The sequence below is a fragment of the Helianthus annuus genome, chromosome 8, assembly GCF_002127325.2.
Source record: "Helianthus annuus cultivar XRQ/B chromosome 8, HanXRQr2.0-SUNRISE, whole genome shotgun sequence".
NCBI lineage: Eukaryota > Viridiplantae > Streptophyta > Magnoliopsida > Asterales > Asteraceae > Helianthus > Helianthus annuus.
The window spans coordinates 78,260,338-78,332,426 of NC_035440.2; the positions used below are offsets into that span (position 1 = coordinate 78,260,338).

The 72,089-nt window shown below is 38.1% G+C and overlaps 1 protein-coding gene across 1 annotated transcript; it reads right to left on the minus strand.

Moving 5' to 3' along the window:
* Window positions 1–14,490: 14,490 nt before the first annotated feature.
* Window positions 14,491–37,340, minus strand: LOC110873079 (long-chain-alcohol oxidase FAO4A). The gene is made up of 5 exons (XM_022122008.2): window positions 36,800–37,340; window positions 36,454–36,723; window positions 17,232–18,006; window positions 15,695–16,135; window positions 14,491–15,296 (listed from the first exon to the last, which is right to left on the minus strand). Exons 1-5 carry the CDS (start codon window positions 37,091–37,093, stop codon window positions 14,716–14,718), a joined length of 2,361 nt encoding a protein of 786 aa, XP_021977700.2. The 5' UTR covers window positions 37,094–37,340; the 3' UTR covers window positions 14,491–14,715.
* Between the last annotated feature and the right edge of the window lie 34,749 nt (window positions 37,341–72,089).

The window sequence follows — 72,089 nt, forward strand, 5'->3', positions numbered from 1 at the left end:
CGGAGAGCTTAATCAAAGAAAATGCCAGGATATAATTTCAAAGGTGATAACAAATTCCAGACGGCGATCCCAGCATGGTGAAAGGGGGAGTCTGACGAGAGTTAGAGCCAGAGAAAGATCCGGGTACATGATTCCAGGAAAAGTTCCTGAAGAAGACCGATCAAGATTGAAGAGTTGTCATGATTGAAGACTCTCACTGAAGATTCCGTCAACATTCAAGGGGGAGTCTGTTGGTGCAGTTGTCTGTCGACTTCATCTTTGTTTGAGTCTTAGTGTAGGGCTGATTGTATAGTGCAGGGAAATTGAGGATATGTGAATTAGTGTTGATTCCGCTCGAAATGACACAATGTCATTTCAAGCAAAATCACTTAATATCCTGATTCCGCTCGAAAAGTTAATTGCTGATTCCGCTCCAAATGTAACTTTCTGATTCCGCTCCAAATGTAATTTCTGATTCCGCTCGAAATGCACATACATGTTCAAGCGGAACCCCAAGCCTATATATAGGCAGTCTCGAGCGGAATCAAGGAGTTCAGTAGTTCAGTTCATGTATGTGACGGCGAAGCCCTGCCAAAACGTCTCCAGCTTGTAATTTGTTAGAAGATCAATAAATAGAGACAAATTAGTGAATTCTAGTGTTAAACAAGCTAAACAAAGACATAATCAATGAATTCCACCTCTGATTCTGTCTGAGCACTCTTCTGATTGACTCGTTAGGTCGTTTCACGATCCTACACAATTACCGACCAAAAATCATGGGTGATGGTCATTTGTTTGAACCACGAAGTAAACAAATGACACACAAAGGCTGAATCGAAGTAAATAGGTCCTCATAATGTATCACAAAGACATGCTCACCTATAAGTGGACACTCACCCCAAGAGTTCCCAGGTAAGAGTGACTGGTCCGATATTGTGGATTTGTACGAACACTCTAGCCTTAGACAGAAAGCTCAAGGTACAGGCACCCACCCTTCCAGTTTGCACGTGTTCACATTATGTGGCCCTAAACTTTGACGAGAATTTGAAAACTTTGAAGGTTCGAAACCTTATAATAAATCATCCTAGAATAGATGATTAGTTTTCAAAGCAGATTCGAATTTTGTGTTCTTATTGTGGTTGCTGCCTAAAGATAGGCAACGGTAATGTTTTATGACTAAACGCAAGTAAACTCGCGTTAGGGTCCTAGGAAGGTTATAGTCTAGGTCAAAGCATTACTAATAACCTAATTCCCTATAACCATTGGCTCTGATACCAACTTTTCTGTCACACCCCGACCATGTAAAACAACAAAACGTGGCGGAAACGTCGGGGAGTGTTGTAACAGAATCATTGTTTCACAACCATGGATTAAACAGTTTTGTTTTATTTAATTAAATGTATTACATTACATTGGAATTAGAAACAAAACAGGAGCAAATAAACTTTCATTGTTATTAAGTCACTAAGGCCTCGTCCATTCCTATGTGAGCGTACACAAGTATCATCATCAAACATCATCGACTATGGTACCTGAAACACATGTGAAAATACGTCAGCATAAAAATGTCGGCGAGTACATAGGTTTTATGTGAGTGTCAGATTCATGGCTCGTTTTACATGTTGCAATACTTATTTAAAAACCTTATTTTGAAAAGTATAGTATTGCGACATAATTAACCAACTCAAATCAAGTTGGATATGATTTATAAAATCTCGTAGCCATGATTCTTAACTCCAAAACATTTGTTTTATGAAATCAAATTGTAAAACATATCGTAGAAACTCGTTAACAAAACTCGTATGGTTTATATTATTCAGAAAACATCATTGTGTGACATCATTTCAAATTCGTTTACCCGAGTGATCTAGATAACGCAACGATATTTAGTGTGTTAAAAGCACTTATATATAGGAAGTACCAGCGGCGTATCCACCATGCTTTTAACACATTACACCCGCCTCATTACCTAATCACTTCCCTAACCCAACGGTTCAAACAGTTACAAATGGTTCACATATATCAAATGGTTACAAATGGTTCACATCAATCAAATGGTTACAAATGGTTCGCATATATCAAATGATTACCAATGTTTCACATACATCAAATGGTTACAAATTGTTCGAACAGTTCAAATGAAAAACAATGGGCTAGCATGTGAAGTTAACATACATAGCAAAACATAATAAAATCATGTGCTAATAGTGTACTAATGAACATAGCAAGTATATGATATGAAAACATGGAAAGCATGAAAGTAGCAAGTAGGCACATGTTTTTCGCCCCAAAACGTTTGAAAACAGTAAAAGAGGGGACTATGTACTCACTTGAGGATGCTTAGAAGTCTTGAATAACTACCAAGAAATGCTAGAGGGATCACGGAAATCAAATGGCACCTAATATAGGTAACTAAGTTAATAAACGGACCTAAATCAGAAGATCGGATAGTATAAGGTTTCGTAAACCAAATGAGTATTGGAACTCGTATGATATGGTCTAACAAAGCCTACATACTAAAATGAAACCTAACCTAAGTGCTTACGACCCATTACGACTCGTTTAGGTAGCTTATGCTACTTTAACGCGTCGTTCGCGTAAAACGCGTTTGGAACACCTAACTAGTCCTATGACAAGTATTATATGCCCAAACATGTTTAATTATGTTGCATAATCAGTTAAGTGACAAAAGTTTGGGTTACATATGCTTAAATATCAATTATGCATAAAAAGGGCATTTTGGTCATTTTCCTAAGGCATATAAACTACCTATCATATAACTACTTAAACGAATGGACCATAAGGTATAACATCGAAGGTCATTCCCTATACAACTATGGTCAGAAAACATGTTTGGTCTGATCCTAATGATCGACCAAATGGGTCTAGTTCGAAAGTCTAAGCGGTTGTTTAGATCGCTTGACTTGCGACTCTACATAAGCACTAAACTAAAAGTGACGAGCTAAACATGCTAAAATATGTTTAGTTAAGTTAGAAAACAAGTTTTGGTATCAAAACAAATGGTTTTGATACCCTTGAGTAGTTTTGGTTACAAAATACGCATAAATACGCATTTTGGCCGAAACTACGACTCGTCACTACACCTAGTCAACGTGGTAATCAGTAGGTATAGTCACAAGGGACTATAACCATCGTGAATACGCTCACGTTGCAAAGTTCAAATGAACTTTGTGTTGACCAGAAACTGGTCAAAGCTGAAAGTCAAACTCTGTTTGACTTTCGTGCTTAAAAAGTATAAAAGAACGAAAGAACTCTTACAAAGGGTCCAAGCTAGGAAGATCTTGATCCAAATCACTCAGGTATGAAGCAAATGCTCCAACTTAGAGTGTAATTCAGATCAAGTGTGCAGAAATCAAATGGGGGGCATGGGTCTTTATAGAATTCGGTAAACCGTTAGGATCGTTTCTCGAAGTATGAACTTTAATCTTGGCCCTCCACTTGGGCACATGGTATTTCTAAACAATGGGCACCTTAAAAACCATCAAATATAGCCCAAGGTATGCCAAAACAATGTTCAAAACCATAAAAAACCAGCTGGATAGCCAGATTCAATGTTTCTGATCTGGGCAGCTCTCACCGGCTGCGTAAGAATAAGCCTAGGCTTACGCCCCAGGCCTAAGAACTTTGACAGATTTACACTTTTAGCCCCTGCATGCCCAAAACTTGGTTTTTGATGCATTTTTGACACGTTTAAGCCTTGTTAACCCCATTTCTAAGCTCTAAAATGAAGTTAAAGTATAGGAAACTTAAAATGGGCTAAAAAATATCTCGGATGTCAGTTCGTTTGGTCATACGGTTGCGTTGTTCGGTTAATTACGACGAAACACGAACGGACGCGAAAAAAGATCCAAATTACGCGACGAATGGAATTTTATCATGCCAATCACTAAAATAAAATATTTTATTGATTACATAAATTTTTGGATGTCCGGATATATTCAGAACGTATGATATGCGCGAAAATGCAAACTTGTGCACTTTTTTACGCTTTTAATCCCTATTGATCAAGAAAGTTTATTTTTGCACACAAAACATTTCAAAGCCTATTTCTAAGCTATGTAATGGATATTTAGGGCATATTTAACTTATGATCAAGTTCCGGAATGTTCGTTACAGTACAAATCAGCATACTTTCGCAGTTTGTCGAAATTAGTCCCTGTAAGCGAATAAACTTGATTTCGCCACACCAAACCCTCCAAAACTTATTTCTAAGTTATGTAAAGGTTATTCAAGGTATGTTAAGCCTATTTCACTATTCCAGAGTGTTCGTTGCATTAAACAGGTTATATTTACGCATCAGTGCGCGAATAACCTTCCAGAAAACGATTTAAAGCTTGAAATCGAACATGAATTGATATGTGCAAACGATACACATATTTTTACAAATCCCAAGTATGAAACACAATATTTCATAAATTTGGTATTTGAAAGTCCTCATGTTATTGTTTTAGTTAGTAACCATTAGTCATGGTAATGACCGCGGAACAGTTGTATAGATCTATTGGGTTTTACGAGCCTCACTCATGGTCGGTCGTGACCCTGTTGGAGTTCAATTATGTCTAGTTATTCTTAGACATCGTCATGGTGTACAATATGGCAAGGCATCATCATTATGGGCTGGTTACAGGCTTATGTCGGCACATGTATCACGGTTTTTGCAAGTCCATGGTTTGACCCTCGGAATTTTCATTAACTACGCATACTAAATTTTTATCAAATGATTTTAAGTTTCATTTGTGACATTTAAACCTGTGAACTATGTCACACCGTTAAAAATCAGAGTTGGTGTGATCTGTGTGGTATCTCCATTGCACAGTTGAAGTATAATTTCTTAAGAATTCTAGAAAGTGAACGCCCGCTAAGTACTCGAAATCCCCATGGGTTCTCCTATTCCAATCGTGCCATAGTTTGAAATTGCAACCTGTGAAAGAACATGCGAAAAATCAACATAAAGTTGGTGAGTTCATAGTTTGATTGAAAAAGATTTAAAATAAATCTTTTTGATAACCGGTTTAAATAATGTTGAGAAACGTAATAAAATCATTTTCCTTGGCATGTCATATGAAAACTTTTATATTTGTAAAAATTATTTAACCGTCAATGTCGACGTATGACAAAGACAACATGCCCGCATGAGCTTATAACCCACCACGTTCTAGAAAGTGCCTCGCCAAAGCGTTTACTCAAGACGGTACTGTACAGTTTAAGAACCATACGGCTCTTCCAGTTGAGTAGTGAAACATCCAATCCTTGAGTCTTCGTGCCTCGCAAGAGCAAGTGTGTGCCTAGCCCACGAGAGTCCTTGTGCCTTGCATAAGTGAGAATGGGCCTAGCACATTATTATCTGTAAGCAAGACCAACCAGTCCCGTCCCCTAAATTGTATGCAGGACAAACGAGTCCCGTAGTAACTAGGACCCTTCCGTCACTAGTCATGAAACTCATGCACGTTTCGAAAATGCCTGTGCATTTTGTAAAACCGGTATGTTTAGTATAAACTTTTCGTAAACCATTTGAGTTCGTTGAAATATCGTTTACATTTGCAAAACTTGCATGTCTTTGCACCCCCGAAAAAACTTATAAAAATGTAAAACCATAAAAAGTGAGGGTTATGAACTCACCTCGACATCCTTGTGCAAAACTAGATTAATATGATTCCATGATGTCCTTCCAAGAACGTAAACTCGCTAGCATGCAACTATAGCATTCCTATCAAGAAATAACTTATAAGTTTCTAAATATGACGTAGCTAAACTACGTATCACCGAGCTCTACCGAATCGTTGACCATATGATTCTATGAAAGTGTTGTTATCTTGATTTGAAATAACCAATCTATGGTTGTTTGGTTTCGTTTATACTCGGGATAAATACTAATTCTTGGAAACGACTTAGTTTCCGAGTGATTTCAAATATATATTTATATATAAATGTAAATATAAATATATTTACGAAATCGTGTTGTGAGGACCGTTTCAGGTCTCCGAATGCTCTAACCGATCAAATAATCTTCATATCACATACGGAATCCATGTATGAAGTTGACAAACACAACTATACGTGGATTAAACCTTGATTCTATTAGAAAATATGAGTTACAGAACCAAGAATCAAATTTGGCAAAGTTTCCCCTCTAGAGCCAAAAGTTACAAATGAGAGACCCACCTTTCCCATTTATAGACCTATCTTGTCGCATGAAATGCTAGGGACAAGAGGGACTCTCACACGAAAGGCAATATTGAAGTCCCTTTCGCACGAAAGACTCTTTCGTGCGAAAGGGTCTTTTACATACAAAACCGACCTTTCGTGATAATTTTATTCTACATAATCTAATACATACAAACTAGACACGACACGTGGACGTAGGCTCTAGACATATGCACTCGCAGACTCCCCCTTGGATCTAGCCGCAATCACGTTCGGTCTTTATAACAACTCTACCTCTTTCTCTTCATCCGTTTCTACTCCTCTTTCTTCTCTCTTCTTTCGAATCTTCCCTTGATTAACCCCCAATTACTGGCTTGCACACTGGAATCGAAGAATTTCATAATTCTGACTTTCTTCTTCTTTTCACTTGGAATTGGAGTTTGATCTCTCTCAACCGGCTTGTTCGGCAGCTTCACACTTGCCCGAAAAGTAGCTTCTGCTATCTTCTTGTTGATCCGCTCGATTCGTTTCTCTTCTTTCAAAAACTCTACTCTTTCCAAGTCTATCTAGTTTGATTTCCAGTAATGCCCAGAGTTGATGTCTTTTTCAAAATAGACATTGATTATCTTCTAAAATTGCATAGCTTGTTCTTTGTCTTCAGGCAAGTACCAAATCTTGGTGAAAAACAAGCATTCAATGTCTTTCTTAGAGCAGTTAACTGGTCACATCAGGTCTAGTACTCGAATTCCTCTCCAGATCCAGGTTTCTTCATTTTTCAGTGAAATAACCACTTTGCCAGTTTTTGGATCATAATACCACCCCTTAAACTCTGTATAGAAATCTTGCTCCATTTTTTTCAGTGGCATATTGCTCATACATCGCGACCTCTTGATGTCAGAGTTATATCTTTCTCTCCAGTTACGGGATCAATCTTCACTATCTTCTTGGGGTAATGTGGTTTCTAATCACGAAAACCATTCATCGCTTGATACTTAATAACACCTCATAGTCTTGCTTCATGAAAACGTACTTCATTCGACATATCCGTTTGAATTATCTTTGTTCGATCCAACTCTTCCACATCCCACCAAGGAAGTGTTTTTATATCTTTAAGTACTTGAAGTATTAAACGCCGTACTTTCTTTTGATCGCGTAGACTTTCATATCATCCAAATACCCTCAAGAACGAATATCGCCCAACGACTGATCAGGATGTCTTGTAAAGAAATCAAGTGGACTTTTATACTTACGTTCCTTCAGCATCGGCCTGAACACTTCTTTCGTGCTTCTCGAAGATCTTCTTTTAACATCGCCGTTGGTAAGCCTTCATCACGAATTCTTTCTTCTACTTTCCTTCGCAACATATCTTCATTATGAGTAGAGAACAATTCTACAAACGTTGGGAAGTCCTTTGATCCTTCTCCTAAATATCTGAACTACTCATCATTATCAGAATTAGTATCATCCTCCATGACAACGTTATTAAAATCATTTACATCAGAAACATCCTTGAAGACATAGCTTTCAGGGTTCATTTGGATTGATCTTTTCTAACTCCTCTTCGAAGTCAAACTTGAAAGATTCATAATCATCGTTTATACCCATCATTTCCATCAACTCTTCGCGACTGTAGCTATGCACAAACTCACCTTCATCTACATCGTGACAATGGTAAATCACTTTTGGTGTATCAGCCGGAACAGAGTTTAGAGGGACAACCTTTGTGAAGATTCCGACTGATTCTTCATCGTGTTGAGTTCCCGAACCACTCCCCCCTGAGTGTCAGCATCCTCTCTCTCCTCATTTTGGCTATCATCTATATAATCAATCACTTGATTACCACCACAATACTTAACAATCTGAAGATTTCCACCACCACCACCCTGAGCACCATCATCATCATCATCATCATCATCATCATCATCATCATTATCGCCTTTCGGGTAGTTGGCATAATCATCGAAAATCATCTAACTCATCATCTTCTTCTTCATCTTTGTCGTCGTCATAATCACTATCATCATAATCAAGGATCTTCTTACCTTTATCTTTCACTGCTGCTGCTTCTTCTGCCGCTTTCTTTTCATGTTCAATTCTCCGAGCCTCAGCTCTTCAGATCTCTATTTGATCGAACTTGGCTTGAACACGTGTTCCCATCTTGCTTTTAAAGACAACAAACAGCATATTCATTTGTTTTGACTTCAGCTTCTTATGCAAGTTAGAGATGATCTATCCCCCAACGTTTTTTGACATTATTGTTCATTTACTTGTATATGTTGGTAGTATGTAAATATGCTAATCTAGGCTTGATATGTATTAATGTAGGAATATGTTACGAGTTTGTTCCAAACCCCGAAATTTTTAAATCAACTCAATTCCTATCTTACTTCGAAGGGAAAGCAAGCCGCAAACGACGATGATGACATTTTTACAAGGACGATGAGGATGACGATGATTATTAAGTATTATCGACATATGACAACTATCTTGTAGTTTTTGGATGTTATTAGCGACATATTAAGTATGATGCAATTTTAGGATGTTATTGTACGGATTAAATGTTTATGCAATTTTAGGATGTTAAGTATTATGTTTATTTAGTTTGTTTGTGTTGCAGAAAACTGGAAAGTTAGCAGATTTGTATATAACCGGAAATATTGAAAATGCAGCAAAAAAAAAGACTTTTAGCGGTAACATGGGTCGCCGCTATTGGTATACCAGCGACACGTGTCGCCGCTATTGATATACACCAATAGCGGCGACACGAAGCAATAGCGGCGACAAGAGGCCCTTTAGTAGCGACATGTCGTCGCTATTACCTATAGCGGCGCAAATCAGCCTTTTTAGCGCAACATCTGTCGCCGTTATTGCCCTGTTTTCTTGTAGTGCATGTACTCTATTTAACCATAAAAGAAACGAAGCTAACAACTGTAGGATCGAGTACGGTAATAATTAGTTGCATTTTGCTTAACTTTTGCTGTATTCAAAAGTTGAGTTTTTATTGAATCGTGACATCGGGTCCGTATTTGTTTCTTTTATTTGATTGCCTTAACGTCATACATATATTATTACACAACATGTACCCTAGTCAATAAAAAAACATATATTATTTCCATTTAAGTAATCATATACTTAAAAACATCGAGTTAGCAAATAGCAATCCAACTTGATTGAAAATAACTAATTGAATTTAAACATTTCAACAAGTGATAATTAGTTGTGCTCCAAGTTAATCATAGCATCAAGATTAGTTATATATGTCTATGCATTCGATTAAAGATTGCTATCATAAATAAGTCTATCAACTAAGTAACCAGATTTTTGGCTAGATTCGTAGTTGGAGCCGGAGCCATTGAGGGTTAAGTACCCTTATCTTTTTACTCTTGAAAAAAATAAAAGAATTGTGGTTTCCGGGCGTATTTATATTGTGGGGAATACTCGGGAGATCTCTTGGAACTGGAATCGACTTCATTCTTCGGCCGACGAGTTGGAAGACAAACAAACTTTGGAAACAGCTATGATGAACGTTTCTTTGTCCGAGTGTCAGGATGGTTGGGAGTGGGACGATGGTAGGGCTGGGAATTTCGAAGTGTCCTCGGTTAAAAGATGGATGCGTGGATCGACGAATGGGGTAGATCGGTCTAGCTTTACGTGGAGTAAATGGGTGCCAAATAAGTTCAACATTTTCATGTGGCATGGCGTTTTTGGATCGGCTTCCTACTAGGATGGCGTTATCAAGACGAAATATTATGGTCGATAATCTTTTTTGTGTATGGTGCGAGACCAGTGATGAATCAATAGAACACGTTCTCACAGGTTGTCGGGTTTCAGCTGGAATTGGAATGCTATTACTAATTGGTGCAGGATACCAGGTATGTTCGTCTTCCATGTTAAGGATTTAGTGGAGTTTCACGAGCACTGCGGTGTGTCTGGTATATACAAGACGGTTATTCATGGGATTATTATTATTGCGTGCTGGAGGATGTGGAAGGTGAGGAACGACAAAGTTTTTGCTAATAAAGATACTAGTGTCGCAGAGATGGTAGCGGATATCAAGTCTTTGGGTTCTTTGTGATATAAGCATAGATTAAAACAAGGAGTGGTAGATTGGGATAGATGGATTAAATTTAATCTGATGTAATTAGATTATCTTTTGTGGTTTTCGGTTTGCTTTCTCCGTCTTGGTGATAGCTTACCTTCTATTGGTGGTTTAATAAAAGTTAATTTTCAAAGAAAAAAAAAACTAAGTAACCAGATCTGAAAGTAAAAGTATTAGCTTAATTGTTCTTTTATTCGTAACTAATTTCAGCTCTCATCGTGTTTTTAATTTTTATGTGATTCATGCTTCCTATTTTTAGGCAGTTTAGTTTAACTTTAAGTCTCTAATGTAATTTAATCCTCAAGAAAATATTTGAATTAGTTTTATAATCAAGTAGGAGAAAATATAGATGTGTAAGGGTTTAATTTTTTTTTATATTTTTTTGATTTTTTTGTTGTTCTAAACTTGTAGTTAAATGATTTTGTTGTTTTATTTATAGCTTTATTTGTTTAAATGATTAGTTACAAGTAATCAACATTTAATATTAGGGCTTGAATGTTTAAAAATATAATTGAAAGTTATGGGCTATGGTTGAACATGATTGTTTATTTTGTTTAAGTGTTTAGTGTTGTTGTATGAACTAATGGAGCAAATTATATGTGTTAGGAATAATGAGTAACAATGTAATGAACTTATGGCGTGTTTAATATCTTTAGATGATATTTTGGATATATTTCAAAAAAAAAAAAAACCTATAGGGCAAAATTTAAATACGTTTGTAATTTGTAATGACGTTTGACGTGTTTTTGATAATTTATAAATTTTAGTTTGATGTTCTTTTGTCTTACATGATCCGACCGACCCGCTATGAACCGATATTTTTATACAGCTAGGGGTCTAAAATCTTTGAAAATATTCCGCACCCCCAGGAAAAAATTCCTGGGTCCGCCACTGACAGAAAGAATATTACTCCTGGTCGGACAACTGGCGAGCACTGGCTAGCTGGTAGGCCTCCTCCTTCACCATTCTCCCTCTATAAATGGAAGACTCCACCTCCAGGTTTAGGGATTCGATTTCTCACTCTCTTACTCTTAATTAACACACACTTATCCTCAAAACAAATATTTATTCTCACACCGGAAGGTGGTCACAAGGAGAACCCTCATCTTCTCATCCTTGTGGCGAGTCACCGGTATTGTTGTTTTGCAGGACACTTCAGTGAGATCAGCTTGACAGTGAGTGAAAGAAAGAGATTCAACCACCCTTCACGAGACGACCAGCTGGGATAACCTAGTGTCAACCAGTGTTTCATCAGTGGCGCCCACCGCATTTTCATAATCATTTTTTGTCTCTTTTCTTTTCAAAAACACTCTTCAATGGCTGAACCAAACTCTTCTTTCCAAATCGGCGTAGAAAGCTCTCAGTTTGGCCCGGAAGCGACAACGCACACGTCCAAGGCCACCAAAGGGACGAGCACGTCGGTGGAGAGCACACGAGCACCGAAGTCGCTAATGTCTTTGGTAGTGCTACCCAAGTAACCCAACAGATGCCTCCCTGCACACCAACTGCAAGCACGATCAACACGGTTTTCCTTTCACTTCTAGAAGGAGAAACACCAGCTTCATGGTATGCTAAGTCTCATGCAGTACTCAACATGGCGTACGCACAGATGTGCGCACAGGCGCAGTTCCCGATACAAACACCAGTACAGCAAGTGCATATGCAACACTGTTAGGAAACTTTATTTGTAAGTATTGAAGAAAAGCCAATTCGGCTTGATCTATGAAGAAGATAAAGTCCTGAAGATCAAACAACAAGAAGAAACCAGATATGACAACTGAAAAGAACAACATCTTCTTCAAAGAATCAGAAGTTGATCAAGAACTAAAGAAGATTATCATAAAAGGCCATTCTGATGGATCTGATGATATTTCTGATGAAATATCTTCAGTTTCTAGCAATTCTGATCATCAAATTTTCTGATGAAGTGATTATCAGAAATTCTGATAAAACCCCACTTGTCTAAAATGAGTTCTACCCTGCCCTAATAACCGAAACAACTTGACATTATTGGATCTCATGATGACAAAGGCAACTTAATAATTGGATTCAATGAATATGTCAAAAAGCTACTTTTTGCAGGACATATACATGAATAAACAAATGTTTATTCATGTATCCGCGCTCTCTATAAATAGAAGGCTCATCAATCAAAGGACAATGAGTTAAGCCAAGCATTCAATATATACAACAAAACTCCATTGTCCTTTCACCTCAGAATTACACAAGTATTAGTTTCTAATAGATAATAATCTCACCAGTGGCGGATCTAGGATTCCGACCAAGGGGTAACGTGTTATAAATAAGCCGTAACGAAATCGAAAAAACGTCAAATTTTTTCAAAATTTACACTAATTTTTCCAATTTTTTTCCGACCAAGGGGTAGCGGTGGTTACTCCTACCATAGAGGTAGGTCCGCCCCTGAATCTCACAATCACCTTGTAAACCATTTTGTTTCAAAGTGATATAAACTTGAAAATTTTGTAGGTCTTGTTTCTTGAAATTCTGATTTCTATTTCCACACACTATTTTCATATTTTTTGAAATCACTTGCCATATTACGTGAAAAGAAGTTTTTTTAAGTCCAACTGGGACCAACAAATACTCGTCGCAACACCCATCCCAAAGGGCTTCATCACTTCACCGAGAGTCAACGTACGACATTGAAGCGCTCGAACAGTATCACCCAACAGACAACTACCAAAATACCAACAGGAATGTTCTAAGTTATGATCAATTAATTACACAAGGTTTTACAGTAAAATTCATCGGTGATAAGTGCAAACTATTTCCAACATTTGGTGTACCCCTGAATAATATAAGTATGAAATCTGGTTTAACGAAAGAGGAAGAGATGGGTTTAGCAGAAAAACAGAAGATGATGAATATGGAAACAGAGTTTATGATGTTCAAAACAAAATACTTGAACGATTATTTCAGTAAACTTCAAATATCATCTAACGAACCAGATTGGAACGTGATGATACTTCAAACAATGAAGTTCAAGGATTTTTTTGGATTGTAAGGCATTGCTTGATATGATGGACGATGATGATTATGTCCGGAAATACAAGTTTATTCTGAAAGCGAAGTTTGAAGAGATGGTGGAGTGGTTTATAACAAAGAAATTGGGGATAACAACAAGGCCTGTTTCGGCTTATGCCTCAAATAATCGAAGAATATGTCTGTTAGATATGTATCTAATAATAGAACGAGAGGGAGGACATCGGTACGTAACGGAGAATAATATTTGGCCAATGATAGCCAAAGAAATGGGGTTCGAATATAGTGATGGTGAACTAATGCGCCTGGTATACATGATGTATTTAGATGTCCTCGTTTATTACTATAAATTCAAGACTATTCAATCAAAAGTATATGATAAGAAGGTGACAGATGAAAAGGAAGTGCTTAGAGGTAAGATGGATCCAAGAGGCAGCCGGAGTGATGGAGAAGACGTCGAACGAGATGCAGGTGAAGATGCAGGAAATGACGACAGTCAAGAGGTTGCTGGAAATCCAATGGAGCACTACGCACTGTTCACTGACAATGGATGGAATGAGATTAAAAGGAGGCGGATCAGAAGGACCTTCGATTTCAACAGAGCGAGGGCAGCCATGGATGAAGCTAATGCAAGTGTCCTTGAATACTCTCGTACACTGAATCATGTTTAGGGGAGAGTATTAGACGTATTATAAACATAATTCTTATTATTTAGGATATGTAATATTTATGTTATTATGTATGTATGTGTAACGATGTAACTCGAATATTGAACCGGTGTGTCGGTTGGTTGATACCCATTCAAATGGCAGTTATTCCCGCCATTATTCAACCGAAAAACACATAACCGCTTCATGTCAGATTATATATATTGGTTGCTGGGAACTGTTCTCGTTACCGAGACAATTATTCATCCAATTGTCCCTACATATTCTTAATCATTCACTATTGTCAACATATTGTCGATCATTGTCAATATGGAGCAAGGGCATGATGGTGTTACCGTTGCAAATCCGATCAATGTTACTGCTGCAAATCCGTTTAGGGTCCAACAAGTACTTGGCCTAGGTGGAGAGTAATCGGGCCCAGCAGCCTACCTTGTAACGATTACTCGAGGAGTACTCGGCCTCCGAGTTCTTGTTTTACAATAGTACCCTAGTTGTCAAGATTATTAAGGCTTTTAATTTATAGTGACGCTCATCGTTGTTCTTGTGAAAATCGGATTGGTAATATCTATACTCATCATCAGGAAAACTGTTTTGTTTTATCTAATCTGCATATCTAGTTCTGGGGTCTTATATAAAGTGTTGATAATATAGTATATTACATAGTGTAAATGGTACAAAATCACAGAAACAATATAGTGAACACTTGTCATATATAACCAAGTTTTTTCTATGTATCTTATTAAATTATCAAATGATGTTATTACAATGTTTGACCAACAATGTCAAATGGTATATTGCCAACTATATATCATAGCAGGTGTCCTTCATTCTTCTAAGAGATTCAAGAACAGACTGAGCAGTGCAATAAGCAATGGCTTGGACAGTGATCATTGGATTCACACCCAATGCCGTCGGGAAAACACTCGTGTCCGCAACATACAATCCTTCCACCTCCCATGTCTCCCCCGTCGGATTCACAGCCGACCCCTTTGCTTGGACACCCATTCGACAACTCCCCATTTGATGAGCTGAACATATTGGTGTCGATATGTCTCTCAACGCTCTCGAACTTTCCTCTCTTACAAAACACTCAAACTCATGATAACTCACATTCTTTACATTCAGTGTCTTCCCTTTGTTGTTATGTGTTCCAATTTCTTCTGCTCCGGCTGCTGCAAGTATTCTCAGCGATTTCTCCAGCCCCCTCTTCAGATTCTCTTCATCGGTGACGTCCATTTTGTAAGTAATCGACGTTTTCGAGTGTGTTTCACCGGAACCTTTATCTCTCGCCAATGCGAAAACGTGCGCTGTCCTCGAAAATTTCGACATTCGTGCCTTGAAATCGGAACCAGAAACCCATGGCATCAGTGCTGAAAACATACCTGGATGTAAATATATATTAATAATTAGAGGGTGTATGACTCAGGCATTCAAAAATAAGAATTATACAACTAATCGGGTCGTTTAGGCTCCCGAGCCTAGTAAAGCAAGATATGTGAGGCTTGGACTCGTGATCAAGCTCGTTTAAACGTACTCGGTAATCCACTCTAGGAAACCCAAAAACATTAACTACATCCCGAGAGATAGAGAGGCCCCAAACTCCAAAAACCTTTCCTCATTTGTTATATGAAACTCGAGCTCATCTAAACTCAGCTCGATTAAGACTTTTAATGAACTGATGTCAAGTAGCGCAGTAGTGGTCCGACTCGTTTATACCACTACAGTAACACATTCATTATTTATAAAACTTCAAACCCAAGCATCAGTGCTGAAAACATACCTGGGTGCAGCGCCGGTGTTTGTATAACGGCACCATATCCAGAGCCTTTGAAGTCTGCAACCACGGTGGACATAGCAGTCATTATGCCTCCCTTGTAGCTCTTTTTTTCAGCTTCTGGCCAACTTCCAGACGGGAAATGACCCCATGCCATCACCACCGGATGTATATGCAAGTTCTTACCGATATTAGGGTTCTTCAAGCCGCTCTTTTTAAGCAGATGTGGGGTACACATTGCTCCACATGCTACGATGGTCACTTTTGATTTAGCGAAACAAACTTGTTTTGTTCCGTCTTGGTGTATGAACTCAAAGAGGACCCCTTTCGCGGTGCTCCGATCTCTACCTTTCTTCCGATTATGAATAACCTCGACAGCCTCACACCCAGGTAAGATCGTACCGTTTCCGGATTCGATTAGGTCTACTAGCCATGTCTCCGATGTACCTATACGAACCACAGTTAACCGTTTGTTATGTTCGTTTATTAACATGTCTCTTTCGTTCGTTTATCCCGTGAACATTCGTTCGTATACATTTAGTTATGCTCATTAGTTTATTTATTTTCTTTAAGTACATTCGTTTATATATTCATTAAAATAAAATTTATTAGACCAGGCAAAAGATCAAATACAAATAATCTTAACATACTAAACAGACAAATTGAAGGAAAACCCAAAAAGAAAATGTGGCATTTTTGTAATTACCACCAACTATCAAAGTTACAACCAAAAATACCTAAAAAAACACAAATTTTTTTTTAACATTTTTTATTAAAAAATCGCTACATTTCGTTAGCAAAAAAAAAAAAATATTTTTTTTTGCTGCTACTAAAAGTAGCGATTTTTTAATAAAAAATATTAAAAAAATAAAATAAAATAATTTGTGTGTTTTTTTTTTATTTTTTTAGATTTTTTTAGGTTTTTTGGGGGGTTTAGTTTTTAGCATTTTAGCTTGGGTGGGTGGGGAGGGGGGGGGGGTTAGGTTTTTTTTTAGGTTTTTTTTTTTGGGGGGGGGGGTTAGGTTTTTTTAGGTTTTTGGGGGGTGGGGGTTTAGGTTTTTTTTGGGGGTGGGGGGAGTGGTTAGGTTTTTTTAGGTATATTTGTAGAGTAACTTTGATAGTTATTGATAATTACAAAAATGCCACCTTGTCTTTTTGAGTTTTCCTTCAATTTGTATGTTTAGTATGTTAAGATTATTTGTACAAGAACTTTACCCTATTAGACCAATGAGTCTAGTTTTATTACTTTTTTAGGCAAACAAATTGATATCCATGTTTACTTTTGGTTGGTGTTGCTCAATTTATATTGGTTTGTGTTTGTTTATGTTTGTGAACCATGCTTACGTTAGTGAACCGTTTATTTATATTATTAACAAAAGAGCATAAATGAAAATGAACACTTTTTCTATTAAAAACGAACACGAACAAGAAAATCGCGATGGTATAATTGTTCGTGTACGATTGCTTGTTCGGAAAGCTAAACGAACGAAAACAAAACAAGCCTCATTCTTGTTTGTTCGGTTCGTTTACACCCTAGATGTACCTTTCTTTCTTCCATCTTTGCAACCAAGGCAGCACCACCCACAATAGTGATCTGGAGATGAGTTTCTTGGAATGTTATCAACAGGATACCCTAATTCCTCACACCCTTTTCTTAAAACCATGTTATTGAACCCTTCATCTTTCACTTGAGATTGCACACCCATTCTCTCACAAACAACATTCAAAGCTTCTTCATATAATTTACTCTTAAACAACTCTAGATCATAACATTCAGACCATTCGTTCCGCACATGAACCGGTGTCTTGATCGAAGCCGACCAGTTTATAGCCGACCCACCACCCACAGTCGAACCAGCGAGTATCATTGCCTCCATGTTACTTGTAGCTAACAACCCTCTTCCAAGGTACATATCATCCATGGATGGACCTTCAAGAAGAGAAAGATTACTTCTTGCACAATAGTTTCCTTTCTCGAGTACTAGAACCCGATAGCCAGATTTAGCTAGCACCCCTGCAACCACACCGCCACCCGAGCCAGAGCCAACTACTACTGCATCACATTTTATGACCATTGATGGAGCTTTAGGGTTCTTGAAATGTGTGGTTGGATAACGTGGAATAGAGATGGATAATCTTGATCTTTGTAGCGCTTCTGCTATGATGTTGTGGGGTTTGTTGAGGCGGACAATGCCTTTGTAAAGTGGCCCAAAATAAGTTTCTGTGTTTATAGAATGTTGAAGTTGTTTAGTGAAATCAGGGTCAGGTCCGCAATAGTCTATGGCTTTCCAACATGGGTTTTCGTTCTTCTCATTTACCTGCAAAGTAATATGGATACATGATATTCAATTTAAATGGGCTTTATTGTTTAATGGGTCTAAATTATTTCAAAAGTTATTGGCTTTACCCAGCAAGTTGCTTTTAAAAAAATTAATTATAGTCGACTATCTAATACAAACCATATATATAAATTATATAACTTTTTTTATAACTCTACACCTCTCCCCCCTCGAAGAGTGGGCTTGGGCGGTAGCTCACTTTGTCCCTCCCCTGGTGCCCGCGACTACAAAATCTTCATTCGGTCCATCAGTCGATCTAGGATGTAGGATGGTGCCAATATGATGGTTGATTAACGTGACATTAGTCGCTCTAGTATGCCCGACTCAATATTCATCAAGGAAATGGAAACCAATGCGAGGACTACGATAGTAGTTGGTAATTGTTTACGATGTCTCTCAATCATGACCGAGACGCCAAAATGCAAAAGTAGAAAGTGACGAATAAATGGTAAGATAGATGGATACCACTACGATGTCTCTCAATATGAATGATGATATAATGAGATTTAAATGATGATATAATGCTCCTTTGTCGTGTTTGATAACTTGCAACATCACCGGAAAACCTGCAACTTCACTGGAGTATCTTCTCCGGTGAAGTTTCATGCGAAACTACGGTGAAGGGCATTAGCGGCGACTGGTTTAATAGCGACGACAGTAAGGTCAATAGCGGCCCATCTATACCGGCGACCCTTTAGCGGCGACATGTCGCCGCTAAAAACCAATAGCGGCGACAAAAAGGGCTTTTAGCGGCGACACGTGGCGCCGCTAAAGGTCTCCGTTTCTTGTAGTGTACATATATACCCCTACAGAGATGGTGGATTTGATGGGGTATTGCAATGAGAAAAAGAAAGCAAAACATTCTCACCATTTTTACCCATGAAGATAAAATCTCTCGATCAAGCTTTCTGAAGATTTGCTTCATGCTTTTATCTCGAAAGAAAACTGCATGTGGGTTAAGAAGACTTGAAGTTGAGAAGGGAAATGAGTTGTGGGAGCAGTATAGCCTTGCCAAGTTATTTGGAAAGCAAGGAACGAACACATCTTCGATGGGAAACGAATAAACTTAGAAGCAATCTACAGAGAGATTCAAGCAATATCCATCAGCATGTGGGTAAAATTTAGGGCGAAACGGATAAATATAGAATGGGGAAAATGGGTGAGGTTTGAATTGGAGAGATAATTAATAAATGTACTGTTTTTGATAGTTAGTTTAATTTCTTCTCTCGTTTTTGTATGTAATCCTATTTTGTTCTAGGCGATGATGTAAAGGTGGTTGGCTTAGTAGCTTACTAACCATTGTATTGTCCGAAAGTTTGGTGATGAATAAAATGTTGTTGTTTGTCGTTCAAAAATATCATAATGTAAAGGTGGTTGGCTTAGTAGCTTACTAACCATTGTATTGTCCGAAAGTTTGATGATGAATAAAGTGTTGTTGTTTGTCGTTCAAAAAAATCATAGCCTCATTAAATCCAATTAACTATAAACCCCACATATTTATATATAAACAAGTTAAATGCATGGTTGGTCCCTGTGGTTTACAGATTTTGCATGGCTGGTTCTCAACTTTTAGTAAGTATAGAGTTGTTCCAATGGTTGTAAAAATGTAACATGAGTGGTCCTAAGTAGCTAACGTCATTAAAATTTCAGTTAAATACGTATGAAATTACTTATTTACCCTTAAAGTGCATTATTAAATCCATGTGGGCCCGACTCCAACCCCCTGACTTCTAAAATAAACCTGCAACACCCCACCCAACCCCTTTATTTCTCTTTCCGCACGGCACACCATACGACCATCACCACAACCTCCTTACCTCCGGCTTAAACCAAGCCACCACCACATAAGTTCGGCTCAACCTGCCGACCCCAAGCCATTGATCTCAAATGAAAACCCCAACATTACCACCTCCATCCGGCTCAAACCACCTAAATCGCATGCCATCAATCTCAAATTAAGACCCCAGTATTTGAAATCACAACCATTGCATGCCGTTCAGGTTGTGGGGTCCGGTGGTGATGCATTGTAGCTTTGATGCCAGCGATGTAGAGCGGGTTATGTTCTAAGGTTCTCGTCGACAGCAGGGGAAGGTGGACGGCGATGGTTGCGTTTGGCAGAGAGGAGGTGGTAGTGGTTTGGGCAAAATGGTGGTGGTGGTGGTTTGGGTAAGTAGTGGTTGTGGTGGTGGAGAGAGAGAGAGAGAGAGAGTGTGTGTGTGTGTGTGGTGATGGTAGAGGAAAAGTTGTAGGTGAGGGGGAAAGATGGAAAGGAGAGGGTGGGTATTTGTGTAATTAATTAGTATACTTACTTTTGGGTAAATTACACTTTTTGTCCTTTATGTTTGTATTAGATTGCAATGTATAACCCTTAACTTCAATAATTACAGTCACAATCCTTTAATTGTAAAACTCATTACACCCTAGATCCTTTTGCCCTAACATGGTTAAAAATATTCAGTTAAGTATGATATGTGCTTTACATATGAGGGTAAATTGGTAATTTTACTCATTTAATAAAATTTATCTTAATATATATACCCCATCTCTCTATATCTCTAAGTTGTTTCTCTCTCTACACTCTCCTATTCTTTCTCTCTCGTTCAAGAACCACTAACAACCGTCGATCTACCACCGTCCATCCACCGTCATGGCCGCCAATGACCACCATCCATCCACCATTACAACCATGGACAACCTAGCTCTATTCGTCGTCAACAGCTTCTTTGAGATTGTTCAATTTTGTTTAATGTTGAGCCCAAATAGATCAAAGTTTCAGAATAGAAGGTAGAACAAGCCTTTGTTGTTTCTGATTCATGTTGATAGTAGTTCTAGTCTTGAATTCTTGTTGTTTTATAAAGACGCTTAAATGAGTGTGCAAATATTCTATTCTTTAAATATATTGCTTTTGAATGTCTTGGAATGCATAATGTTCTGTAATTTTTTTTTATTGAGAAATGGAGAATTGGGGGGCTGTTGATAATCACCATCAATACTTTATTGATTTGGGGGATTTTTGTGGATTGGAATTGGGTAGGGGTGTGCATGGTTCGGTTCGGTTTGGTTTTTGGGTAAAACCAAAACCGTAACTGAAAGTTCGGTTTTTGTTTTTTTAAAATCGTTCGGTTTCGGTTTTTTCGGTGTCGGTTATTTCGGTTTTAGTAAAGGTTCGGTTCGGTTTTTCGGTTTTTGAAACAAATTATCTAAGATTCAAAACTTAAAAGTATAATTCAAAGTTTAAGAATCTTTCTTAAATGTTTACATTTAAGTTAATATATTTAGTCTTTTAAATTAATATTATTCACATAAATCTAACCTTCTAATCTATTTTAATGTTTCTCCAAAGTTTTTGTTAAGACGTTTTCTTTTATAATACTTTGAAAACCATTTAATTTTTATATTAAACTTTGTTAGTTCTTGTAAACAATGGAAAATTTTAATGATAAATAAAAATGGTAATGTTCTTATTATAAATATTTAACAAACAAGAATAAAATTAATAATTCTTAGTAGCATGGATAAACATTTAAATAACTTAAACATAAAAATATATAGATTTGGTATACTATTAAAACTTATTGGTTCGGTTCGGTTATTTTCGGTTATTGAAAATGATTATCCGAAAATCGAACCGAAATTTTCAGTTATTAAAAATCCAAAAACCGAACCATCGGTTTTTGTTTTGGTTCGGTTTTTTCGGTCCGGATTTTTCGTTTATTTCGGTTACGGTTTGGTTATTTCGGTTTTCTGCTCACCCCTAGAATTGAGGGATTGTGTTATGATGAAGAAGACTGAGACAAAAAGGGGGAAACGTGGTGGTTAGGTCAAGCATAGTGCTGGGAGTAGTGCGGGGTCGCCGGAAAAGACACAGGAGAATGGAAATTGTGCTGATGGTGATTAGTAGATGAGAGAGAGAGGAGGGGGTTTTATATTTGTTTTTACAAGTTTTTAATGTTAATTAATTTCTTTTTATTTTTAAATACTTTTAAGAAGTTAGGTATAAAGACTAAACTACCCTTATATGACTAGACTTCACTGAATATTTTAATTAGGTTAGAGTCAAAGGAAATAGGGTGTAATGGGTTTTTGTCACACCCCAACCGATGGCGGAATCATCGGGGCGCGGCACTGAGCGAAACAGATTGTTCAGAAGTTTCCACAACAACTATCATACAATTCAGTTATATAACACGTCCCATACCGTGTCCCAAATAATAACAAGTTATCATAGAAATCAACTAAACAATATGGGAACTGTTCCGACAACTCAAATTCTTAATTATTACAGACCGAATTTAAATATTGTTTTAAGACCTCTAGACGGCTTTCCGTAAATCTTACTGACTACAGGTGCCAGTACAAGATCTACAGATAATTATGGCCCTGGAGCAGGTACGTGGACACTGTCCTAAGGTCACAGGCTCCTAGAAGCTTATTATTGCTTCGCTTCCCTAGCAAGCTAGTAGCTTAAACACCTGTCACATACGTTAAAATAAAAGTCAATACATATAATGTAAAGGTGAGTACACAAGTTTGATATAGCATATAGAGTTCGAATAGTTTACGCATAACCAAGCACGTACACAAGGGAAAACGATGCATGTAAATTATCGACATGGGACCATCGATACCAACGACCGCGGGTTGACTGTCCGAGACAGTTCGCAATACATGATTACCACCGTAATCCATGCAAGAAATTGTCCTTAGCAACCCCCGTGTGAACGGGTGCTAGGTCCAAACTATAGTACTATGTTGCTAAAGCAGGTAGATAGCACTCCACGTGTAAACATAATAAACAGCAATCATTTAGACAAGTAATACATGCAAGTAGGTTAGCGTTCAAATAGTTTGTGTCGTTTGTGAATTTGATAGATTACGTATGTAACACCCAAAAGTGCTGAAAGCAAAAAGGGATCGAGTATACTCACAGTGGTTGATGTGGATTGAAGGGAGCACTGAGAATAGGTTAGCCTGAATAGTTCGATAACACAACGATGAGTAACGCGGAAAAGTAAACAATGTACTTGGATCGAGTAGGCCATTCGATCGGACAGCAGTTCGATCGAGTGGGCTGTTCGATTGGTTTGAAAGTCCGTTCGAACATCCATTCGATCGGCCGGCTGGCTCGATCGGCTGGTTCCTTCAAGTGGATTGTTTCTTCCTTTGATGTGAAGGATGTGTTTGTGTATGATGGTTTGTACTACCTTTCAAGTTGGCCGATCGAACAGCTGTTCGATCGGTTAGCCCAACCGATCGGTTAGCATTGCATTGTTTTCAAATATGTCACTCGATCGGTTGGCATGTTCGATCGGGTGACATTCCAATGTTTCGAAAAGTCTAAGTGTTTTGAAGTATAGTATCTCACGATTCGAGCAGTAATGATTACAATCGAGTGACGTAGTCGATCGAACAGTAACTCGTCAATACTACACTTCATGAGTTTGTGGGACTAAGTGCTAGTCGATCGGTTAGCCTAGTCGATCGGCTGGCATAGTCGTTCAGTTGGGCTGTTCGATCGAACAGCCTAGCCGTTCGGCCAGCTTCTCGATTCGGTTAACCTATCACTTAACACTTGGTTATTCCCGTTAATTGTTGATGTTTTAGAGATATTTTGACTACGAGTTGAACCACAAGCTGAAGTCCCTACTTAGTCTACTGACTCGAGCAGGAATCACCCAAGCTCGGCCAGAGGCGGTTTGGAACTTAAGTTTAACGTTTAACCCGAAATCGGTATATCTCTCGGTAGAACCCGAATCTTGAACCATGTGTTTGTTTAGATTGATTTGTAGATCGGTTCAAGTCCCGTTTTCACCTTTTTGAGTGTAAAAGAGTTGAAAGATAGATGAAAACACATCTTCCAATCCTTCTCCACCGTGAAATGTTAAGATCTTTGGTAGATTTTAAGTTATTGATGTGGAAATCGGTTAGATCTAGCTTATTCATGGTTGAATGAAGTCAAGAACATGAAGTTCTTGATGAACACCAAGAACACCATGATGACATCACTCAAGAACACCTAGATCTTGGTGATTTCATGGATGAAATTCAGATTTTGAAAGATAGAAAGGTGGAGAATCGATTAATGAACAAAAACGTACAAGGATTAGAGCGAAATACTTACCGGTTTGAGAGAAATCTGAGATTTAGTGAGAAGAAGAGGCTGGTCGGTCAGAGCTTTTCCAAAAGTGGAAAGTTTGACAAGGACAGCCCTATTTATAGGCTTCCAAAAGAGGAAAGGGTCAGCTGATCGAACAGCATCCCTGATCGAGCAGCTGTCCGATCGAACAGCCTGTTCGATCGGCTAGCCTGTTCGATCAGGTTGCCCTGTTCGATCGGCTTGCCTGGTTTTGAGTGTTTCGCGACGATTTTTGATATTTCGAGTTCGATGAACGATGATTTGAGGATGATAGAATTCCTAATCAAATTACTTTTAGTCCCAACTACTATATCTAACATACAAGCATCCTTACACCACGATTAGAATTCGATTTCGATTGAGTTTGATTCACCTTTGAGTCTTGATTGATTTGATTGATTCACCACACACTTTAACATAAAAGTAAACATGCACAAGTAACACATAGGGCACACACACACGTATAAAAAGTACTAAAATCCCCACACTTGAGTTTGATGATTGATTCGATTAGCTTGATTATACAACACTTACTCCAAATAATACGAAAATCAAAAGGAAACTAAAATGAAATTAATCTTTATTAATCTTTAATTCCAATAACAGTCAACACTTGACTTTGACTTTGACTTTTGGAAAACACGGGGTGTTACAGTCTCCCCTCCTTTAGGGAATTTCGTCCCGAAATTAGGCCGAGAACCGTACATCACCGTGTGATTTTACCAATTTGATGCTTCAGATCTATCTGAATAACTGCGGGTACTTGGCCTTCATGTCACTTTCGAGTTCCCAAGTGAACTCCGCGCCTCGTTTGCCTTCCCATCGTACTTTTACAATAGGAATGCGAGAGCGTCTGAGTTGCTTGGTCTGTCGGTCCATGATTTCGACAGGCTTTTCCACGAAGTGTAGCGTCTCATTGACCTGAAGATCGTCGAGTGGTATTATTGCGTCGTGGTCGGCTACGCATTTTCGAAGGTTTGAAATATGGAAAGTCGGGTGGACATTGCTGAGTTCCTCCGGTAATTCGAGTTTGTAGGCAACCTTACCGATCCTTTCCAGAATCTTAAAAGGTCCAACAAATCGAGGCGCAAGTTTCCCTCTTTTGCCGAATCGGACTACTCCCTTCCAAGGTGATACCTTTAGGAGCACGTAGTCGCCAACTGCAAATTCGCGGGGCCTGCGTCGTTTATCGGCGTACATCTTTTGTCTGTCCCGGGCCTTTACCAAGTTTTCCCTTATCTGGTGGATCTTGTCAGTCGTTTCTTGCAGAATCTCGGGCCCAGTCAATTGTGAATGACCGACCTCGTGCCATACAATAGGGGAGCGACATCTCCTACCATACAAGGCTTCGAAAGGTGCCATTTCGATGCTGGAGTGATAGCTATTATTGTACGAAAATTCGACCAACGGTAGGTGTTTGCTCCAACTACCACCAAAATCGATAACACACGCACGGAGCATGTCTTCAATAGTACGAATCGTTCTTTCAGTCTGCCCGTCGGTTTGCGGGTGGAATGCGGTACTCAAATTCAGCGTCGTACCAAGAGCTGCTTGAAAAGTTTCCCACAATCTCGATGTAAACCGAGCATCGCGATCCGAAATGATGTCTCGAGGCGTACCATGATTCTTAATGATCTCGTCGGTGTAGATTTGGGCTAGCTTGGCCACCTTATAGTCTTCTCGTATAGGCAGAAAGTGGGCTGATTTGGTTAGACGGTCGACTATAACCCAAATACTGTCGTGACCTGATGGCGTGGTCGGAAGCTTAGTTATGAAATCCATAGCTATGCTTTCCCACTTCCATACGAGTATCGGCGGTTGTTCGAGTAAGCCTGAAGGTCTTTGGTGTTCAGCCTTGACTCTTGCACAAGTTAAACAGCTACCAACATATAGAGCAATATCCCTTTTCATCCCAGGCCACCAGTACTTGTAGCGAAGGTCCTGGTACATTTTGTCCGCACCGGGATGAATGGAATATCGGGATTTGTGGGCTTCGTTCATGATGATCTTTCGCAAATCTGTCCTCCTCGGAACCCAGATTCGGTCCAGATAATAGAATATCCCATTGGCTTTGCTCACGAGCTGAGTTCCATCGTGATAGATTCGTTCTTTCTTCAACGTACGCTCGTTAAAGCAAGCATGTTGTGCTTCGCGGATGAGAGCTTCGAGGTTATACTGAGCCTGGATGTTTCGAACACCTATCACGTAATTCTTTCTGCTGAGGGCGTCTGCAACTACATTCGCCTTGCCTGGGTGATAACGGATCTCGCAGTCGTAATCGTTGAGAAGTTCTACCCATCGGCGTTGACGCATATTGAGTTCTCTCTGGTTAAAGATATGTTGTAAGCTCTTGTGATCGGTGAAGATCGTACACTTTGTACCATACAGGTAGTGTCGCCAAATCTTTAAGGCAAAGACAACTGCGCCTAGCTCGAGGTCATGGGTTGTATAGTTCTTCTCGTGGATTTTGAGCTGTCGAGATGCGTAAGCTATAACCTTGTCTCGTTGCATGAGAACACAGCCAAGTCCAAGGTTTGAAGCATCACAATAGACAACGAAGTCATCGCTTCCGTCGGGCAGTGTAAGAATCGGTGCATGGCACAGCATGTGTTTGAGGGTTTGGAAAGCAGTCTCTTGTGCGGTTCCCCACACGAAAGGCTTGTCTTTATGGGTTAGAGCAGTAAGAGGTACAGCGATCTTAGAGAATCCTTCGATAAATCGTCGGTAATAACCTGCTAATCCGAGAAAAGAGCGAACTTCTGACGGATTCTTAGGCGTAATCCAACCTTTAACTGCCTCGATCTTCGCGGGATCAACGTGTATGCCCTGACTATTCACAATGTGACCCAGAAATTGAACCTCCTCTAGCCAGAATTCACACTTGGAGAATTTGGCGTAAAGTTGATTCCCCTGAAGTAACTCGAGAACCAACCGTAAATGCTGCGCATGTTCGGCCCTCGGTCTGGAATAGATCAGGACATCGTCGATAAATACAATGACGAAACGGTCTAAGAACGGTTTACACACGCGATTCATCAGATCCATAAAGACCGCGGGTGCGTTGGTCAAACCAAAAGGCATGACAACAAATTCGTAGTGGCCGTATCGGGTTCGAAAAGCGGTTTTGGGTATGTCTTCCTCTTGAATCCGCAACTGATGGTAGCCTGAACGTAGATCAATCTTGGAGAAACACTGAGCACCTTGTAGTTGGTCAAACAGATCATCGATTCTTGGTAAGGGGTATCGGTTCTTGATGGTCAGCTTGTTCAATTCCCGGTAATCGATGCACATTCGGAACGACCCGTCCTTCTTTTTGACGAAAAGGACTGGTGCGCCCCATGGAGAAGTGCTCGGGCGAATGAAGCCTTTTTCAAGTAACTCTTGGAGTTGGTTCGAGAGTTCTCGCATCTCAGATGGAGCGAGTCGATACGGAGCTTTGGCCACTGGGTTGGCTCCTGGAATAAGGTCGATTCGAAAGTCGATATCACGACTAGGAGGTAATCCAGGAAGATCATCAGGGAACACCTGAGGAAATTCTCGGACAACGGGGACATCCTTGACTTCAACTTTCTTTTTCTTGTCCGTCTCTGCTACAACAATGTTGGCCAAGAAGGCTCGATATTCCTTGCGGAGATATTTGCGAGCTTGAAGACAGGACATGAGCTTGAGATCTTTTGCAGTAGTTTCACCATAAACACATAGAATGTCACCACTAGCTAGCACAAAACGAATCATCTTATCGGCACACACAACTTCAGCATGGTTTTCACGAAGAAAGTCCATGCCTACTATGACATCGAAACTTCCGAGCTGCATTGGAATGAGATTAATAGGAAAGATATGGCTGTTGAGCTCGAGGGTACAATCACGGAGCACGGAATTGACAGCAATGGTTCTTCCGGTAGCGATTTCTACTTCGAAGGACGACGAAAGATAAGAGCGCTTACGTCTAAGAAGTTTCTCGAATTCAAAGGACACAAAGCAGTTATCGGCTCCAGTATCAAACAAACATGATGCATATATACCATTCACAAGGAACGTACCATTGACCACGTTGTTGTCAGCTTGAGCCTGACGTGCATTGATGTTGAAGGTTCTGGCGTGAGCTGCTTGCTGTTGAGGCTGCTGTTGTTGAGCTTCTTGCTTGACTACCCTGTTCGGGCACCGGTTTGCAAAGTGGTTAGGGTCACCACATGCAAAGCAGGTCCGAACATTGGTTGTTGGGGCCTGAGCGGCTTGTTGAGCTTGAGGAGCAGGGAGTAGAGCTTGGTTGGCAGTGACTTGGGCTTGAGCTTGACGGGGACCATAGCGGCAACTCGCAGTGAAATGCCCGTAAACGTTGCAGTGGGCACAGTAACGGCAGGCCACACCCACCGGATGATGATAGGAACATGTAGCACAGAGTGGGTGGGGGCCGGTGTACGCACGCTTCGCTGGCGGCGCATTGATCACTGGCGCTGAATGCTGTGGCTGTTGCTGCTGGGCTGGTACAGACTGTAGTGGAGCAGCAGTGGTTGCGGCAGCGCAACTTTTGTTCTTCTTTCTTCTTCTCGAAGACTTGGAGGCTTGAGTGGTGGTGTTGTCGGTTGATGCGGCGGTGACTTGATGCAGGGGCTTGACTTGCTTATCCCAGAAACCAGCCTTCACCCGCTTGTCATTAATCTCAGCGGCGAGCAGGTAGGTCTCCTCAATCGTTGCGGGCTTTGAAGCTAGGACAAAATCCGCTACACAGTCAGGAAGAGCGCGGATGTATTTTTTGATGGTCATGTCGGGAGTCTTGACCTGGTCTGGACAGATGATGCTTAACTGCTTGAAGCGAGCAGTGAGACCGGCGTTGTCACCCTTGTCTTGTTTAATACCCCAGAATTCATCCTCCAACTTATGACGCTCATGGGAGGGACAGTATTCTTCGATCATGATTTCCTTCAGCTTCTTCCATGACAGAGCATAGGCTGCGTCGTTTCCGCGCTTGTTTCTTTCAGCAGTCCACCAGTCCAAAGCACGGGACTGGAAGACGCCAGTAGCATTGAGAGTCCGGAGATTATCTGGGCATCCACTTTGTCGAAAGGTGACTTCTATCGAGTCAAACCAGTGAAACATAGCCGTTGGACCATCCTCGCCGGTGAACTCTTTTGGCCCACATGCCTTAAATTGCTTGAAGCTAAAAGCAGTCTTGCTGGATTCTTTCGGAGCATCAGCTTGTGACATCTCAGATGATTTGCTGGCGTTCTCATAAACCTCACTCACGGCCTTCGCCACGGTCTTAGAGATGATAGCAGCCAGACGTCGATCTCTTTTCTCCTGGCGGGTAAGACGCGAGCGTGATCTAGGTTGTCCAGATGACGACATGGTCTGCAATAGACATCGTCACAGGCTCAACACAACGAATTCGAGTCTCACACGTTCTTAGATCTCTAAAGCTTAGAATCACGTCGCATCTCTCGTCACGTAACACATATAATCACATAAGCACATAATCATAGAGGCACATAAGCACAGAAGCAATTAGAGCACATAAGCAATTAAGCAAATAGGGCACTTAATTTCCTAACACGTACGCATTTTTATCACAGAGGCGGTCAGAAAACAGAAACCTATAACCACAAGTCGAGTGCCGTTCGTTTTGCGTATCGGATAGCCTCACAGTGTATCGTCTAACTTAGTCGTATAGCGTAGCATAGCACACTGGTTTCGTTTAGATCACATCAACAGGGATTTGAATCGAGATAGGATAGTAACAAAGGTCACACAGATTGATAACAAATGGAGTAACCAACAAATCTTAAAACACGTAAACAGGTAAATCATATAAAATCAACAAAGCAACACTCAAAATCGGAAAATGGATTGTCTGCGGCTACTAGACTTTGACTAACCATGGCAATTTAACTATTCACAGTTGACTTGTCGTCACTTTCGACTCTAGGGGACATGTTCCTGCCTCGATTCTTGGGCATTATGCATGCGCATTCTAGGTCATACTCGTGAGTTCAGGTCGTTGGAGTCCGTCAATTGCCTTGGCGAGATAAAATTAAAGTTGGAATAACTGCCAAGGTTAGGGTTTCACCCCTAGCTCAGCAATTTCTTCCTTGTTTTAAGGAAATTTAGAGGAAAGTTTTCATCAAATTACGGGTTTCAGCCCTAATTTGGTATAATTCTCCCCCGTTTGTTGGTAGAAAATCGCACAAAATAATTGGCAAAAATTCGTAATTTAGGCAGGAATTTGCGGGTTTCACTCCTAATCCCGTCCAAATTACAAAATTTGGCTCGGAGTTCGGATGTAATGATAGAATAGAAGGAAACAACATAGAATAAGCACATAAACTTGGTCTCTTGGTTCCTAACTATAGTCTAGGTTTCTAAGACAGCGATCCGGACTAGATCGTGTCTAACCTAATTCCCTATAGTTATGGCTCTGATACCAATCTGTCACACCCCAACCGATGGCGGAATCATCGGGGCGCGGCACTGAGCGAAACAGATTGTTCAGAAGTTTCCACAACAACTATCATACAATTCAGTTATATAACACGTCCCATACCGTGTCCCAAATAATAACAAGTTATCATAGAAATCAACTAAACAATATGGGAACTGTTCCGACAACTCAAATTCTTAATTATTACAGACCGAATTTAAATATTGTTTTAAGACCTCTAGACGGCTTTCCGTAAATCTTACTGACTACAGGTGCCAGTACAAGATCTACAGATAATTATGGCCCTGGAGCAGGTACGTGGACACTGTCCTAAGGTCACAGGCTCCTAGAAGCTTATTATTGCTTCGCTTCCCTAGCAAGCTAGTAGCTTAAACACCTGTCACATACGTTAAAATAAAAGTCAATACATATAATGTAAAGGTGAGTACACAAGTTTGATATAGCATATAGAGTTCGAATAGTTTACGCATAACCAAGCACGTACACAAGGGAAAACGATGCATGTAAATTATCGACATGGGACCATCGATACCAACGACTGCGGGTTGACTGTCCGAGACAGTTCGCAATACATGATTACCACCGTAATCCATGCAAGAAATTGTCCTTAGCAACCCCCGTGTGAACGGGTGCTGAGTCCAAACTATAGTACTATGTTGCTAAAGCAGGTAGATAGCACTCCACGTGTAAACATAATAAACAGCAATCATTTAGACAAGTAATACATGCAAGTAGGTTAGCGTTCAAATAGTTTGTGTCGTTTGTGAATTTGATAGATTACGTATGTAACACCCAAAAGTGCTGAAAGCAAAAAGGGATCGAGTATACTCACAGTGGTTGATGTGGATTGAAGGGAGCACTGAGAATAGGTTAGCCTGAATAGTTCGATAACACAACGATGAGTAACGCGGAAAAGTAAACAATGTACTTGGATCGAGTAGGCCATTCGATCGGACAGCAGTTCGATCGAGTGGGCTGTTCGATTGGTTTGAAAGTCCGTTCGAACATCCATTCGATCGGCCGGCTGGCTCGATCGGCTGGTTCCTTCAAGTGGATTGTTTCTTCCTTTGATGTGAACGATGTGTTTGTGTATGATGGTTTGTACTACCTTTCAAGTTGGCCGATCGAACAGCTGTTCGATCGGTTAGCCCAACCGATCGGTTAGCATTGCATTGTTTTCAAATATGTCACTCGATCGGTTGGCATGTTCGATCGGGTGACATTCCAATGTTTCGAAAAGTCTAAGTGTTTTGAAGTATAGTATCTCACGATTCGAGCAGTAATGATTACAATCGAGTGACGTAGTCGATCGAACAGTAACTCGTCAATACTACACTTCATGAGTTTGTGGGACTAAGTGCTAGTCGATCGGTTAGCCTAGTCGATCGGCTGGCATAGTCGTTCGGTTGGGCTGTTCGATCGAACAGCCTAGCCGTTCGGCCAGCTTCTCGATTCGGTTAACCTATCACTTAACACTTGGTTATTCCCGTTAATTGTTGATGTTTTAGAGATATTTTGACTACGAGTTGAACCACAAGCTGAAGTCCCTACTTAGTCTACTGACTCGAGCAGGAATCACCCAAGCTCGGCCAGAGGCGGTTTGGAACTTAAGTTTAACGTTTAACCCGAAATCGGTATATCTCTCGGTAGAACCCGAATCTTGAACCATGTGTTTGTTTAGATTGATTTGTAGATCGGTTCAAGTCCCGTTTTCACCTTTTTGAGTGTAAAAGAGTTGAAAGATAGATGAAAACACATCTTCCAATCCTTCTCCACCATGAAATGTTAAGATCTTTGGTAGATTTTAAGTTATTGATGTGGAAATCGGTTAGATCTAGCTTATTCATGGTTGAATGAAGTCAAGAACATGAAGTTCTTGATGAACACCAAGAACACCATGATGACATCACTCAAGAACACCTAGATCTTGGTGATTTCATGGATGAAATTCAGATTTTGAAAGATAGAAAGGTGGAGAATCGATTAATGAACAAAAACGTACAAGGATTAGAGCGAAATACTTACCGGTTTGAGAGAAATCTGAGATTTAGTGAGAAGAAGAGGCTGGTCGGTCAGAGCTTTTCCAAAAGTGGAAAGTTTGACAAGGACAGCCCTATTTATAGGCTTCCAAAAGAGGAAAGGGTCAGCTGATCGAACAGCATCCCTGATCGAGCAGCTGTCCGATCGAACAGCCTGTTCGATCGGCTAGCCTGTTCGATCAGGTTGCCCTGTTCGATCGGCTTGCCTGGTTTTGAGTGTTTCGCGACGATTTTTGATATTTCGAGTTCGATGAACGATGATTTGAGGATGATAGAATTCCTAATCAAATTACTTTTAGTCCCAACTACTATATCTAACATACAAGCATCCTTACACCACGATTAGAATTCGATTTCGATTGAGTTTGATTCACCTTTGAGTCTTGATTGATTTGATTGATTCACCACACACTTTAACATAAAAGTAAACATGCACAAGTAACACATAGGGCACACACACACGTATAAAAAGTACTAAAATCCCCACACTTGAGTTTGATGATTGATTCGATTAGCTTGATTATACAACACTTACTCCAAATAATACGAAAATCAAAAGGAAACTAAAATGAAATTAATCTTTATTAATCTTTAATTCCAATAACAGTCAACACTTGACTTTGACTTTGACTTTTGGAAAACACGGGGTGTTACAGTTTTACAAATAAAGTTTTGTGACTGTAATGATTGAAGTTAAAGGCTATCCATTGCAAGTCGATACAAACATAAAGGACGAAAAATGTAATTTACCCTTTACTTTTTTTTAAATACCAAGTGTAGTTTGGTAATTTTACATGAACTTAACCGGAGTATTTAAGACTTTAGCTAGTAAGGAACTGTATAAAGCAATTGTATAATTATTAAAAGAAGAGGATCAAATGTGTAAAATCTACAAAACATAGAGACCAACCATGCATTTAACTCTGTATATACCGATTTTATGATTCACTAAAATTAAAGTCAAGATTACTGTTCATGTTTGGTCTTAATAGAGATATTACTTCGGTATTTTTGTTAAATAAATAATCACATTTCGTTTCATATTAACTTTTTTTTAACGACAAATTTGGATTACTGACGGACCACTGGGGTATCATCGTGCCACCAGCGGAACCACACGATCATATCCATCCCCACTAGAAATAATGTTTATACACCAATTCAGTAGAAAACCTAATAAATATGAGAAAAACCTCACTTGTGTAAATCAAATACAACACTTATTGATCCCTAAGTCTTATTACACTCTTAAAATTAAAATGCCACTATAAAGGCATGGAAAGAAATATTATCTGAAAATATAAGAGCTTAATAAATGAACCAATCCTGATAGTTTATGTAGACTTGGCACATTTTTGAAAAAGCTGTCATGACGTAAGCTGTAAGTATGAATGTATAATACATAATACATTAATTTCTTCAGATAATTCAAGGCCAGGTAGCCCAACTTTGATCAAGAAAATCGTGCCCACTAACGGTTATATATATAATACACGAATTTATAATACATAACACACTCATGTATTTTGCGTTTTAATTAATATAGGTAATCTAGCAGTGTAGTTAAACGGATTAATTTGGCTAACCCGAACAACGAAAGGAGTTAAATAGATAAAGCCACACCCGCCTATTTTATTAAGCAGGTTAGAGAATGTTGGATTTTACATCATAACGAGCTGACGCAACTCGCGTATTACAGCGGGATGTTGAATATGGATGTTTTAAATATCAGATGCGAAAATGTTTTATTTTATGCTAAAAGAAATCCTTTTCATTGTGTTTTACCCGTCTATAACGTCACACTAAAGCACTTTGCCCCATACTTTTTTACTTTAATTTACGAAAATCATGGAAAAAACATATTGTTGAGTCGATTAAAAAGTACGCAAGTTCTAGAAGGAAATTAACAATGAAGATGGTAATCACATTCTTGAAGGAAACAACAAAAATTATGATCGATTGAATAGAATCGAGAATTATTACCTTTAAGACCGGAAGGTATGGTGAGCCTCATCCCCAAAGTGATGGGCCGTCACGTAGACCGTCACGTAAGCGTGTGTGAGAATGGGTCTAAAGGGGATAGACCTACGGGGTGAGGGATGAGCCCCTTTATTTATATATATGTATGTATAGGTGTGTGTGTGGGAGTGAGGCCCGGCTTGGGCGGCTGATTGTGGACGAAGAGGACGCCACAGGGGCAGCGACGGAGCAGGGGGTGGCATTGTTGGGGCGGCGGCAAGGGGATGGGTCTGGGGCCGTCCCCCATGCCGTCTGGTCTGATGTTGATCGGAACTGTTGAGATCGACTACTAACACTGAATTTGTGGCGTCTTAATGCGAAGAAATTAGAACCGAAATGTAAAACATAAAAAATAATAATTAAGTTGACCTAGGATTCGCACGTCATGACGAACCCGTTAAATGGAAAAAAAATAGACGAGTAAAAACATTGAACCACACACGGACGTTGCCTTGTATTAACTTGCAAAAGATAGAATGAAGCGTAAAACGAAAGGTAAAAGATACTACTGTGTGAAAATACGTACACAAGCGGACACGCAGGTTACCTTTGTTTAACAAAAAGTGAAATATTAGATATTAAAATCTATAAACCCATTTCTAGTGTTGTGATATGGTGTTTTAGCTCTTACAAAATGGTAAGGTTATAATTCTTGTGAATACAAGATTAAATGTAAACTAAATTGCTGTTAAAAATCAAAATCTTTTTAATATTTTCATTTATATTTAAGGTATATTTATGTTCTTGTAAAATGACTACATATCCGTTCGCGATGACTTAAATGCTTGAGTACTTATCAACCAAAGAATGCATGTGGTCTACCGATATTAATGCATGTTGTAAAGGTGTGCCTTAGCCCTCACCATGTGATTTAGCGTTAAAGTCCTATTGTTAACAAAATGTATAGATTTAGGAGCATGATTAGGTGTGTGTCGTTAATTAGAAACATAGTTTTTTTTTTTTTGAAAATTAACATTTATTCACAACGGCCAACCCTCGAAAGCAAGGGCCGCCAAACAACAACAACAACACCCAATTACATCAGAGAGAAAGAAACCCAATTCGCCCAAGATACATCTTTACTTTTAGATCTGTTACTATACCATAAGAAACCTAGGGACTTAATATCTTCAGCAATGCTTATGGCCGAAAAATGCCTATTGGAAAATCTAGGGACTTAAAAAGGTACTTGTCAACTCTGAAATCAATGTTACGTGGCGTATGCATAAAGTTTGTCATTAATATGTATGTATCTTGTGGGCTACATATCTGTTTTTGTTTTGCCAAATATTAATAACATATAAAAAGAATTGGAAAAGAAACAAAAAGTCTTGTTTAAAATTAAGTGATTTTCTTAAAGTTTTCTAGTATTTTTTAAGTTTATTTTATAAAATTAAGTGGTTTTCTTAAAGTTTTCTAGTATTTTTAAGTAGTTAAATGCCCGGATAGTCCTTGTGGTTTGATTTTTTTTTTTTTTCACCTTTAGTCTCTTACTTTCTAAAGTTACAGCTACAGTCTTTAACTTTTCAATTTTCGTTCTCGGGTAATCCCTAAGCCTAACATCATTTAACTCTGTTACAAATTACTAATGAAAGATAAAGACTTAGTAGTTGATGAGTTGATAATCTTCTCACGTCTTTTGATTTCAATATGAATTACATAAACCTTTATTGTTTAACTTATGATAAATAACATGGTTACCTACTATAATATCTAACTAGCACTTCATTTGGTTCTCTAGTATATATATGTTAAAACACCATATGCACGTATGTTTATGAGAAAGAACTTGCCTGAGTGAAATAAGCCAATGGAATCACGGATTTTAGTGCACGGAAGAGCATCCTCAACAGAAAAAAGTAGCTGAGAGACCATGAGACAAGTATCTCTTCTCTCTTTTTAGCTGAAATTCTAGAAAACTTTTGCACGTATGGAAACTGAGTTGACAAACATGTCTTTCCACAAAGAATCAATGTTCCAATCCAAGTTGATAGGAACCACAAGGTTAACCTAACCAACAATTGTTTCGGGTGCTCCGTCTTCAAAAACATCATCTTAGCCACCTACACATAGAGAACTAAAAACCATTAGTTTTCTAACTAAAACTGAATTAATATAGTTTAGCGATAAATAATTTACTTCATCGGGTATTCCATTCATCGAAGCAGAAGTGCGATAGAGTTGGGCAAGTGAATCATCGACAACACGATCTTTGTATACTTGGAGTGATGGTAAGAATGTGTCGCATAATGCGACCAGAGACTCATTTTCTCGAGAAGAGAGAAGAGGTTCATAGTTATTGCTATAGTTGTCATCTCTCTCCTTTTCCGTTAAAGAATTAGGCGTGTCAATCCCCAATACGAAATAATCATCATTTTCTAAACCCTGCGGGCTTACCAAAAGTTTCGCTTCAACAACCGGACTTCCCTCCATAGTGCAAATGTTGTCACTTGGGTAGTAGTTGGTAAAGGTTTTGATGTCAACCAAGTGGAATATAAATATAAATATATGAAGTAGTGTGTTGTGTGTGTGTGTGAGTCAGAGAGAGAGGGTGGGGGGAGTGAGTTTGGTACTTTGGTGTGTAAGAGTTTGAAACAAGAATCTATATTTATAGGGAACAACTGGAGAGGGTTTTGAAAGTTGTGTTGTTTTCAGTTTATCTTTATCTAAAAGAAGCATAATTTACTATAACAAAATGATATTTTTAACACCATGCAACTACTTTTGTTAGGTTAGGCTATAGGGTGTGGTTGGAGTTTCATGGGGCTTTATCAAGTTCACCTAGGATCCACGTTAACAATGGAGCCTCTCTTTAATTTGTAGGGTGTGGATGGAGCCCCTTATTAAACAAAATTAAAAAAAAAATTGATTGGTTTAAAACTAGTGGGCCCCACCTGAATATGTGCATATGGGCGCTACCACTAGTTACCACGATGGAGCCCCATGGAGCCCCCACATAGAGGGTGTGGTGATGGATGGTGTCGTGGCGGGGATGGAGCCCCATGGAGCCCCCACACCACATAGCCTTAGAGGGTGTGGTTAGAGCCCCCTAGGGGCTTTATCATGTCACCTAAGCGTCACGTAGGAGCCACGTCACCGTGGGGGCTTTATCACGCCCCCCATTAATTTGCAAGGTGTGGATAAAGCCCCCATCGTCATTACCTAATTATTTATTTACATAAATATTTACTTTTTAAAATTAAATGGCAATTTAAATAACTAGAAAATTAAAAAAAAAACATAATTTCATTAAAAAAAACACTACAAAGTCGCTGAAAATATAACTAGAAAATTTATAACTAATAATTTATAACTCGCCGTCTTCGTCGACTCCTCCTTGTTCAGATCGGCTCAAAAGTTATGGTGGGTGTTCCATACTAAAATGACAATTTACTCTTTGTTAGGCTTTACACAGGATGTGAGACCATACGTCTTCAAATTAATTCACATTATAGTGATATAGTCACTTATTAATACATTGATTAGTATATGTATTATATAGTTTCTAAATATTTATTGTTTAAAAATTTGAAATCACACCGTGTCATTTATGTGCGAGATAAATTCTTGATGAAAAATTTTCTTTCTTCCTTCTTTAATTTTCTAACTACTTCTCGCGGAATAACATTTCCAGTTGAAATTATTATAATTAATATAATATAAACCCTTAAGAAAGGTAATAAGCCCGGTTGTACTAACGGGTAACTTAGACTACAGTCTACACGGTATGGGGGTCGTCCCCCTCCGTCCTCGGTCCGGCGCCTTTCCAACACCATTTCCCCCCTACCGTCTTCGTCCTCGGCGTCGAGTATGGGACGCTGGAGCCGATCCATATGAAGACAAAAACCACACCTTCCCCTCTTTCACACACCTATACATACAATAAGGTTTAAAATTTTCTTAACAATATTTATACCTTAGTTCTTATTTTTTGGTTAATCATATTAGTGATTTATTGTTTAATCATGTTATACCTTAGTTCTTATTTATTGTTTAATCATATTAGTGGTTTTCATTTTCTTAAACAACTAATATTTTTCTTTCAAAAATCACGTTTTGGTTATAAATTACATGTTTTTTCTTTTATTAATCAAATTTTCTACCCTTGAAAGTTAAAAGAAAACTAGTTGATTTTCCGCCCGCGTGTTGCGGCGGGGACCCAATAACTACAAAAGGCGTGTCAGTAACGGTAATCAGATACCGAATATAACATAAATAAATAAAAATGGTGTGGTAAGAATAGTCACTCCATCCTAAAAAAAACGATTTTAAATAACCTAATATATAATAATAGGACCCATACGTCCTACACGTCCTACACGTTCAGTTCAGTTATTACGGTGCTAACACGTTAAAATATGGATGAGCTCGGTACCGGTAACGGCACCGAAAGTACCGATCCGGAAAATCATCGAAATTAGGTACCGGCACCGAAAATGCTCGGTACAATACGGTATGATATTTGAAGGTAAAAATCAATAAATACAGGTATGGTGATAGAACGGTGTCGTACCGAAAGTAACGATTCTGAAAACGCCGAAAGGTGGTATCAAATTGGTACCGAAAATGATTTGGTATAGTAAATTTGGTACCAATACCATACTGATTTGATTACAAGATTTGATACGATTTGCTCATCAATATTCTAATTTTAAATGATATAATTCATTTATTACAAAAAAAGACAAAAAAGAAAGCAAAATAAGTTGTTGTGTATATAAAACCTCATTCAAACGAAATAAAGTTTACTTACTGTGTGTATGAAAAGTAATCTAAACGATGCAATTACTTGCATTGCTACGTTGCTACAGGATTTGTTGATCTCGGTATCAACTGGTACAGAAAATACCGTTACCAAAATCCCTAAAAGTGGGTACTGGTACCGAATATACCTGGTACGGTACGGTTCGGTACCGGTCGGTACTGGTACGTCACCGGTAAAAACAGGTGAATACCGGTGCCGAAAGTACGCCGGTTTGATAAATCGGGTACTGGTACCGGTACCCGATACCATTTGCTCATCTCTTAATGATAGTAGGATTTGATGAGCTCGGTATCAACCGGTACCGAAAATACCATTACCGAAATCCCTAAAAGTGGGTACCGGTACCGAATATACCTGATACAGTACGTTTCGGTATCGGTCGGTACTGGTATATCACTGGTAAAAACCGGTGAATACTGGTGCCGAAAATACGCCGTTTTAATAAATCGGGTACACTACACTACACTTTTTTATTTTGATAAGAATTATCATTATACTATAAATAAGCAACTTTTTCTTGCATCATTAGTTGTACAATGTGCATAGGGTGAGTTTCAAAAAATTTCATTCTTTTCTTTTTCATTTTCATTTTTGATCTAAAATTTTTATCTTTTCATTTTAACTTTTTTTTATTCATTTACTTTTAACCCAAAGACTTTCATGTTTTACAATTTAACCTCAACACTTTTTTATTTTCAACTTTAGTCCTCTATACTTTTCATCTTTTGCAACTTTTTTGTTCTACGTTTTGTTCAAAAATTGGCGAGTCAACACGATGCAACATGTGTGTATGGTTCAATGTTTTTTTGTCTGTTTTTCCTATTTGACAAGTTCGTCGCAACGCATCTATTATTCTTCATTTGACAAGTTCGTTCTAATGTGCGGGTCCTAAATTGACTTACTTTTTTCTTTCTACGTTTTATGTTTCGGTAATTTCTTCGCATTAACATACCGCAATGGGTGTGCATGATTCAATGATTTTACGTCTATTTTTCGTTCAGAGTTATTTTTACTCTTTTTATTTATTTTATTTTACGAGCTCTTCTGTGTTGGTGGTGTGGCATTGGGCTACTTGGCACGATTTTACACGTCTTTAACGTATTAAATTTTTTACTAAAAATAATGTGTTTCAACTTTACCCCTATACTTCCTTTACTTAGAAAAACTATTTTTACATGTATATTTTTATGTACGTGTCGATATGAATTTGGTTTTCTCTATTCGACATAAACTTTTTCCTGGAAATAAGTCAGATCAAATATACTATGCTTTTGTTTAAAAAACATTTTTACGTCCATACTTATATGTACCTTTTGGTATTCGAATTGGTGTTTCAACGTAAACTTTTTTTTGGGAAATGAGTGAGGTCAAATATAATATGCTTCCTTGCTTATTATATGAATGTTTCGCCAATTTTGTTTCGAACCGAGTGGAGTCAAATTGTGGTTTTTTTCCCTTTATTTCCAAAAGTTCTAATTAATCTCTTTCGATTATACATGTCAGTTTTTCTGTTATACCTATTATGCTTTCTATGATATGTCGAAATGCACGTTTTCATATAGTTAACACATCACATAATGTTTGGACTAATCAATTCGATGTTTGCGATGTACCCGCGCTGCAACGCGCGCGGGTCTTATTGCTAGTTAAAAAAAAAAAACCTAAAATACCCCTCTACTTACTGTTCTTTTCATAGTTTTTTATTAATATAAGGGTAATATATGCCTCATCAACAACAAATTAGGTTTAAAATGTTCTTAACAAAAGGAAGGTAGTTATGCAAAAATCATCGTCATCATACTCAGTAAATCCCACCAATAGCAAAGCTAAGGTAAAGTTTAAGAAGGGTAAGATGTAGACGGTCTTACCTCTATCCGTTAGGAATAGAGAGGCTGCTTCCAGTGAGACCCCCCGGCTCGACAGTAGTTTTGCATCAAGTCTTGGACATAACGCACATAACACTCAGCAATTAAGACAAAGGCCGATTATTGCATGTACTCCCTTGTCTTTCGGCTATCAACGCCACCACATGATGCATGATTAATCATCCCCTTTTTTAACGTTATTTTCATGAAATTAGTAAAAAAATGTTATAATTTTTAATCCAAACAATCGCAATATAAATATAGTTTAACAACTCCAAGTGATTGTTGTTTCAGAATTTTATTAATCCAAACAATCGCAATATAACTCAACTCCAAGTGATTGTTGTTTCATGAATTTAGTAACACCACACACACACATTGATATGTATTTATTAATTACAAAAGAGATATAGAAAATACCATAATTTAAATCACACATTAATATGCATTTATTAATTACAAAAAGAGATATAGAGAATACCATGATTTAAATAGAATAAGACTATATATTGAAAGATACATGAGGAAGGAACCAACCATCGCTAGCCACATCAAAATGTGACCAAAGTACTTATTAACTAGTAAATGGTGACCACGACGCCTTTCCATAACACAAACTTTTTTTTATATTTTTATTTAAATAAAGTTTCAAAATTAAAGTTCATTAAAACTTAAGACTTAACATTAAATAAAATCTAAAACTTAAAAACTTACATTAAAATAAAACACAATTTAAAACATTACATAACATAAAACCTAAAAACATAAAATTTAAACATAAGTCGCAATAATTTGCCACACCGATATTTCTCAAACTCCTCGTTATAGACGTGTTTGTACTCCACAAGGGTCACTTGAATAACTTCCTTCTCCGAGAGCTCGTTGTGGGGATTTTGCACATTCAAGAAGCTACCATGGAATCTTGAACACTTGTAACGGACAAACACGAAATGTTCGTCTACTTGGCCCATGGTTCGGGTGGTCTCACCAATGTGGATACAAAATTGGTGGAACACCCGGTTCCAAAACTTAGCCCTTCCACTAGTAGATGAGTGTCCGTGATGGATTGCGACATAAGACAACGCCAACGTGATGTCTACCTCTTGGGTCCACGGGATTGTTGCCATGTTTGAAGATGAGAGTTTTGTGGATGGGTTAGATAGAATGGGTTTTGGTATATGAAAATATAGAATTGGGTATATGAAAACGTAGAATTTAGAGAGTTTTGTGGATGTGGTAGAAAATGGTTAAATAAAGAAAGTTAAAAGATTATTTGATTTTTTTTTTAATTTGTGAACGGTCAAAACTCCAAACCGGCAAAAAAATAATTAAACTTCGCACTTCTCAAGCGGGTACCCGAGCTAGCCAACGCAACCCGCCAATCCGTGGGGGTGGCGACGGTGCAAGTGGGGGAGGGGGGCGTCCTCTGATGATTATTAGTAAAATCGGAGTTCTATTATTTCTTTCCAAGATAAAAATAATCAAGTCTAATCGCTGCAATGTTTGAACATATTTGAGACATAAAATTAAAATCAAAGCCGTAATGGTCCAACAGCAAACCATAATATTAAAACGTAGATCTATCAACGGTACGTATTTAATATTTTGCCTTACAAGTAAGTCTTTAATATTTTGCCTTAAAAAAAAGCATGCAAAGCAATCAAATTTGTAAATGCTTGGATTCTGGACTTCCACGATAACCGAAGCACAATCACTAAATTTATACATTTATGTCTTAAAGTCATGCGTAACCAATAAATTGATACTATTTGTAACGTGTCATATAATTTTCGACACTATTGTTTTCTAGATTGTGACATTTATTCTTTTTTTAAAGGTAAGGGAGACACGTATTATAGTTTTATATATTTTTTTCCTTAGAGAGTTTTACATATTTCCCCTTTCTAAGAGGGGTTATTACATATTTCTTCAAACAACAAATTCAATTACATATTTCCCTTTCCTAACCCACATGAATTACAAATTTTCCCCTTTTCATTAAAATACTCTTATTAATTTCTATTTTACCTTTAATGAACTTATTAAATAACTAAGATTAAACTGCAATTTTACCCCCTGAGGTTAGGGGTCATTGGCACCCTTACCCCCTCTAACAAAATAATTGCAATTTTACCCCCCACTGTTTGCTGTTATGTTGCAACCTTACCCCCCAGCCTCAAATTTGTTGACTAATCTGTTGACTATAACTTGAAATGACTATAATGCCCTTTCATATTACCCCCTGTGTTTTGTTCACTCTGTAATATTACCTACCCCCTGCCGCCACTGCCACCGCCATTCACCACCACAACCACCACTGCCACCTCCAGCCACCACCACAACTTAATATCCCACCGGAAACCTGCAACTTCGGTCATCTTCTCCAACGACTGCCACCACTACCACCTCTGCCACCTCCAGCCACCACCACAACCACCACTGCCACCTCCAGCCAAACCGAAGCTGCTGCTGAGTCACAGCTAAAATGGCAATAGTTGTCGCAGTTATAATGCATCCGGTGTGAAGTTTGATGAATCAGACTGTGACAAACAAGCTGAAATAGATTATAACAAGATGAATAGACGACACACCTACAACGCACTTCCTCCGGTTTCGTCTGTCAAGTTTGATGAGTATGAGTCCGACTACGATGAAGAAATTGAGATGGAGCATGACCATGACCGTGACCGTTCTAGTGGGATGGACAATTGTCCACCAAACCGGCCTGCACTACTAGCACCAACTTCTGCACCACCAGCACGACTGCCACCTCCAGCCACCACCCTCAACCACCTCCAGCCACCACCCTCCAACACTCTCAACCACTTCTCTCTCCCTCCGCTATCCATTTAACTCAAATCACACCCAATCCTCTATAGACCCAAAACCAAAACGAAAAAGGAAATTGACATACTAGAAAGGAATCGATCACGCACAACCATCACCCCAAACAGCAAACGTTACTTGAAAGGGCATACTAAAATCGAGCCAACAAAACCTTCATTTACCTTGCACTACTGATTGCCTGATTCACTCTGGACCTGAATTGTGAAACACCCACACACACGGTCTTAGAAAATGGAAACCCAAATCTTAACTGATCAATCAAGATCCACAGGTGACGATGCGGTTATCAAAGAATCTCTGAAACATCATCTTCACGGCAAACATCATCATCAAATCTTTGGTCATCACCTCCGTTCACCGTCACCGTTCCATGACCACCACCGAACAACCACATCGATCTCCGGTCATCTTCACCGTTCTCCGATCTCTTGTCTTCATCGTCATCGTTCTTAAGATTGTGGTGGCGGCTGTATTTTTAAAATTAGGGTTTTTCGACTTATCAATAACAAAGAAGACAAGACTGGTTGTGGCGGGGGTGGTGATGATGGCGACGGTAAGGGCATTTTTCGTTTGAAGATGATGATCATAATGATAATTTGAAGATGATGATGATGATGGAGGTTCAGATCTAGATATGTTATTTGAAGATGATGATGATGATAATTTGATTTTATAAATAATAATAATAATAATAATAATAATAATAATAATAATAATAATAATAATAATAATAATAATAAATATAGGGTAAGATTACTAAAATACCCTTACTTATAAAGGTCAAACTACCATTGACTGACACCAGAGGGTAAGGTTGCGACATAACAGTGAACAGTGGGGGGTAAAATTGCAATTATTTCCTTAGGGGGGTAAGGGGGCCAATCACCCTAAACCACAAGGGGTAAAATTGCAGTTTACTCAATAACTAATTACATATTTCTCCTTTCTACTATCAATTACATATTGAATCTTAGTATAAATGAATATATAAGCTAGAATGTATTATATGCAAAAGACTTAAAAGAATAATAAGTTACGATTTAATTAGGTTTTATTATAATTACCCTAAGATCTTTGGAGAATTACAGGCGATGTCGTATCTTTGGTTCAAACACAGAGTAAAATGGAATGATCTGGATGGAGCAGCTGGGTGATCTTCAATGTTGCAGATTAATGTAGCATGTTTTTTTGTATCGTAAAGGGTGACAAATATGTAATTTGGTGCCGAATGATGATTTGTTTGCTTTTAAGAAAAACATAAAATTCATTTATACTTTCCCTTACAAATGATAAACCAACCTCACCTCCATTACATTAAGTTACTCCCTACATTTTAAAAAAAAGGGTCAAACAAAAGGGGTCAAACAAATAACAAAGCAACATCAAATTCATTTATATTTGGACTAAGTTTCTTACTAGGAAGCTAGCTTCTTTGATTTGCCTTTATTCATATCGGCATACAGAATATAAAAGTATAAAATCATTAGTTTCAATTTCCATATACAAATACACTAATATAATTGGCGAAACATTAGAGGAATTGAGAAAACAGAAGAATTAGGAAAATATATAATTGATAGTAGAAAGGAGAAATATGTAATTAGTTATTTAATAAGTTAATTAAGGGTAAACTAGTAATTAATAAGAGTATTTTAATGAAAAGGGGAAATGTGTAATTCATTTAGGTTAGGAAAGGGAAATATGTAATTGAATTTTTTAGTTGGGGAAATATGTAATAAACCCTCTTAGGAGGTGGAAATATGTAAAAAAAAAAATTTCTTAAAGGAACGTCTCTTTTGTAAAGAAAAATATCAACATCAGTTAAGTCTTACCGTAAGAATCTTACGGTTTATTATAACAAAGACAATGTTCTGACTTCTCATAGTTTAAACATGGAGACGCAAACAAACCCACGTGACAACATAGGTTTACCATGTATCGTCATTAGGAGAAGACAAGTAACTGATAAAGTGACACTAACGTTAGAGGGTGTGGGATAAATCCCCTAGGGACTTTATCACGTCATCTCAGCACCACGTCAGATCCACGTCAGCCAGGAGGCTTTATCACGCCTCCCCTTAACTTGCAGGGTGTGGGATAAAGCCCCCGTCATCATTACCTAATTATTTTTTATGTATATAGTTTTTTTTAAATAAAATGCCAATTTTAACCAAAATTCGATCTTCTTAGCAGCACGTTTTTCGGTCTCATCCTTCTTTCAATGACTTCTCCTTTTTGAGGAAGTGGGTTCGGCTTGGGTTTCGGGTACGGATGTGGTTTGGGTTGTGTTTTGGGTTTAGGGTATTTTTACGGTTTGGGTGTGTTTTGGGGAAAAATGGATGTTGGGAATAATACCCGTAAAAACCGGGAATCAGTGGAGTGGTCGGATGAGGAGAAGTTGGGGTGCTAGGTGGCATCGGATAATATCCAAGCTCACCCGTACGTGAGTCTCTTCGATAATGGTCTTCTTGCTCGTTGTTTGGCGTACTTTTCCAAAATGGATTGGTCGAATCCCACGGCTTTTGGTTGTTAGGAAACATTGTGTGATTATATAAAATGTGTAGAGATTCTGTATAAAGATTGAGGTAGAAGGGATGAAAATTATGGAAAAAAGTGGGGTATTTATAGGTGTCATTTATAAAATTTGAAATTAATTTTCTTTTTTAAATTTGAAGTTACCATTCATCGGTAACATTTGACCAATCTTCCCTCGATCCTGCCAATTCCTCTTCGTTACCATGCCGGCGATTTAACTATGGCGCCCCCCCCCCTTTAAATTGCCCGGTATGGGTGGTGGCGCCCCTCAGGCGCTATCGATGGTAAGGTGGCAGGGGTGGCGCTCTTCACACCCTCTGGCCTAAGGGTGGAGGGGGACTTTTAGCACTCTCCAATCTTGTATCGACACGTCATTTTTACCCTGAACTACCTAACACCATTGAATCAACGTCAACACTTCTTTCTTCTACCTTAGAATCAAGGGTCTCACCTCTTTATTCTATCCACCAACCATCCACATAGTTTTCATAAGCTTTCAGCGATATATACAAACCCACCCAAAGAACCCTAAGGTAGCGACGATGTACCGGCTTTGGATAAACAATCTAGACCCCTTACCTGCATGGCGCACCCTAGGGCCGGCCAACCCGTGCCATCGCCCGTGACCCAAATTTTCAAGGGCCCAAGATTTTTATAAAATTATATATTTAATAAGTGCATCCATTTATTATGGAAAAAGTGTTGATGTTGGAGTGGAAAAAACCATTTCAAGTTAATGTAATGGTCTCAAGTTCAAGTGTTATCTCCACCGTCAAGGTTTTATTTTTTAATCCATTTCCACATCACCACAATTTTGGGTCCAATATCTTTTGTCGCTCAGGGCCTAATTTTTTTTAGAGTTATTAGGGACGGCTCTGACGCACCCTCTACCCTACCATGGTGGAAGTGTGTAAGACTATGGGGTGTGGAGGAGCCACATCCTTAAAGGATGGTCCTCCATGTCACACACCTTGGAAGATGACTCTCAAAGGATGGATCAAGGGTGTGGAGGGTGGACCTTCTCCCTTTTTTTGTTTTTTTTTTAATTTTTGCAAGTATATGCAATATATATAAAACTAACATTAATTTAAACTCTAAAATTAATATTAATCCTAACATTACACTAAAAAAACTTAATTAAAAAAACTACTAGTCTTCCTTTGGCACGTCGTCACTGGGTTCATTTTGTGCGTTGTTCCAAATGTATTCTACCAAGTCCACTTGAAGGTTTAGATGTGTGTACTCGTTACATAAGGAGAACCTGTTTAAATCTTGTTGTTCTAGACCTACCGGAACAGAATTCCCGTTAGGCGCATTTTCGTCGTACTCACAAATCGCTCTACCTTCATCTTCAATAATCATGTTATGCAGCAAGATATAAGCATACATACAGTACCACAACTTCTGTGGTGTAAAAGCACATGTTGGATGTTCAATGATACGCCATTGTTTTGTAGAACCCTAAAACATCGTTCAATGTCTTTTTTCGCCGCCTCTTGAAACTTGGAAAATTTCTTTCTCTTATCATCTGCCGGGTGCGGAATAGTTTTAACGATTGTAGAGTAGGTTGGGTATATTCCATCAACAAGATAATAACTGCGCCTGTATTCCCCACCCAAAACCGTAAACTTGGTGTCTGGACCAGTTCCTCTTTTGACATCGTTTAAGATCTCTGATTGGTAGATGACGTTGAGGCCGTTAAGCGAACCAGGAACACCGAAAAAAGCATACCAAATCCACAGATCTTGTGACGCATCAGCCTCTAGTATAATTGTTGGATGTCCATGATCGTCTTGCGTAAATTGACTTCGCCATGCAGTTGGGCAGTTCCGCCACGACCAGTGGATGCAATTGTGACACCCGGCTTTCAGGCCGTACCGTACAATTGTAACACGTGTTTTGAATAGATAAAAAACATTGTATCTGATTGATTATGATGCTTATATATGATATTTGATGAATTGGTAAATCCGAACATTGGTAAAATTTATGTTTGCAACGGTAAGATAAACGCTTATCGCGTAACGATTAAAATGCGAAACGAACGTCGGTAACCACCCGATCAGTGTTAAAATTCTAAAAATAGTCTGTTATGATTAGAATAGTAACTTTAGTCATATTCGTGAGGAAAAATAAATTAAACGCTAAGAAACTCTATTTTCGAGTTTGAGCGCGTACCACACGATACTGCGCGTATTAGACAAAATACTGTCAACGCAGCCAGTCAAGGCAACTGGTAATTATTTCAGTAATAATTTTGTGTGATTATTTTTATAGAATGATAAAAGTAATTTAAAACGCACTAAAACGGGATTAAAACGCTAGATAAAATACCCGATATCCAGTAAAATAACTGTTTTTACACTATATTACATACATGTGTATATGTATGTGTGTGTATGCGTGTAGTGTGTGAGAAGAGAAAAAGGTGGCGGCTAGGGGAGGTGCCCACCTTTCTTGAGAATGTGATTTGTTTCCAAGTGTAACAATATGTCTAAAACTAATCATTTCAACCTTTACAACACTCCATTTAATAAACTCAAAGATCAAAAATCAAACACTCTCTCTTTCACTAATAAGCTTGGCCGAACACCCCTCTATCACCTCCATATTTTATTTTTCCAACTCAAATCTTGAAGAATCATGTCCATTTCAATGTGATTTCAAGCTTACATGAAGGTTTAGAGGTGGTTTCAAGAAGGTTTCAGCAAGAAAAAGGCTTCATATCATCACTACTCCTAAAACCCACTAAGAATCTTGAAGGTATAATCTAGTTCATGATTCTTGGTGATGAAGATGCTAGTGGAAGGTTTTTCTTGTTCTTAGATTTAAACACTAACTTGAAAACTAAAACAAATGGGTTTTTGGAATAAAAATAAAGTGGATATGTACATTTGTGGGTGTAGCCGTATGTATGTATGTATATGTATATTGAGTTTTGACTTTTGATAGATTCTTGTTTGACAAGATTTTTGTAAAGTGAAATGCATGTGTGATCAAAGGAATGTTCTAAAAAGATCCAACGATTTGAAATGGATATGTTAACAAGTAAAACTTTGGAAGTTTATGTATGTATGTATATGTGTCGTGTATATATGTATATGTACACATGCATGTGAAATTTTGATGATTAAAATACTTAAATATGTAAGAATGTGTATGTCTTGCATTTAATATAAATGATTGGATGATGATCATATGAATGTTGAAATGTTTGAGTATGTGAAACATGAGTTAAATGAAGGTCTAGATGCATTCAAGTTCATAAAAAATGTTTAGAACATGTTATGGATGCATTTACTAGAGCATGCATGTTGTAATATGATCATGAAATGATGATTTAAACATGATTTGATCAAAATAAATTTTAATCAGATTCTAAACACTAAAAATGTAAATTTTTGAAGTGTTAAATGGTATATAATTTTGTCATAATGTTTACTAGCTTTGCATGTTGTACTTGGTGCATTAGAAATTGTAAAATACGTGAAATCGCATGATTTATGTGACTTACACAAAAACTGCACTAATCTGATTATAACACCTATTTTAATCAGTAAATAACATGTATTGTGTTAAAATATCAAGTCATTCCGAGTTGGGATGATTATAGTAATGTTTAACGCAAAACTATGCGTTAAAACGGTCAAAAATCGACTTTTCGAACGATTTTTATGAAACTGATTTAGATCAGTAAGTAAACTGATATTTTTGGTTTAAAAATGAGTATTTTAACTAATTTTTAGTTTATTTGGTGTTTGTTTGGTCATACGTGACTTCCGATGCCTGAAAACGTTACCGAATCGCTAAAATACGCATTTTTCAATGTACACTAGTATGGGTTGTTTTTGAGTAAACCTTATGTGATAAAATGTGTTATGTGATTTAAACATGTGAATGTGAAAATCTGTTAAGACTTGGCATGATAAAGGGAAATTTAGATTATACATGTATACTTGTGCGTTCTATGTGATAGAAACCGTAAAAATCGTGTTAAGTGTGTAACTTGTTTGTCGAGTATGAAATTTGATACATATAAGATATTTTATGTATATTTGCCTTAAAAATGACAAAATAGATAAGTTAACGAGATTACTTATGTTTCGATAATAATTTATGTGAACGTTTATGTATATATATCACGACGCGTAAATCGTAGATATATTACGTATAAACGGGAGTGTTAATGGATTTACATGATAACGGTCACCAATAAAATCGTTCAAGTCGCAAAATTTTAAATATATATATATATATGGATTTATATATATATATATTAACGTGCCAACATAATAAAAAACGATAACTTTTCGAGAAAATCTCAAAGTTATGTGACAATTCTAAGAAACAGAGAAACTTAGGATTTTTATGATATACTGATTTAAAAATCGTTCCTACATATAATAGGACGTGTAGAAGGCAATCTGTGGGATTGCGCTATTTAAAATACGCACCCAAAGGTGATTGTCACTAAACCCTCTCTTTTTACTGTTTTGTATATGTTTTGGGGGAAGAACGCGTATCAAAGGGTTTAATAATGTTTTTAAACTAAAACATACCTTTTGATATAAATCATATATTTTCATTGAAAATATATGGAGTTTTGATAAACTATACATTTTCGTGATAAAACGTTTTTGATAAATATATGTTTCGAGGAGAAACTAGGATGGTACGGTGTTTCAGAAATCGACATTGTTGTTGGGACGGGTTTGCTTGGCCAAGGGATTTCAGTAAATTTCGTACAACCATATTAAATTTGTCATATTAGTAGAATATTGACGTGAACGCGGCTATACACATTTATTTACAGTATATACAACCGCGTCCGAAGTGCGTTTTATATTTATAAAAATGGTTTATACCTAAACATTAAAACACACACAACAAAGGACAAGTGTATCCCGTCATATATGCAGTAAAGTATTGGTAAGAGCCAGATATCGATCCATGGAACACGGGCGTTATAATGTACTAAATCTTTGTCATTAATTTACCAGATAAAAGGATAGGTGAATGGTTTTTTTAACTAAGCTATCTAATTTATATCTAGAACACAAATATACTACTATCTTGTTTCACAAACAACCTAGACATGTTATCTATCAGATATGTCACAAAAGCACTTAATCAATTTTCCAATTTCGAGACAGCTAGTTACCGGGTCTGGATTTCTAGCATTATGATTCTTCGGAAAGTTAACGCGATGGTCACACGTTAACCACATAAAATCGTTCATTAGCGAGCTATTGATATTTATTCATGCGAACCTTTAAAGATAGGTTATTTACCGGGTCTGGATTCCTAACCTCACTTATCCAAGAAAGCAATACCGATGGTCACAATACAGCCACGAGGATAAGCAATTATGTAGATTATATAACAAACAATTTCACCTTTACATGTCTTAAAAACAAATCTACCATGTCAGCAATTTCAGACCAAAACTACTAAACAAGGATCATAAACCGCATCTAAGAACATGCAATCAACACCATTTAATTCGTTAGAACCCTTACGTGCAAGAAAGTATTCCTAATCACAATAAGATATATCTTGTATAAAACCAAAACCCTGGTCTGGTTTCATGGTGTAAACAAAGTCTACAAATAAGTGATTAATCAAGAAATAGTTACCATCCTACTAACCACAGATTCATTATCCAAGATAATCAAACATAATCAGGAACTCAACATCAACGAAACATTCATTATATAATCATGAAGATTCAACAAGAAAAAGTACTAAGTTTCATACAAACGAGATTACAACATAAAGATTTATTCAAGAAACAAGTTTATAACTACTATTACATAAACTACATTAAACATAAACTAACATCAGCTCAATACTTGCAAAATGATCAGAATACATGTTTTAAGAACAAGGAATCGAACCATAAACAAGCAAGGAATTGATGGGTTGGATCGGTTATGCTTCCATTCGATCTTAAAGCTTCAAATAGGTCTGATCAGGACTGCTTCGGAACCCAGAAATCGCCCAGAAACATGGTGAAAAACCCAACATTTTGATCAGTAGCGAATGCTGCTATTTATAGGCAATTTTCAGTTTGGCACGGCCGTGCGGATTTGGCACGGCCGTGCGATCAGATGTTGTCGGGTGACGTCAGTTTCAGCGATCCCGAATCAGCCAAGTAGACTAGTGGACACGTTGCCTGAGTCAGCAGATCGGCACGGTAGTGGCGATTTGGCACGGTAGTGCTACTCCTCGGAGATGTTGGCCAGAAGGCTTGGTTTGGTGACGGCACGGTAGTGCCGCCGGTGGCACGGTAGTGCGGTCCGAGAAATAGTTGGCACTCCTGGTTGCACTAGCAGTGCTTCCGAGATCGTAGCAGTGGCACGGTAGTGCCGCCGGTGGCACGATCGTGCCACACCTGGCAGTCCATCAGATTTTTGCCATTTTCATCAGAAATGCATCAAATTTTGTCCGTTTTCACCAAATTTTTCCATTATATTATATTTAAGACCCGAAAGTATAAAAGTGCCGATTTTGGTACCTATCCGTCGTGTTTTCTGTCAAAAATGTTTAAAACGAAAGTGTTTTGGGGTAAAAAAACATGTATAATTTAACGTATATCAAATATATATATTGTACGTGAGGCAGGCATCATAGATGGTCTCGATATGGACCATGCGCCAATGATGTCGTTTAATCATTTAAGTATTGCACGCGATGAATTGTTGGTAGATCTATCGGGTTGACAACCCCGTCGTGACCGGTCGCCCCGTGTCAAGTCAAACGACGAATTGAAATTCTGTTTATAGTCTAGCCTTGATTATCCCTACATTGTAAATATATAGTTCGTAATGTCTAGCTAACTTACGAGTCCGAACACTTGACGCTATAAATTTAATATACAAAACTTGGAAAAATGCCCTGATGTTGAGTTTTCAACCTACGACGGATGACCCATGGATTTTATTAAGGAAATAAATGGACTTTCTAAAAATTATATGGATGTTTTATAATAAACACATAATTAGAAAGTTTTTCCTTAAGATCAAATTGTTTAAATTTGAATATGTGAACTCACCTTCCTTTGTGTTGACACTTGATTTTAAACGTCTTCTACAAGTACTTATGTCCGGCTTCGGGAATCATGGGGTATCTTGTGGTTATTGATGCATGTTTTGTCACTTAAAAATGTTGGACTTACTTTTAAACTTTCTAGGACAAATGTAATAAGATCCGTGAGGATCAAAGACAACTTAATTATGTCATGGTTATGTCGTGTTTTGGAACGCTAAGTTTAAAATCTATGTTTTAACTAAGTTAATATGTCCAACAATATAATGCATCAAACACCAAGATAGAAATGGGCACCAACTTCCGTCACCACTACGTTTTATATTCCGCTGCGACGTTTTTGGGGTGTGATAGAAGTTGGTGTCAAAGCCAATGGTTGTTAGCGAACTAGATGTTTTCGGGAGAAAACATTAGACTTCAACCAAAGAATTTTAAAATTTGAAGTCCAAAATTCTCGAAGGCAAAATTTTTAAATAAACATGGAAAATTTTATCATGTATGAAAACCATTACGTGTTTATGTGCATACGTGATTTTCTGTTTATTTGGGCCTTATGTGTTACTATTCATTTTGATCACACACTTACTTGCACGGTTATATATGTGTCATAGATGTGGCACGAACCCGGGGTCATCGAGATCTACGACTCAGGTAGCGAGCCAGATTTCGAGACTTCACCAAGATCCATTCTACCAGAGATACCTATCACAACCCCACAGATGGTTGGTATTGCTGAGTTTGCTTCATCTTTCCACGTCGACCCTGCTTCCTTTGCCAGCCAGGTAGACCCCCGATAAGCTTTCACTAGCAATGGGTGGATTGATGACAACGATGATGCTCCTCTCTCGATTCATGAGATGGGACAATCATCTGGCACAATACTAGTTATCGATGACGTGATTAGAGGTGTCCCTGCTATCGGAGGATCTCTTAGTATCGCACCAGTGGTGGACGCCACTATTGTCACGGCTTGACCATTAGAGCCATCAGTCATTCCACCTGCTACTGTGATCAAGCCTATTGTTGAGAGCCCTCCACCTGTTTTATCAGAGTCATCGTTACCTGTCTTAGGGTCACGCGCTCCTACTACGCCTCTATTAGTCTATTATCGTCGTAGGAAGAGGACTAGGCCTGCTGGGGAGATCGTATCTACATCGCATGCTATGACGGCATCTGCTTCTAAGAAACAGAAAGTGGTTTGGGTAGACCGATGCTGCCACTGTGACCGACAGTTTGCCACTCTGCGCAGAGACCTGGATTCGACCAAGGGTAAGATGAAGGACCTCGAGGGGAAGATGGATTGGTACGATGAGTTGAAGGATTTAGATAATGCGATGGACCAGATGCACCGGAGGATAGTGGATTTGGAGGAGCTGGTCAGGAAGATGTTAGATTTCTTGGGTTTGAAGCATTAGATGTTTGTAGTCGTTGTTATTTGTTTATGGTTGTTGTGTTAGACACTTTTTGATACTTTTGTTTAGGGCCTACGTGCCAGTCATATATTTTTGGGATATTGTGTAGAAATGTTTGTGAAAACTTGTTATGGGTGTCGACGTAGACATGCCAAGGGTAGTTGGCTTGTACTAGAAACAAGTTTGTTAATTTATATGATAACATCAGATAATTACTTTTGGTTTAAAAGTTGATCTCATTAATATGTGGGTATTATACATGCGCAATGTTAGGTCCACTAACATTTAATGATTGAATTATTTTTGGTTATCGTCTTATGTGATTATTATTGTTGTAATAATAGAAACGACGAAATGCCGCCAAAAGCAAGACAGGGTACTGGACTACCTACCACACCAGAAGAGTTGGCACAACTCATAGCCCAACACGTTAATATTGCCATGGAACAGCGTAATGCTAACCCAAATGATGGCCAGAGACGTGGATGTGGTGCTCATGGGCATGGTTTTGGTGGGACGCAGATTGGAAACCCTCCATGTAAAATAATGATCGGAAAGTTTTAGTAGTTCATGTGTTATGACATCATCGGAACGTATTCCCGATTTTCATTAACCTTATGAATAGTACATAGATATATACACAAATCAAACCAGGGTTGTAGCCCAAGATCATTTGCTGGTGCCCTATGCAATGACGTGGCAACGATATGCGTGATATCTGCCTGTCAGAACGAGACAATCATTCGATTAGTTCAGCGTTCTGAACCTAGAACTGGAAATTCGAAGAAGCGCAAGCCTGAGAGCCCAAAGAAGAATTTCGAAGAGGAATGTGAGAAGAAATGTAGTTTGGAGAAAGCCTGTGTAGCTAACCCTAGAGAGTCGGGAAAGGATAATGTCAGAGATGGTAGAAGTGGTCCAGAGAAGAAGACTCACGGTGATGAGCAAGAGAAGTGCGCCAGATGTGGCCGAACTGGACATGCGACTCGCAAGTGCTATGCTAAGAGTACATCGGAGGGAGTTGCACTTGAGGGTTGCTTCGAGTGTGGTGAGCAAGGACACTACAAAAGGGAATGCCTGAAATAGAAGGGTCAGAATGCCGAGGGCAAAGCATTCGAGATAAGTGTTGGGAAGGCACGTGACGATCCTGCTATTGTTACTGGTATGTCATTAATCAATAACCAATCTATGTTCGTACTTTTGAAACCAGAGCTAACTTGATGTAACACCCCAATCGCGTAATACAACAACACGCGACGGAAATATCGGGGAGTCATGTTACAAATTGCTCACAACTACTGGTACTAAATTGTTTCAATATCATTAACATAGTTTTACAAACAAAGAATACATGTAATTGTTCTTTTGTTTTAGAAGTCTAAGGCCCGAATGCAGTCCTATGTGTTGCATGCTTGAAACAATCGAAAACCTGAAACATATGCAAAAAAAAGTCAGCATAAAAATGCCGGTGAATACATAGGTTTTATTAGCCATGTAAATGGAAAAACATTTGGTATTTTCAATACTTTAATCTTAATTGTGAAAACTCGTGATAAAATAGGTTTGTATATGGAAATATGATATTTACTAAGTCATTTTTATGCCTTACATTGAAATCTTGTTTAAATCATTGTAAAAACTTGTTAATGTGTTATTAGAAATCCAATCGAGGATTAATAATAACTGTTTTGAAATAAATCAAAACTTCTGTAAGTATTATATAAATCAAATCAATGAGTCATGATAATACTTCAGATATCTTTCTAAGAATCTAACATATAGAGATATGGAAGATCCTACAAAGATTTGGATAATTGAACATTGAAATAATCATACACAAAGTCCTAAAGTGATCCAGATAACGCTACAAGAATAATAAAATAAGAACACTTATATATTGGAAGTACCAGCGGCGTATCCACCATGTTCTTATTAATTTATTATACCCGTTTCGTTATCTAAATCACAACTACCACATAAACACATAATCGTCAACTTGTTCCACCTCGTAACCATGTATTAAAGTACACAATGAATCGAAACAGGGGCTCCAATATTTCCTACAAGAATCAACCTATAAAGATAGATACTATAAGGATTCTGGGTTCTTTCATATTGAATCAAAACAATCCTAAATCCTAATGGTGATTCGGGATAACGCCACGAAGGGTAATACAATAAGCACACTTATATATAGGAAGTACCAGCGGCGTATCCACCATGTGCTTATTGTATTATCTAGTTTCGTTATCTAAATCACCAACAAACTACACAAAAACCAACCATCGAGTTGTAAAGTACTTCTTAAAAATCTTACTATGAAGATAGGAAGGTCTAAGACTGTACTTCAAATATCCTACATGAATCTAACTATGAAGATAAGTAGATCACTTAAGGATAAAACATTGCATTTGTATAATCGGAATAACACACATAAAAGAACTTAGTGAACACACATATGCCATACATTTTGAAAACAAATCGATTACATATATGAATCACCCCAAAACATTTGAAAATGGTAAAATAGGGGAGCTATGTACTCGCCTGGGGTTGCGTATAGTCCCAATTCAAAGGGTATAACAAAGCTCAAAAGGCCAAGAGTTCAAGTGTTGAAGCGGTTCCTAGTGTAACGGATACTATGTTAGCGAAACGACATGTAAATCGGAAGATCGGGTAGAATGAGGTCTTGTAAACCAAACGAGTATTGGAACTCATGTGATATGGTTTAACAAAGCCTACATTCTGAATCGGAACCTATTCTAAGTGCTTACGACCCATTACCACCCGTTAAGGTAGCTTATGCCACTTTAACGCGTCGTTCGCGCGAATGCGCGTTCGAGATGCCTAACTAGTCCTATGACAAGTATTATATGCCTTAACATATCTAATTATGTTATATAATCAGTTTAGATGTCAAAACATGTGTTACATATGCTTAAAACGAAATTATGTGCAAAAGGGTATTTTGGTCATTTTCCTAAGGCATATAAACTACCTATCATATAACTAACTAAATGAAGTGACCATAAGGTATAACCTCCGAAGGTTATTCCCTATACAACTATGGTCACAATATATGTTTGGTCGGATCCTAATGATCGACCAAACGGGTCGGGTTCGGAAGTCTAAGCGGTTGTCAAGACCGCTTGACTTACGACTCTAAACAAGCACTAGACTAATAGTGACGAGCTAAACATGTTAGAACATGTTTAACTAAGTTAGAAAACAGGTTTTGATATCAAAACAAATGGTTTTGATACCCAAGAATAGTTTGGTTGCAAAATACGCATAGACACGTATTTTGACCGAAACTATGACTCGTTACTACACCTAATCAACGTGGTAATCAGTAGGTATAGTCACAAGGGACTATAACCATCATGATTACGCTCACGTTGCGAAGTTCAAACGAACCTCGTGTTGACCATAGACTGGTCAAAGCAGAATGTTAAACACTGTTTGACTTTCACGCTTGAAAAACGATAAAAGAACGAAAGAAGCTTACAAGAGGTCCAAGCTAGGAAGATCTTAATTTAGATACCCAGGTATGAAGCGTAGAGCTTCAACATAGAGTATAAAATCAGATCATGTGTGAAATGAAATGAAAATGGGGTGGGGTATTTATAGGATTTCCAAGACCGTTAGGATCGTTTCTCGCAAAACGTGCCTTGATCTTGACCTTACATGTGGGCACATGGTATTGAAATACCATGGGACATGTAAAACCATCAAATACCAGCCCATAGAGTGCAAAACAAGGGATCAAAACCATCAAATTCAGCTGAAATGACCAAATTCAAGCAATCTTTGGCAGATTGTCAGTTTTAGTCCCTGCAAGCCCAAAACTTGGTTTTTGATGCATTTTTGACACGTTTAAGCCCCGTTAATACCATTTCAAAGCTCTAAAATGAAGTTAAAGTATTGGGGACTTAAAATGCGCTCAAAAACATCTCGGATGTCGGCTCGTTTGGTCGTACGGTTGCGTTGTTCGGTTAATTACGACGGAAATCGTAACGGACGCAAAAACGATCCAAATTACGCGACGAATGGAATTTTATCATGCAAATCACTAAAATAAAATATTTTAATGATTACATAAATTTTTGGATGTCCGGATATATTCAGAACGTAAATTATGCGCGAAAATGCAAACTTATGCACTTTTTGACACTTTTAGTCCCTATTGATCAAATAAGTTTATTTTTGCGCACCAAACACCTCAAAGCGTATTTCTAAGCTATGCAAAGGATATTTAGGGCATGTTTAACTTATGATCAACTTCCGGCATGTTCGATACTATGTGACTCAGCAGACTTTCGCAGTTTGACGCAACTAGTCCCTGAGTGTGAAAAACTTGTTTTTGACACACCAAAGCTTTCAAAACTTATTTCTAAGTTATATAATAGTTATTTAAGGTATGTTAAGACTATGTCACTGTTCCGGAGTGTTTCCGCATTAAACTGATTATGTTTACGCATCAGTTCGCGTATAACTTTCCAGAAAGCGATTTAAAGCTTGAAAATGAACTAGAACAAACGTGAAATTGTAAAACCAAAATAAACAAATTTTTGTGGCCAAAACACATTGTTTCTTTAATAAAAGATAGTGTCCTACATCGTGTGTGATTACAGAGCATAAGTGTCGCACTTGAGTTTTGTTTCGGAAAAACTTTGAACCATTTTCGTGTTCTCCAAGAAGTAAGCTAAGTAAAAGGTACTTGATAAAACTAGTAGTTGGTAAGTTGATAGAAACTAGAGAGGTCGTTTGCGGTTGTAGTATTAGTTAGGTGATCATAGTTTTAGTCTCAATTTATTTCCAGTGGAGCTGGTGAGCTTTGATGTAGTTGTAGGAATGAATTTGGCTATCCAGGGACAAGCTAGGACTATTCGTTCGAAGAGGCAAGCTAGGATACCTCATTCTGATGGTGGAGAGACGGTAGTTATTCACCAGAGACCGATCGAGTCGAGTGTCGAGTGTCGTCAGTGTTATGAAGAGGTTCAAGCTGTTGCGAAAAGATTATCCTGCATTCTTAGTTAACATGGTGGATATAAAGGGCGAATGTAGAAAGACTGAAGAGATTCCTATTGTTTGAAATTATCCAGAAGTTTTCCTAAAAGACTTACCTGGACTGCCCTCTTCAAGACAGATAGAATTCCGAATCGATTTGGTACCCGGTTCTGCACCAATTGCAAAATCTCTTCATAGATTAGCACCGTTAGAAATGAAAGAAATGTCGAATCAGCTTCAAGAGCTACTAGACAAAGGTTTCATTTGACCAAGCTTTTCGTTTTGGGGTGCACCTGTTTTGTTGTGAGGAAGAAGGATGGATCCATCAGGATGTGTATTAATTTCAGAGAGCTGAACAAGTTGACTATCAAAAATCGGTACCCTTAACCAAGGATTGACGATTTGTTCGATCAGCTACAGGGATCCAGCTACTACTCGATGATTGACCTGCTATCAGGATATCATTAGTTGAAGGTTGCTGCCGAAGATATTCTGAAGACTACCTTTCAAACACGATATGGCCATTATGTGTTTTTAGTCATGCCTATTTTACTTAACTAATGCGCCAGATGTATTCATGGATCTCATGAACAGGGTATGCAAACCATAATTGGATAAATTCGTGATAGTATTCATTGACGATATACTTGCCTATTCGCGAACCAAAGAGAATCATGAGTAACATCAGAAGTTGATTATGGAGCTGTTGAGGGAAGAGAAGTTGTATGCGAAGTTCTCTAAATATGAGTTCTGAATTCGAGAAGTTCATTTACTCGAACACGTCATAAATGAGGAAGATATACATGTGGATCCGTCTAAGATCGAAGAGATCAAGAATTGGGAAGCGCCAAAGACCCCGTCGAAAGTACGACAATTCATAGGACTTGCTAGGTACTACCGGAAATTCATTGAGAATTACTCTAGATTAGTGCAGCCTTCGACACTAATGACCCAGAAGGAAAAAGGGGATTGATCGAACAGAAAAGTAGGAGGAAGCTTTTCAAACATTGGAGGGAATGTTGAGAGCGTGTGCGATTGATTTGGATGGAATTTAGGATACCCACATGCCATTGACAGAGTTATCCTACAATAATAGTTATCACGCTAGTATTTAGGCCGCTCCGTTTGAGCCTTGTATGGATGGAAGTGACGATCGCCACATTGTTGAACTGATATGGCAAAAGGCAACTAACCAGACCCGAGCTTATCCAGGAAACCAGCGTCAGGGTTTGCCTAGATCGAGGGAAGGTTAAAAGTCGCCATTGATTAATAGAAGAATTACATAGACAATCGAGGGAAACTATTGCAGCTTCAGGATGAAGATTGTGTTTTGTTGAAGATGTTAAAGATGCTATTAGGTTTAGCAGAGAAAGAAAAGATGAGCCACATTGATTAGATCCTTTCGAGAGCCCAACTTGAGTTGGATCAGTTGCTTATAGGCTCAAGCTACCATAGGGATTGAGTGGAATACATGATGTGTTTCATGTGTCCAGTCTGAAAAAGTGTATAATGGATAATACACTGATTATATTCCTTGTTGAGGTTTATTTAGGCGATAAACGGAAGTTTATCGAAGTACCGTAGAAGCTGTACGGTTGGTTAGAAGAGTTATGTTGATAACCAGAAAGACGATTACAGATTCCTAACGGTATATGCGATCTGTTGACTGTGCAATTCGTGGAGAGTAGATAATTGAAATAAATGCAATAAGGGAAGGAAAACGAGCTCATGGGATTAGATACTTTCGAGAGCCTATCTCGAGTTGGATTAGTTGTATGTAGACTAAGACTACCTCAGGTTTAGGACAATATATATGTAAATATATGTATGTCAAACCTGAAATGGTGGAACATTGACTTAACCTTTCTGATTAAGTACTCGAAAATGTTGAACCTTGGAAAAGGTAGAGAGCGTTGAGACGCGGAATTAGGAAATGAGAATATATAATATAGGTCTACGATGATTCTTCGGAAGAATCAAAGTTTCTCGCAGAAACTACAAGACCATATTCAATAAGATTGTTATAACTGTTTCCACCAAGTGCGAAAATAAAACCTGTAAAGTTAAATTTCGGGTACGAAATTTCCTAAACAGTGAAAGACTGTGACACCCGACTTTTCAGGCCGTACCGTACAATTATAACACGTGTTGTAAATTGTAACATCCCGAAATTCATAAAACTTAAAATCAGAATAATAAAATATTAAATAAGCAAGAACAAGCTAACTAGGAATCCATAACCCAGTTAGTTACTAGTCTTGAGATGACAAATAACAAGGTTAACACATCTAAGTTAATATTAAAATAAAACTCAGGGGCTTGAATTGTCAATTATGAAACTTGAAAGATTAAAAGAGATAATTAACACCAAACATACACTTAGTGTGTGTGTCTGGTCGATCTCAAACACTAGGGGCGAACCAGACTTCTCCATCAAACCCTAAATCCCATAAAAACTCACAAATTGGAAGCCTAAATCAAGTCCAAATCGAAAATTGAATACATATTAGTGATCACCTCGACGAAGGGATCGTAAGGTATGTGAAATTCTGATATTTGGTTCCACTTCAAATTTTAGATGAACTCATGAGTTTTGAAATTGAGCATGCATGATTGTTGTATTGATGAAATTAGAAGCGAATTGATGTCTAAAGATAAACCCTAGATGATTTCTTGTTAAAATCTAGCATTATACTTGTGGGGTTTATAATCACCATTGTAGGTGATTAGTGAGTTTGTAGAAACTAAATAAACACTAGGATTATGATTTTTATTCTAGTGAAATCTGAATTCATGTGGTAAATTCTGAAATATTGATGTTAAAATCTAGTATAGATTTGCTAAATTGAAGTCGATTTAGATGGAAACAACAAGTCATGAATTTTGTATTGGTTATGTAAAAATCCGACCCGCTAGGTGTTTGTTAAAACGCCTAAGTGAGGATTAAAATGTTAATAATCGGAAAAAACGCAGATTCTGATATCATAATGAATTATGATAAATGATTGTTAAAAAGGGTTCTAATTTGGTTGTGAATGGAACTCTTTAGGTAAAGAATCCGGATCGTCAAGCGGACAAGCCGGAGGTGATACACGGTTGAAGGGTGTGCTCTAAAGGTACGCGACTTACGGTTTCATTACATTATGTTTAATTGTTAGCTTTAGCTTGTTATATTGAAATTTGGCAAAACAAGGAAACCCGTTAAGTCACGGAAGTGACGAAGTACCATAGACAAATAAAACGCGTCAAATCATGTATTAGAAATAGAGTTTGGAATGTTTCGAAATGGTGGTCTCCATTCGGCATCCAAACAGGTCAAAACAAGTTGAATTGTAAATGTCGAACCCATTAACCATCACATGTTGATTGGTTATAAACAAAGCGTAAGCCGTGTAGCGGACACGCTAAACTCGTTGTAAAAAAAAAATGAATGAGCCCTTGATATGGGAATTAAAGTTTGAAACTTATGCTTGTTAAATAGTGTTAAAAATCTTGTTTAAATCCTGGAAACAAGCATGACGATTATTGCGTAAGTAACCCTCGGGAGGGAAGTGAAACGTCATAGTCAGAAAACCCGGAATTGGGTAAATGGGTCGTAGATATGAGATGACAATAAAACAAGTTGTTGAACTTGTAAACAAATGGGTCAAAATAAAGCAAACGTAAACTGGGTAACGGGAGTGTAAACTATATGAATAATGGATCCGGGTAATGGATGATTTCTTAGACATGTTAAGAAACGAACTCCAAGCGATTAAAATGAGTTTGGATAGGTTTGGATGTAAATTGGGTGAAAAACAAACGTGCAGAGTTGACACGGCCGGGTGAACTTTTGACACGGCCGGGTGAAGGGGCTGTGAAAAATACATGTTTAGCTGACACAGCCGGGTGAACTTTTGACACGACCGGGTGAAGGGGCTGAAAACAAAAATATAATTTCTTGTGTTTAATTATTTTGTTCAAATGCTTTGATTTCTAATCATTTAAATGAAATTGTATGATAGGTAAAGTTGCACTTTAGACCTCGGAGGATGATCAAGCCATGTCAAGAAACGAACATGTGACAATCCGAACTTTCAAGGTTTGTGCCGTTTAATCCAGTAATCCTAACTAATCATTATTTCTTGTTTTATGTTCTTGTGTTATTACAATCCTGTTAAACCTAAACGCGCATTATAAACCCCGTTAAACATTATGCTACCCGAATCTATTAAACCCGGCCCACCTCTGAGTGTTGATATTTTGGCCCAGTTTATGAGAAGCCCAAACCGCCACCTAGTACCTAGTCCATTGTGATGGTAGCCTTATCCAGTTAGTATAGTTAGTATGGCAACCCAATTACATGGGCTTAAGCCCAATTCGATCAAGAAAAGATTAGGCAGCCCCGAACCTTTATCATAATTGGTGCGTATTATGTTGTCTCATATCATAAACTCAAACAAAAACCCTATTCTACCTATCTTCTATGTACGACAGTGGAGCACACCCCCCCCCCTTCGTGATCACCATTATTATACTCTCCATATTCTCTCGGTTAGTATTATCTCATGGTTATTTAACGTGTTGATTGTTGTGATTATATGTGAACAAAGTATGATTTTCTGGTTGTTGTATGCTTTCATTATTGTGATTAGTTGAAGCTGCAATACATGAATACATCTTGTGTGATTAACAGAACCTTGTATGCATGATGCTTGTGTGATTAATGTGTTTACAATGATGTGAATGATTGATAATGGCAATATAATGATTAATCGTTATACATATGCATGATTAGTAGGACTTGATTTTATGGGCTGTAACGATAATCGATGTTAATAGGGTGACTATTATAACAAACTGATGCTGGAAACATGATTTCATTGCAAATACATGACTTGTATGGTGTGGTAACAAAGATGATTAAGAGTCGGCTTTGATGTAAAAGGGTGTCATGAATCCAGAAATTATTAGGATATAAATTGATAATTAGAACACATGATTAGGGTTGACTGAGCATGATGAAACGTGACCCATGTGACTCGATTCTAATATCAATGAACGAGGGTGCTCATACATAAACTATTGATGGTTTCTTGAAGTAGAACATATGATTATAATTGTTTGGAATATGCATTAGAGTTGGAGTGGATGATGATGAGTAATCAATGATTTCAAGTGTAATAACTGTTTTGATTCGAATATTTGATTATAGTGATGATTAATGATGTTAGTATATTATGTTCGTACATGGAAAGGGTTCTGAGATTTTTAGAATAAATGGTTTTTATGATATTCTTTGACTTTATGTGATTAAATAACGACAGGTAACAAGAAATAATTTTTGTTGCCAGATTTCGGGATATTGGTTATGTGTTAGGATAAACTGATTGATATTTAAAATAATTATGGCAATTGATGGTTATGGTATCTTTGAAGGGTAGGTTAGTCGAGTAAATGGGAGGGTAATATTGGAAGTTGTCATAAATTATGTTACCTTGTAACAGACATGGTGCAACAAGGAGTCAAACAACCTATAAACAATTGCACAATTTAGTGGGGCGGCATGCACTTGGGGTGGGTATTGGGCTGAGTTGCATAAGTGGATCAGTCACACATTTAATTGGGCTTTACACACACACTGGTTAAACACTTCTGGTCGCATACTTGCATGATTGGGCCATAGACTTTTGGGCTGGGTAACATAGTTGGTCACACATTAGGTTGGGCCGTGCACTGGGCCTGGGCAACTGGGGAACCACATAGATCAGAACTTAATCGCACACTCATGATTAATGACGAGTTAACTGTTAAGCATTTTTTTGAAAACATGGACTTGTAATGTGGAGTTGCACATGACTTGAATATTTGCTTTGTGATGACAATGAACTGTAGGTGCATGATTGACTATTATGATTAGTATTATGTGGTGTGTATTACTGGTGTGATACTGGTGCAATGTGTGCAATGAGTATGTGATTTATGGGTTACGAAACTGACAGTCTTTGGTAACCACGGTAGGGTTTGGTTGACCAAGTTGGAAAGGGTAACGTAACATACCTAGCAATCTAAGGTGAGTTCAATGCACTTTTCTAAGCATGCGTCCCGGTGGTTTGGGACATCTGGTAAACGTTTCTAAAGGGAATACTGGGTAAACTGTTTATTTGGGATGTTGGTTATTGAGCACAGTATAAATCATGTAAGACCCCATACATCTACCGTGTTGCTGAAGAAGCAACGAGGTATTTAGTTGATAGCGCTATTAGGTTTGGCACCCTCACACCGGGCCGAAAGGACGGGCGTGAACTAATTACCTGGACTTCATGACCAATGCCTAGTTAGAGGCATTGGGGTTGGGCATTCACATCGTGTACATATAAGACCCCTTACATCTATTCAAGGTTGTTTGATACCTTGACATCATGACCAATGCCTAAATGGAGGCATTGGGGTTGCGCATTCACATCTAGTCGCCACATACGGTAATCGAGTAATAACAACATCAAGTCAAATCGTTGAACTGTTTTATACACATATTTGGTAACTAAACTGGTTAACAAAACTTTGAACTCACCAGCGTCTTCTGACACACTTGTCTGCATGCTTGCAGGTCTATAGGGTTATATCTTGTGGAACTTGCTGTCTGGAAGGCTGGAGTGGTCATGGGTCGAGATACATGGAAATCTCAATACAAGCTTAATGGTTTATGTACACATGGTTTACGAAACACTTAACAAATGAGTTATGCTTCCGCTGTTTACAATGAATTATATGTAACGTTTGTAACTCTTTATGTAGATGAATGAAAGTTTTATTTAAACATATATATGAGTTCAATGTGATTGGTGGCTTGGATCCTAAACAAGTTGAATTGTAAATGTCGAACCCATTAACCATCACATGTTGATTGGTTATAAACAAAGCGTAAGCCGTGTAGCGGACACGCTAAACTCGTTGTAAAAAAAAAATGAATGAGCCCTTGATATGGGAATTAAAGTTTGAAACTTATGCTTGTTAAATAGTGTTAAAAATCTTGTTTAAATCCTGGAAACAAGCATGACGATTATTGCGTAAGTAACCCTCGGGAGGGAAGTGAAACGTCATAGTCAGAAAACCCGGAATTGGGTAAATGGGTCGTAGATATGAGATGACAATAAAACAAGTTGTTGAACTTGTAAACAAATGGGTCAAAATAAAGCAAACGCAAACCGGGTAACGGGAGTGTAAACTATATGAATAATGGATCCGGGTAATGGATGATTTCTTAGACATGTTAAGAAACGAACTCCAAGCGATTAAAATGGGTTTGGATAGATTTGGATGTAAATTGGGTGAAAAACAAACGTGCAGAGTTGACACGGCCGGGTGAACTTTTGACACGGCCGGGTGAAGGGGCTGTGAAAAATACATGTTTAGCTGACACAGCCGGGTGAACTTTTGACACGACCGGGTGAAGGGGCTGAAAATAAAAATATAATTTCTTGTGTTTAATTATTTTGTTCAAATGCTTTGATTTCTAATCATTTAAATGAAATTGTATGATAGGTAAAGTTGCACTTTAGACCTCGGAGGATGATCAAGCCATGTCAAGAAACGAACACACCAAACAAAGCTTCCACATTTTGTCTATTTTGTTTTAGTGACATGTAAACACTTGAAATTATGTTTTGAAAGTTTATCTAGTAGGATGTAGACTTGAATGTTATGATCAGGTATGATCTTAAAACTAAAAAGATTTTTGTAAACTCGGAAATTTTGTACTAAATGCATGTTATATATTATTAATTCTGTCCTTTAAAGATGGGTGTTACAAGTTGGTAATCAGAGCGCCAGGTTGTTAATAAAGTGTGTTCGGTTCAAGCTTGATCAAACATCCGGTAAGAGTTAACTGTTTTAAATAGACTTAGTAAATATAGAAATGAAACATGAATTGACATGCACGAAAAGAGTGTGTTAACACACTCAAACACGGGAAGGGCATTAAACAAGAACGGTTGAAGCAAGTTACGAACTTGATTAAACCAAAGCAAGTAAATCATATGTTATAAATGAAATGTTTAACGGTTACTGTAAACATTTCAATATTAAAGATGACGGATGAAGGTAACGATGATGCGGTGCCAAGAGTCACCGAGCAAATGAGAGAAGTGATTGCCGAGGAAGTTGGAATGGCAATCGAAAATAGTTTGTCCGGTTTTATCGACAAGATCCAAAACATGGAACTATCGGTAGTGGATGAGAGAATCAAGAAATTGGAAGATAATGCCAATTTAGCAAAGGAAAAGTCCAGAGGACGAAAGCCTTCTTCATACAAAGAGTTCATGGCGTGTAAACCGCCAGTTTATAATGGGGAGGTCGACCCGATAGTATGCCAACGATGGCTAAGGGACATCGAAGGAGTGTTTGAAAGGACCAATTGTGATACAGATGACTACGTAGCCTATGGTACGGGTCAATTAAGGGGTGAAGCGAAAGATTGGTGGGATAACAAGAAGAAAGAAATTGGAAGTGATGCGGCTAAGGTTATGACATGGGATGAATTTATGACGCCGTTTCTTAAACATCACAGTCCCAAGGCGGTCATTAATCGAATCAAAGAAGAGTTCATGCAACTTAGGCACAACGGTGAGTCTATAAACAAAATCACGGGAATATTTATGGATAAGATGAAGTTGTTGGTGGATACATATGTCGATTTCGTCTTGTATCGAGTCTTAGAGTTCATTGTATAGATCAGGGCACGTTTTACGAGAAATTAGCGTGTTTAGGGTGTTGTAAAGTCTGATTTCGCTCCTAGGCCTAATTCTGCTCCTAATGTCTTTTGGTTGATTTCGGGCGGAATCACAATAGTCTGATTTCGCTCCAAATGATTTGTTAGGTTTTGGGCGGAATCACGAGCCTATATATAGGTTACTTTAGAGCGAAATCAGTATCCAGTTCCTTGTATTCCATGCCGAAGTGCCGCGGTGTGAGGATTGAATGTAAACAACGTCAGATCAATACAATCAGTGTTTTTAGTGAAGATCAAGTTGTTACTAAGTCTATTTCTTGTTTTCCGCACCTGAAATAGATCAGAACCTCTCTGAACGACTCGTTTGGATCAGTCGAAAAATCCTACAATTGGTATCAGAGCCAGTTGGAGGAGTTCTGCAGTTTACAGCCAAATTTCATTGAAATTTCTAGCTTCTACACCTTCTTTCATCAGTTCAGGAAGTTTTAACGGTCAAAATCAGTTCAAAATTTCACAGATTGTATAAAATTGGACTTAGACAATGTCACACCCCGACCACGTAAAACAACAAAACGTGGCGGAAACGTCGGGGAGTGTTGTAACAGAATCATTGTTTCACAACCATGGAATAAATAGTTTCGTTTTATTGAATTATTGAACTAAATGTTTTGATACAAATTAGATAAATACAACTATTATCCTCCAAGTTTTAAAGTCGCTAAGGCCTTGTCCATTCCTATGTGAGAATACACCAATATCATCAATCAAGCATCATCAACTATTGTACCTGAAACACATGTGAAAATAGGTACGTCAGCATAAAAATGCCGGCGAGTACATAGGTTTTGTATGAGTTTCAGATTCATGGCTCGTTTTTTTCATATTTCAATACTTATTTAAAAACCTTGTTTTGAAAAGTATAGTATTGCGACATAAATAACCAACTCAAATCAAATTGGTTATATTTTATAAAAAATCTCGTAGCCATGATTCTTAAGCCCAAAACATTTGTTTAATTAAATCCAGATTTGTAAATCGTTTATGGAATAAAACTCGAATAGTATAATATATTGTTGGAAAACCTTGTATTACAACTTTGTTTTGTTTACCATTGCCCAAGTGATCTAGATAACGCAACGATATATAATGTATTAAAAACACTTATATATAGGAAGTACCAGCAGCGTATCCACCATGCTTTTAACACATTATACCCGCCCCGTTACCTAATCACTTCCCTATCCCATTGGTTCAAACAGGTTTCAACGGTTCATGTCAATCAATGGTTACAAACGGTTCACATAGTCAAGTAGTCACAAACGGTTCATATAGTCCAACGGTTCATCTAGTTAACGGTTGCAAACGGTTCACATAAGCAACGGTTACTAACGGTTCACATAGTCAAATGATTACAAACGGTTCACATGATCAAATGGTTACAACGGTTCAAATGATCAAATGGTTACAACGGTTCAAATGATCAAATGGTTACAACGGTTCAAAATGTAAAACAATGTGTCCATATGCTGGATGAGCATATGCGACAAAATGTAGTATATGGAAATCAATGTGCTAGCATGTTAAGTGAACATACATAGCAAAACATAATGAAATCGTGTACTAATAATGTACTATTGAACATAGTAAGTATATGATATAAAAACATGGGAAACATGAAAGTATCAAGTAGGCACATGTGTTCCACCCCAAAACAGTTTGAAAACAGTAAAAGAGGGGACTATGTACTCACCTGAGGGTGCTTAGAAGTCTTGAACAACAACCAAGCAAAGCTAGAGTGATCAGGGAATCAAACGGCACCCTATATAGGTAACTATGTAAATAACCGGACCTAAATCGGGAGATAGGATAGAATGAGGTTCTATAAATCAAATGAGTAATTGAACTCATATGGTATGATTTAATAGACCCTACATTCTGATTGAAAGGCCTACCTAAATGCTTTTGACCCGTTTCGACCCATTATGGTAACATAAGTCACTATAAGGCGTCGTTAGCGTAGAACTATGTTCGGATGGTAATCTATGTGCTATGTCAAGTCTTACATGCCCAATTATCCCTAAACATGTTACTAAATCAAATTACTTGTCAAAAATATGTTCACATAGGCAAAATACGGATTTTAGCTTCAAAAGGGCATTTTGGTCATTTCCTATGGGCATACAAGCTAACAAGCATATGACTAACCAAATCCTATGTGATCATAAGGTATAACCTCTGAGGTTATTCCCTATGCAACTATGATCACTAACTAAGCTTGGTCGGATCCTAAAGATCGACAAAACGGGTCGGGTTCGGAAGTGTAAGCGGTTGTTTAGACCGCTTAACTTACGACCCTAGACAAGCACTAAACTAATAGTGTCGAGTTAAACATGTCAAAACATGTTTAACCTACTGATTTGGTATCAAAACAAGGTGTATTGATACCCTAAAGTAGTTCCGTTGCAAAATGCGTGCTAAAACGCATTTTGACCGAGACTTTGACTCGACACTACAACTAGCTAACGTGGTAATCAGCGGTTATAATCACGAAGGATTATAACTATCGTGATTACAATCACGTTTGAAAGTTCAATTGAACTTTGACTTGACCAATTGATGGTCAAAACCGAAAGTCAAACTGTTGGCCATACGTTTGACTTTCTGCACTACATAAGGAAAAATCCATAAAAAGAATGAAAGAATGCTCACTAAGGGTCCTTGCTATCTTTTCAACAAGAAGACAAAGTCCCAACTGCTTGAGAATGCTCCCAAAGCAGATGTAGAGAGAAGAATGTGAAGAATGAGCAAGGAATGAATGAAATGGATGGGCTATTTATACTTGTGGTGATACACTAGGATCATCACAAGTGGTTTGTTTAGCCATTAAGCAATAAATCTCATCCATACAAGTGTTAGGAGCAGGTGCAAAGCCTTGGAGAGGTGGTAACTTGGCTACCACACAAAAAAAATTGCAAGATTGGCCCCTGAATTTACAAACTGATGCTGAAAACAATGTTTCTGCCCAGATGTGATCGTCGCGTAGCGCGACCACAAAGCCTTATGGCCGTCGCGCAGCGCGACGGTGTAGGCTGAACTTTCAAAGTTTGGCAGAAATGGTCCCTGCACGTGTTTAAGCTTGTTTTTGACGTTTTTAACCTCCGTAAAGTCATTTTCAAGGCTCCACAAGGTCGTTAAAGTGTAGGGGACCTGAAATATGCTCGAAAACATCTCGGATGTCGGT

Excerpts from the sequence above, each read along its gene's own strand:
- LOC110873079 (XM_022122008.2), bottom strand. The coding sequence starts at position 37,093 with ATGGAGGGAAGTCCGGTTGTTGAAGCGAAACTTTTGGTAAGCCCGCAG. Across the intron at positions 36,724-36,799 it reads TGAATGGAATACCCGATGAA|GTGGCTAAGATGATGTTTTT; the intron begins GTAAATTATTTA and ends CTCTATGTGTAG. Across the intron at positions 15,297-15,694 it reads AACACCGGCGCTGCACCCAG|GTATGTTTTCAGCACTGATG; the intron begins GTATGTTTTCAG and ends ATTTACATCCAG.